At 40.0% G+C, this 70869-nt stretch overlaps 2 long non-coding RNA genes across 4 annotated transcripts; one reads left to right on the top strand and one right to left on the bottom strand.

Annotated features, from left to right (window-relative positions):
• Nucleotides 1-19149: 19149 nt before the first annotated feature.
• LOC141371343 (uncharacterized) lies at nucleotides 19150-38031 on the bottom strand. Of its 3 annotated transcripts, none has more exons than XR_012376232.1 (4): nucleotides 37961-38031; nucleotides 28925-29094; nucleotides 19934-20023; nucleotides 19150-19377 (listed from the first exon to the last, which is right to left on the bottom strand). It is a non-coding gene; the product is annotated as an uncharacterized lncRNA (long non-coding RNA). The 3 variants fall into 3 exon arrangements; XR_012376231.1 differs by having other exon boundaries at nucleotides 19150-19497; XR_012376233.1 differs by lacking the exons at nucleotides 28925-29094; nucleotides 37961-38031 and adding an exon at nucleotides 21366-21517 and having other exon boundaries at nucleotides 19150-19497.
• LOC141371345 (uncharacterized) lies at nucleotides 21697-23795 on the top strand. The gene is made up of 3 exons (XR_012376236.1): nucleotides 21697-21789; nucleotides 23221-23303; nucleotides 23606-23795. It is a non-coding gene; the product is annotated as an uncharacterized lncRNA (long non-coding RNA).
• Nucleotides 38032-70869: the final 32838 nt, after the last annotated feature.

Consider the following 70869-nt stretch of genomic DNA (forward strand, 5'->3'; position numbering starts at 1 on the left):
GCTAAGGAAGGAGCCATTCTAGGCCTTTCTCCTAGGTTCTGGTGGCCTCAGGCATTCCTTGGCTCATATACAGACATCTTCTCTATGCATGTCTGTCTCTGTGTCCAAAGTCCCCCTTCTTGGAAGGACACCAGTCATACTGTACTGGGGCCATCTCTTACGGTCTCATTTTAACTTGATTACCTCTGTAAAGACCCTGTCTCCCAAGAAGGTCACATTCTGAAGTCCTGGGGATTAGGACGTCAACATGTGAATTTGGAGGGTTGGTGGAACACAATTCAACCCCTCACAGAATGTATAGGAAAGCTTTCTGGAGAAGATCTATTCCTTCAATACAGTACAGTCAGGAGACCATTTTGAGGCTTCTTATCTTAGAACACTCAATTTTCTCGAGTCCTGACAATAAGCAACCCCTTGACATTTTGATACAGTGGGATGAGACCACATGGACTCGGCTTTGAGGGGCACAGCTTGGAAAGTGGTAAGTGTAATACATGAGAGGCACATATTGAATCAGGGAGCCTGGTATCTAAGCAACAGGCAGCTTATAATGCCATGCGCCCCAGTTCTGGCTCACTTCCCCCATGTAGCTACAAAATCAGAAAAGGCATATTGTTGAAGCTTGAACACTTACAGGCAATTTCCATTCTGATGCTACTGATATTGCAGTTGTGGAAACATAAGGAGTCCCTGGTGGCTGATTCAACATGTACCAATTTCTAGAATTTTATTTCATAATCAAATAACATATCCCACTGAAGAGAGTGTTGTCTTGTGCAGAGACAAGATAATTTCAAAATCGTGTTGAAGTTACGTTTATAATAAAAATTCAAGATAAAGTAATGTTTTCTTTCTGGTTGACATTAAGAGTGTGACTTAAAAGTTGGAATGCTAAAGAATGCAAGAAGTTAGAGAATAATCATGAAGACTGCTGTAGATCCATGCCAGACTACAGGCAAGGGTGAGTATACAATGGGTAGCCAGGATATTGCAATAGTAAACCATATGGTCAGAAATTAAAATGAATAAAGGAAATATGAATTTTTAAAGTTAATAAGTATTGTGAGTAGCACTAAAATAAGTGAATTAAAATTAATTACACATATTAAAATTAATATATATTATATACATTAAAATTAATAAGTATTCTGAACATGGATACCAGTAAAAAGAAAATACAAATCAATCAAAAATCCATTAATGTGTTTTTCAATAAATTGATCTGTCACTTAAGAACTTAGTAAAGTGGAATTTCAAATCAGCATGAGAAAAATAGGCTATCTATTTGATCCCTACCTTAGTATATATTAACGTAATATAGTAATGTAAAATGTTTAAAAATTAAGAAATTACACATCAAAAACATGAGTCCATTAGTAAAATCAAGCTACAGATGAAAGTATACAAACATTTAAAACTTTCCACATTAATGAATTATAAAAATTAAAATCCATAGAAAAAACTAGGAAAAACATTTACAACACATAAGAAAATAGCACATTTTAAAAGGTGAACACTCTAACAGAAAAATGGTCAAAGTAAATGAAGGGCAATGTACCAAAAAAAATATTAATTATACTAATTAGTAAATGAAAAAATTTAACTGCCACACTGATCAAGAAAATGCAAACAAGGTAACTTTTTATACATAACGACTTAAGCATGGTGGACCCAACATTGGTTGTAGCACAGAAGGTATGTATAAATTGGTACAACATTTCTGTGGGCCAATTTGGCAAGGATATCTTAAGATATCCTAAGTTTATCCAGAAGGAAAAGATCACGGATATCTGCTGTAGAAGATGTTGTCAGCACCCATCCATATCCCTTCTGTGCACGCAAGCTGGTTTCCAGTGGCCAGCACTGGCCATACTCTGCCTGGAATCTCTTCTGGGTAAGGAAGTGTGCCAGATCACATTGGAGGCTGGCAAGAAGTTCCAAGGAGTTAACACCCCTGGAAGCTGTCCGCAACTAATGACACACAGAAGTTAAGGATTCCTTAGCCTCAGTGGGGACAACTGTGAGGTGAGTTCAATACAGACCCCCGAAGGTCATGGTGGAAATGAGCCTCAGTTGCCCCTGGTGGTAACCTGCTCATTAACACTAAGTATTGACTTTCTTCCCTTCCCTTCTTACTCCTCTTACTGATTCTGCCATCCTTCCTGGATCACTCCCAAATAAGCTACTGATGCTCAAATCCTTATTTCCAGGTCAGCAAAGATATATGCAAACATTTATTGAAAAGGATATTCATCACAGTGTCATTTACACTACTGGAAAACTGGAAGCATCATATAATAATAATAATAATAATAATAATACATATTATGATACAGTATATACCCACTAAGATATGATGGAAGGGGAATGGGAAGGGGCAAATAGGCAGAGTGCAGAGGATTTTCAGGATAGTGAAAATACTCTGCATGATACCATAATGACGGATAATGTCATTATACATTTGTCCAAAACCACAGAATATGCAACACCAAGAGTGAACCCCTAAGGTCAACTATGAACTTTGAGTGATGATGATGTGCCAACGTAGGGTCCTCAAGTGTAACAAACGTACCACTATGGTGGGGGATGTGAATAACTGGGGAGGTTTATTTGTGTGGGGGCAGGAGGTACTATAGCTTCCCCTCAATTTTGCTATGAACTTTAAATTGCTCTAAAAAATACAGTGTTAATAAAAACATATTATATAAGAATATTTACTGTCTGGAGAAGGAAAGTGGTATCATGCAATGTTAAATCGCAGGTTCTGGAATAAGACTTCACTTCAGGTTCTGATTCCAACTACTTGCTTCATGACTTCAAGAAGCACTTAGTCCCCTTCAGTGTCTGTTCCCTCACATGTAAAATGAGTGACACTAGTCTCTCCTAGAGTTACTATGAAGATGACATCTTAGCCCTATGCCTGGCACACAGTAATAATAATCATCACCACCAATATTGGTCCTAATATATATTAATATATTACAAAGTTTAAAATACGGTGGTGCCTGGGTGGTTCAGTCGGTTAAGTGTCCGACTTGATTTCAACTCAGGTCATGATCTCAGGGTCCTGAGATCAAGCGCCATGTCAGGCTCTGCGCTCAGCAGAGAGTTGGCTTGTTCCTCTCCCTCCCCTCTGCCCCTCCCCCTTTGCACCTCTCCCTATTCGCAGGTACTCTCTCTAAAATCAATCAATCTTCTGGGTGCCTGGGTGGCTCAGTTGGTTGGGTGACTGCCTTCGGCTCAGGTCATGATCCTGAGCCGAAGGCAGTGCCGAAGGCACTGATCCTGGAGTCCTGGGATCGAGTCCCATGTCGGGCTCCCTGCTCAGCAGGAAGTCTGCTTCTCCCTCTGACCCTCTTCCCTCTTGTGCTCTCTCTCATTCTCTCTCTCTCTCAAATAAATAAATAAATAAATAAATAAATAAATAAATAAATAAATCTTAAAAAAAATAAAATCAATCTTCAAAAGTTTAAAATACGAGTTTATAAAACAATATGTTCTATCATTTTAACACACAGGCACACACATACATAAAAAATCTTCACACCCATATATCTTTATAGACATAGAAAAAATGGGAAATATATGCAAAAGAATATTGGCTGTACATGTCTGTTGTGTGCTAAGATAATGGATTTTTTCTATGTGCTTTTCTATATGTTTCTTATTTTATGATTATTATTTTTGTATTCAAATGGCAAAAGTTACAATGAATTTTATGAATAATTTTAAAGTCAGGAAGGTAAGTTAGCCAAATTTCATCACATAAAAACATAGTTTTTAGCCTACGGTTAGTCAATCCTTAATGATGAGATCAGGGAGAATACCACTTTTTGGCCAACTCAATCTTTTTGAGAACTGAGGGTGCATTCTGTCAGGGACCATTGCAATTCTAATACTAGGTTTATATTGTGGATGATGGGTCTCCATGTCAACAAAATGAAGTGTACTGTCACAGAGCCATGCAAACACAGACACTGCCCCAAGACTGAACACAAATACTCCAGAAACTGAGTGACAGTGCTAGGACAGATACTTGATCATTCAGGAACCTATGTGTTTAAGCACCGAAAGCAAGCAAAGAAGCTTACAGTATGATTCATAGCACCAAAATGAGTGAATTGCTTCTGAAAGAGTGATTTCATTTTCTCAAATAGTTCTGCACTTCTTCAGAATTTCTGATCCCATGAAGTTCAGGCCAGGTCACAGTGGAAAATAAGTCCAGCTTCTCTTTGAGGCCTAATAGACTGATTCTCTCAGGATGTTCATGAATTCCCAGGGGTCTTAAATCGGAGCTTGGGAAATATCTTCAACAACTTTCTGCTACTCAGTCATCTAACTGGTTAAAATAGTTAAACCTTCATGGCCAACTTCCACTCTTTCCAAATAACCCATAAGTTGTCAAAGGTCAAAGAAAATCCATAATTTTGATTACTTTTTGCATTGACTCATGCAATGGATTAATTTACAAGTGTTACTATCTAAATTGTGATCAATCAGGGGTGCCTGGCTGGCTCAGTCGTGAAGCGTCTGCCTTCAGCTCAGGTCATGATCCCAGGGTCCTGGGATCGAGCCCCACATCGGGCTCCCTGCTCAGCAGGGAAACCTGTTTCTCCTTCTCCCACTCCCCCTGCTTGTGTTCCTGCTCTCGCTATCTCTCTCTCTGTCAAATAAATGAATAAAATATTTAAATAAATAAATTAATTCTGATGAATCATAAAAGAAGAAAATATGAAACTTCTCATTGGATTTGGAAAATAAAACAAAAACATTTCTTTTTTCATCACAGGTGCCTACCTTTGGCCAATGAATTCCATTTTTTTTTAGATTTAAAGCAAATTTCTTAGATTATTTTACTTGCAGCAAATGGTTAATATATGCTCAATTTAATAAAGAATTTTTTTTCTTGTGAAAAGCCTCAGCCAGGCCAGACCTCTGTCAGTTTGCCACTTGGGTAAGGTGTTGAATGCCTCGGGCTGGTTGGGCAAGAGCTTGAGAAAAGGTTGAAGATTAAGAAAGTAAAATAGAATATATACTGAGTGTGAGAAGGAGGCTGGAGCAGAAGATTGACACTGTGCTGAACATGTCACCAAATAGATTATGTGACCTGACAATTAACAACTGCTCTTCTGACTTCAGCTGTCAGGTCTCTAACAGGAGGGCCCATAAGGTAGTGATCCTGCTCCTCGCCAGCTCTAAAATTATGGTTCTTCAGCAGGATATGACCAATTTGGAGTTTGCAGAAGAAAGCAGAAAAAATTAATGCATCTGTAAAACACCAGCAAAACAGAGGAGGGAGAAAGAAAGCTAAAATGAATCGATTTCACTGCCTCCAAGTGCAGCCTCTGTTGGAGGCATTACCACAAGGTCGTGTCACCAACCTCAGGAGACAGATCGACATCCATTCAGTCACCAACTGTTTCTTGACCAGCTGCTGTGAGTTAGGCTGTGTACCAGGAGCTTGGGATGCCACTGTGAGCCAGATAAACACCTCTTGCCCCCATGGAGTTTATATTCCAGCAGTGGAGACTGATTACACCCAAGTGATTTCCTTATGATCCTCTTGTGTGTTGTGAAGAAGTAGGAAAGAGTGCATGGAGCGGAAGATCCTGTAATGAGGCCTTATAGAATATAGGGATCATGTCAGGAAAGTTTTGTTTTTCTTTTAGACAATCATATTTGCAATGAGACATTCAGCATGAGTAAGAATTGCCTAGGCGGGCAGATGAAATGATATATTTAAGGACCCAAAGCAGAAAAGAACACAGTAAGTCCAAAGGACATTGTAATCCTTACCCTACAGGAGAGGCCTAGATGTCTATTTGTCTCTGAAGTCACTTGTCTCATGGCTAGAAGTTGGGGGTGAGGTTTAATATTAGGGTTATTTGAGTTCAGAGACTTTTATTTTCCTGATAAATTGTGCCTGGTTTCTCTTTGAAGACTCCATCTACATCTTGTTGGAGTCAGGGTTTTGAAGTGGCCCCAAAAGGCACACAGTTTGAGTCTCCCACCAGTTGGAAGAAGAGCTGTTAGTAGTTGATCATACAAATGCATCCTGGAAAGGTTTGTCTGAGGCTGAGCAAGGTCGTCTGCTGGGAATCCCACAGCAGGAAGAATTGGCAAAGAGCTAGACAAAGAGCTTTATCTTCCTTGTACCTACAAAGATAGATTGAGAAAGTATTCCTGCATCTTGCAAAGCCCGAAGGAAAATGGGCATTATGTTTACATTGTGCGAAAGATCTCCTTTCTGACTTATTTACCATCTTGGAAGTTTTAGTTACTGCCTAACGACACTTCTAACCAACTCTCAACGTGCCAAGTTGATTATAGTTATTATTAAGCTGAAGGTTAGGAAATTGCTCATAAGAAACCTGCATCCTGTCATGAACCAAAGCTGCACATATTTGTCCCAGTTCTTTCTCTGAGTGCAGATAAACATTTCCCCATGTCAGGGGGTTGTTCAACATTTCAATGGCCTAGTGGGATGCTCTTTTGAGCCCAAAGGGCAATTACTAAAACTTAAGGTAAGTGGGGAAGCAAACAGAAGACGTGATTGCCAGTCCAAACAAGTGAGGTCCAGGGGACGGCTTAAGTTGTGCGTTAAGTATAATCTTTCAGCTTTGACAAGAAGGTGAGGTGACCAGTAATTAGCCATTCAAGGCGAACCCTAAGCAGCGTGACTGGGATGGGAAGTAGGCGGATGCCCGGCCCACAGTTTCTTGCATTTGAGAGCTTTGCAGGCAGGAACTCATCTTGAGCCTAATAAAATGATTTGCTGGAGTGAAGCTGTTTGTTGATTTGTTTTTGAATATGTGCATTTTTACTCCCAACCCCCCCCCCCCCCCCGCAAATATTGGCAGAGATGGAAAAGGGTACTAGCTCTAGCTGAACAATCTACAACAAGGCCTTGGAAAGACAGAAACTGGTGTGGCTCTTCTCTTATGGCCTCCTGCATATCCTCCTCAAGCTGGCACAGACAGAGCTCTCTCTGGTAACTCTCAGGGAATCCTTCCCATCAGCAAGGCATTCAACAAATACTTAAAATAGGTGTAAATCTCAGTCTATAAATTCATGTGTTCAAGAAACGGGAATATTTTAGATTTCCTTACATCAAATTAAATTTGGATTCTGAGTAACCAGCCCACCAAGCTGGCAGGAAATTTAACCCAGCCATGCTGGGACTGCTCCCACACCCCACACACCGAGATTCTACAAAAGTCTGGTCTTACGCAGAACAGAAGCATTGGGAAGACTCCTCCAGTATTTGTCATCTGTCTACACTGGCTAGTGTTGAGATCGCAACTGTCGCCAGTGTACATGGCCCAGACAGATTCCACCTCTGCTGCTTCCAGGCCACATGGAGGGTGAGGTTCTCTGGGGCAGTGAGCAGACCTGCTCTGGGGGTCTAGCCTACTTCTGGGCACCCACAACCCTCCCCTCTGAGCGGTGCTGTATAACTACACAGCATCCAGAGCCCTACAGCGCACCGTAGCCACAAGGCTGTCCTCCCTCCCCGGGCTTCTTAACTCATCCTTTCAAAAGCAGACTTTTTTCTTTCTTGCCTTCAGCAAGAAATAACAAGCCCTATTACATGTTTGAAATGAAGAGAAAGTGAAAAATATAGGGAAAGCAAACAAAATGGAATTCACCAGTCAGCTGTATGTGTGTGTGGGGGGGTTGGTGGTGGGGGGTGTGACGGCTAGGTGTGGGTGGGCAGGTGTGGGTGTCCTGTGGGTGTGTGTGTGTGTAGGAGGGGAGGTGGAGGCTGTGACGGCTACCTGGCTATCAGGTGAGGGTCTCACAGATTCAAAATCCCCTTTTTATATTGATTGGTGGTGACAGTCCAACACTGTACAAAATATCCCTATGTACACTGGAGTTTGGGAATCACTGAGGTAAAGCAAAAGAAGTATTGGGTAGAAGCCAGACCTGAAGAGTGGAAGGAACACCCGGAGGCAGAGTCTCAAGTCCTTGAAGGGGAATGATAGAGACATGAGCTGGATGCAAGGACTGTGATAAATAAGCCACACATTAAAAGCTCAGGGGTACAACACCCTGACCTTGTGCCTTCCAAGACTTTGGGGTTGACAGATCAAGAGCCACAGGTGTGGAGCTTGCGCCCTCCTCTTCCACGTCTGCCCCAAGATAACCCCTAGACTCATTATAATGTATTTGCACTGCGGGTATACCCAACCCGCACCCCATGGAGAAAGGCAGCCATGATGGTTCTGGTACAAATCTTGTAGGAGCAAAACCTCTCCCTCCCAACCTGTGGAAGAAGCTCCCCAAATGCTTGGAAGCAGCCTCCATTAGAGACCATCCCATGATACAGTCACAGCTCCTCGTAGCCCAGAGAGTCCCAATAGTATCCAATCCCAAAACCACTATGGGGCTAGATCCACCTCGGGAAAACCTGTCAGCTCTCCCACCTGCAGAGTGTACCTTTGCTTTAATAAGCTGCTTTGAGCTTGCTACTTTCCTTCTAGCCGTCTTTATTTGAGCACAGATCCCTCATAAATCTTCTCATGGGAAATCCAAGGACTGAGACCTCCATTCACCTAACATAGACTCACTCTCCCACCAGTAACAGAAGGAACAAGAAGAAAGTCTATTTTCAAATGTCTAACTAAAATCCTTAGCAGTAAAAGGAAGATGGTGGAGAATACTAAAGCATTCAAAATGCAAGACTTACACCAATCCGAATTAATATAGCCCTAATACATATTGATTGGTTTGCTTATTAAAGGAGAGAACATAGATATTTTTTGCAGGGATTAAATTCTAATTTAATTTTTTGTAAGTCCTCCCCCCTTTCTTTGTGTTCTGTAGTTTTACTGTGTATGGGTTTATTATTTTCTCCTAATCGTATTAAAGAGTACTTGTAGAGACCATTCAATCCCAGGATTGCCTTTCTTCAACTCTGGAAAACTTTACAGTCAGCTGTTAATTTAATCAGGACTGATGTGACTTTATTTCAGTAAGTTATCCTTATTGAACAGCTATATCCCATTTACTGGAATGGGATAAGTTATCCTTATTGAACAGCTATATCCCATTTACTAGAATGGGATAGGGTAGGCGTGGATGAGTCTTTGCATGCCAAAGGGGAAGATCCCTGAGTGGAACTGTGGTATAATAATATATTTGGTCTTTGTCCCTGGTTCCTGGCACAGACCTCCTAAAACCCTTGGGATTTCCTAAGTGATACGAGTGTCTTTAGTTATTCATATAAGCCCTTTCCAGCACACCTGAGTGTGACCCAAGGTGGGGCCCCTGGATAGCCTCAAGATGAGGCTGGTCACCAGAAAGACCAAATGATTAGAGGGCTGGAAATTAAACTACAGTAACTCTTGAACAGGATTTGATGAGCTTCCAGGTGGGGAATACACAGAGTGCCTGGGAGGGTTAGCCTATCTGGAGAGGGCCTGGAAGCTCCATGCCTCTCCCCCCATACCTTGTGCTATGCATCTCTTCTATCTTGCTATACCTTTTAGAATAAACCAGTAAACATAAGTAATGTTTCTCTCAATTACAGCAAATTATCAAACCTGAGGAGGGGGTCATAGGAACCTGATTTATAGCTGGTCCGTCAGGAGTACAGGTGACAACCTGCACTTGAGATTAGCATCTGAGGTGAGGGCAGTCTTGTGGGACTGAGCCCTTCACCTCAGGTCAGAACTGAGTTAAATTTGTAAGCCACCCAGTAAGTCTCTGCAAGAATTAGAGAATTGTTTGGTGTGTGAAAAATGCATACATATACGGTGACCAGGAGTGAAGGGTTCTGACTTGAGTGTTGTGAGCAATGGAGAGCAGAGAGTTCTCCTTCACAGGAACACTGGAAGGAAGACCAGGGTGGGGCATCACAGCCAAGTCCTTCTCTGAAGAGGTGGATGCAGTTTGCTCATCTGCACTGTAAAAATATTCGAAGGTCTTCTTTCCTCAGACAAGATCTTACTCAGGAGTCCAACATGTGAAGCATTCCTTTTTCTCCTCAGCTGCAGCAGCCCTCAGATTCCAGAAACACCCCTGGAGCAGTGACAGACTTGGCCAATCAGCTTGTCCACTGCTCATTTTGTGGCCCCCGTGTGATAGAATGCCCTGTGGAGGCTAATGAAACTGACTTTTAAAGAATCTGATCTTCACAGTGCAAAAGTTTGTCTTTGAGGCATACCTCTATCATAGGTCTAGAGGGTCAAATCTAGAAGAATCTATTCGTTATGCAGATGTGATTGTGTCACTGGAGGGAAAGCTTGGGTCTCTCTCTGGGGTGGAGGAGGTAGTTGGGTCTAAGCTTAGAGGCACAGGGAGCCCTTTGGATGACAGAGAAAATTTGCAGGCAATGACTTGAATTGCTTGACTTTGAATTTTTAATATGAAATAGAAAGACTTTTGGTGGGCATGCCCTCAGTTCATCACAAGGTCTACCATTCCGGACTGCCTTACACGTGGCTGGATTCACATATTTATGGTACCTGCCTGGTCTGTTTGGCATCTGAGTTCATGGACCCCGGGTCTACAAGGAAAGACAGCACTCCCTCTGGATTTACCTAAATCAGTGAGGCAAAGAATCCTCCCCACACATTCCATATTCTCCTTTGGCCAGTATTCTCTAAATTGGTCCCCACCATCAAAAGTAATCTCTATTATCCCTATTTATACCTCTCTTAGAGCATAATACATTCTGTATCATATTACCGTTTTGTATATATGTACCTATTACTCCATTAAACCCTATCTCCACAGACACTTGGACAATGTCATGTCTTCATAAAGTGCCCAATAATTATTCTTTAACTTGTTCTCAGTGTGAATCAGCTCTACCCACCACAGTGTCTAGAACAGAACCATTGTCATAGCTTCTAAAGCCATTACCGCCTACCTCTACGAATATGGCCTCTCCCAAGGGCTTTTGGGGTAAAGGGAAGAGGACAAGACCAGGGGCAGATCACTCATATGAGGTGATATTTGCTTGAAAGGAACATAATACAAAAAAAGAAAGGTGCAGAATATGATGGATTCTCATTTTTAAAAGAGAAATGGACTTCCTCCTTACTGCTGATGGATTGAGAGGAGGAAAACATGAGAATGAGTGCTTATGTAGGGAAACCAATTGCTTGCTCCACCCCTCCAGTCTTTTATGGGCTCTGATGGGTTGCTGGTTGTTATAACATGGTCCAATCCCTCTACCCAGATGATGGCTCTACCTCCATCCCAGACCATTCTGGAACACCAGGCAAGGTTCAAGAGTGCTTCTCCATCTATGAAGTAGGAAGAAGGGTATCACCATCATGAATGGAATTAGTGTGTAGAACGAATAGATCATAGCAAAACCACAAGCAGTGCTATGCTACATTCATTTAAATAAAGGAGCCGACATATTTTCCCAGGCTGGAAACAGAAATTGCATTAATGTGCTGTTAATTACAATCAGGATTATATCACTTTGACATTTTATTCAGTTCAAATTTTTGTTATCTTATTAAAAATTACATACTTCTTTACATTTCCCTAAATATTTTAATTGGTATATTTTAGTCTGGATGTGTGTACATTCTCTGTTACCTCCCATCTGGGTGTAATTTTCCATAGTCTCCCCTGACGATCTGCATTTTCTCCTTTAAGTCCCTCCTCTAAACCCACTTCTGTGGATCTTGCCTTCACATTATGCCATTAAAAGCTCCAGCTGGAAGGAAGTGCCTCTGAATGGAGTCCAAGAGAAGAAACAAAGAAAATGGAAACCAGATGCCATTTAAGTCATACCCGTGTGAGTCATCATTCTCTCCTGGAAAGTGTCTATCTGAATGATGTGCATCTCTTCAATCTGAAGCCCACCAGACAGGAACCCTTCCTCTTACTCTCTGTGTTTTAGCCATCCTCAGTAGACCTAGATATTCTGAATATTATTGGCATACAGTAAATGTATACATAGTCCTAGTAATAGATATTTGCTGGATTTTAGATCCAACATAAGACAGTCATTTCCTTCCTGGGTCATTTACCCACTCTTAATTCCAGGTTCCTCACCAACTACCCTCAGGACTTGAAGTGAAAGTTCTAGTTTGATAAGGCATGGCTTAGAATTGTTCAGGATTAAAAACAAGCAAGCAAGCAAACAATAACAACCCTTTAACCTCCAGAGGTTAGAATCAATTGATTTTCATGTGTACCTTTTCCTGCTTTTCAATGCCAACTCAATCCGATTTCTGTGTAATAGATCATATCATCCCTGAAGTTGAAATCTGAATTATTTATTCATTTGGGTAGCAAAACACACAAGCCAAAACCCCGTTAATTTTATTTAAAAGAAAAAAAAAAGGAGCAAAAGGAAATTCCCATTTTCCCAGGGTGACTCTGACAAACAACTTTTGAGACTCTTCTAGAACAGTATCCAATCAAGCCCGTGGCAAAATTGGCAAGATCTAATTTTGTTTTAAAAATTCTATCTATCTACAATATTATATATATGTGTGTGTGTGTTCAAAACTGAACACATGCATTTATCTACACTCTCAAAATTCTGCTGAAGAGTCAGCAAAGGGAACAAATTGATAACCATGCTGGAGATAAAAAGAGGACAGTCAGCTGAGATTTGAAAATTTTCTGTAAGATGGAAAGGAAGTGAACAGTACTGATGGACAAAGCATAACAGAAGCAGCAGCATCCCAGATTTACTCAGGAGAAGGCTGTAGAAAAGATAGAGATATTCTTTCAAAAGAAGCCTTAGGGAATCTCCACTGGGCATTAACACATTCAGAGCTCTGAATTGGAAAAGGAGCCCAAAAGGTTGTTCAGAGAGCAGCTGTACCATCTGGCCTTTCTCATCCTTCGCCTTTCCATGCATGCAAATAGGCCAGCAAGAGAAGATCTGGAAACTTCACCGGCTTCCTGGGATCTCCTCTAGGAAGAAAATAAGATTGCTACCTGGACAGAACTAAGGCTCTTTGTATGGGATTTGGTGTTCCACAGAGGGAACATTTGATGTTTTGAGGGGGAAGGAATACCATCTGCATGATTCCCTATACTAATACCCTAAAGGGAAGTTTGTCCGTTGACATGACTACCCCTGTATAGTCAGTCTCCACCTTTAGAGAAATATGCTGATTGAGGAAACATGCCTAGCCAGTGGCAGAGAACTTCACTACCCACACCCTGCTACCTTTGTTAATCACCTAGTCTTTCCTTCATAAATAGACACAAATATCTTGTATGAGCATGGTGACAGAAGTGGGAGATGTGCGCTGAAGGAGAACTCATGAGTATGAGGTCAGGGGATAATATCTAGAACCAAAGGCTCAAGAAACAGAGTTTAAAATACTGTTTAAAGTCATAATTATTGTGGTCTGCCATCTCCCATCCATCTCCTCTTCATGTGGCCAGTAGAACTCTGATCTTAGTTGGGGGTAGCCATGCCTCTTCCATTCTTAGTCCACATGTTTTGGGTGAGTCTGAATGCAGCCTCTATCCCCAGGATGGACTGTGGACCTGTCAAATTGTATGATCCAAATTGTATGATCCAAGCCCTGGGCCACAGTCACTGGTTTTGAAATGAGCAAGCCAAGCTCACCTGCTTATAAATATTCCTTCCTTCCTTCTCACTTCTATGGGAAGGGTATACTTCCCCATTCTGTTGATTTGGGGTGCAGTCATGGGACTTTGTTTAGCTAATGGGATGTGTTTATGTAGCTGGTCTTGTGCTCCTGGGCCTCTGTCATCACCAGTCCCGGAGGAACTTGAGAGACACATGGAGCATCCCTGAGCTATCCCAGCCCTGAGTTGTAAGAAGTCCCAACCAAGATCAGCAGAGCCACTCAGCCAAGCCCAACCTAGATGAGCTGACCTCAGCCAACCCACAGATACATATTGTTGTACAACACGGAGATTCTGTGTGTGTGTCCACAGTTAAATAGCACAATAGTAAAGGCATATGCATTCTTTCCTACTAATCTAGAATCTACGAGGATATGAAGCTACAGCTCCTGCAACTGTGGCCACCACAAAGGATTCAAGAATGAAGTTTCCAGACTGAGGAGAGCTGAGCTCACAGTGTTTGAGCTTTCTGAATGTCAGTGCTGCCTCTAATCTTAGAGTTCATATGAGCCCATAAAATCCCCTTTTATTACTCAAATCAAGTTTACTTGGCTCTTTTTTCCCACTTGCAATCAGAAGAATCCTAACTGATAATGAAAACTAAAATAACGAACACAAGTTAGAAGGGGAGAAAGATGTGGGGAGGGGCCCACAAACGGATTGCTCATCTTGCATGGTGCAGTCAATCCAATGATTAAATCAAGAAATATAAATAGAGGCATATTTTCTGGACTTAAAAGAGATGAGCAAGGGAAGGGACTAACATCAGAAACAAAGGTAGTTTACCCATCATTGCTGGTCAAAGAGTATGACAAAAGGATGAGGTGCCCATTTTTTTTATCTTCTATGGATCTGTGCAGCCCAATGAACCACTATTAGCCATGGTGGCTATTCAAATTTAAATTACTTAAAATGAAGTGAAATGTTAAATCCAGTTCCTCATTCACAGTAGTGGCATTTCTAGGGCTTAACACCACATGTATTTATCTGGTGGCTTCCTATGGGACAGGGCAGGTATAGAATATTTCCATGATCAAAGAAAGTTCAGCTGGACAACACCAGGGTAGAGCATCACATGTCACTCTATAAAGTCAATCAAACAACCGAAGTTTAACTATATGACTCATAATTGTACCATAGGCCTTTAAGGGCACAGTTCCTGGATATAAACTGCTGGGTTCAAATCCTAGCTCTGACACTTACAAATTACAGAACCGTGAGCAAGTTACTAACCTTTCTATATGTTAACTCCCTTACTTGTAAATGGCAAAATACACACACCTTACATACACCTTAAAGCATTGTTGTGAGCATTAATAAGCTAAATATATAATAAGCTATTATATATGTTGTGCTTTTTTAAAAGATTTTATTTGAGAGAGAGAGAGGAGAGAGAGAGAGCACAAGCAGGGGGGAGGGATATAGGGAGAGGGAGAGGCAGGCTCCCCACTGAGCAGGGAGCACGACTTGGGGGCTCGATTCCAGGACCCTGGGATCATGACCTGAGCCAAAGGCAGATGCTTAACCGACTGAGCCATCCAGGCACCCATATGTAATGCTTCTAAGAGTGCTTAGCAGTTGGTAAGCACTCAGTAATTATTTTTTATTTGTTGTCCTCCTGTTAGATTTTATTTTCCCAAATGTGCATATTTTAAATAAGCTACATGTATATATATGAGATTTAGATATCAGTATTTACATATAATATGTAATATTTTGTATTTTATATGTGACATATACACATATACCTATCTCAGCTCCAGTTCATGGGATATAAATGCTTTCATTTTCTTCTTTATACATTTCTCTTATTTTCCAAATATTTACACCAATCACATATTGTCTTTATCATCAGAAAAAAACAAAGGTTTTAGTTTTAAAGATACCGACATATTTTGAGATGAATAACATGCCACATCTGGATCATTTGCTTTTGCTGATTTAGTCCACAGGGGCCCATTATATAATCTCCATCATTAGTCAACCAGGGCTTGGTGACCTCTTTCCTGGACGATTACAAAATCCTCCTGGCTGGTCCCCCCCCCCCCCGCCGCCAGCCAGCTCTGCGCCAACTTCCCTGCCTCTCTCCACTGCTGCCAGAGTGACCCTTCCACAGCACCACACTGACAACACTCCCCTGCTTCAAACATGTCAGTGCTCACCCGTCCTTTACAAGTGCCCGGTCCGGGACCCAACCCATGGGAGCCTTGCCATTCTGATTGGGCCTGCCTTTCCAGTCTCCTTCCACCCCAATGGCATCCAAGCCCCTCCCCATGGACTAGAAGGGGGAACACTTCTGCACCTTTCCCATCTGGGAAAGTTCCATTTATTCAGCAAGACCCATCTAATGCCGGCCTTCTGGGAAGATTTTCTAGGCTCCCACAGCAGAGTCAGGGCTCCCACATCAACTGGCACCTCTGACTCACAGTCTGGTCTACTGAGCAGCAACCATTAGTTAACGTTCTCAACTCGCCCTCAATTACGGGCTCCTCGAAGGTGTGGCATCTTTGCCCTCCAGTGAGCAGCCCAGAAAGTGGCTCCAAACTGTACTCAGTAAACAGCTGTTGCACAGATATATTCAGGGAGAAATCGTTTTAAAATAACTTCTATTGTCTTACCAAAACAATAAAGGTCCGTGGTAGAAAATTCAGAAATTCAGATACATCAAATGCAGAGAACGTAAAGCACGCATAATGCTACCTCTCAGTAACATTTAACACCTTGGTAAATTCCACAGGCTACTCTAGAGGTTCTCAATGGCACTCTTCGTGTTCCAGTAATTTTTTTCCTGGTACTTTAAACCTGTATAAATTATGTTTATTATGCAGTTAGGTCCAAACAACCTAATAGTAGTAGTTCACACCATGTCCTGAAGTGTCGCTTGTGTTTCTCTTGAAATTTTAAGATACCCTGTGGGGTCCATGTGAATTTTCCCTACAGTGGCCTAGGGTGCCTTGGCACGCAGTTTAAGAACCAGTGGTCTACACTTTCCGAAAGGATTTTTTTTAAAAGATTTTATTTATTTATTTGACAGAGAGAGAGAGACAGCTAGAGCGCGAACACAAGCAGAGAGAGTGGGAGAGGGAGAAGCAGGCTTTCCGTGGAGAAGGGAGCCCGATGTGGGGCTCGATCTCAGGACCCCGGGATCATGACGTGAACTGAAGGCAGATGCTTAATGACTGAGCCACCCAGGCACCCCACCGAAAGAATCTTTTAAAGCAAAATACATTGTTATATTATTATTTTATTTATTTATTATATTATTATGATTAATTTCCCTCTTGGTAGTCGCTTATCTAACAATATCTAATATTTGATGAATACTTAATTTGTTCCTTATGAGGGAGGTATAACACATAGAATTATCTTCATGAAGCAACTGAGGCAGTGAGAATTTAAGAAACTTGTCCAATGTCCCACAGCTAGCAAGCAGGCCAACTAGGTTGTCAACCCAAGATACTGGGTTCTAGAATCCCTACTCTCAACTACCTTCCTCTAATGCCTTCTAACATTCACAGCATCATTTCAATGGAGGACTCAAGATGCAATTGTATTCTGTATTTTATATTATAATTTATATATTTATAATTTATTTTACCAAATTCCAAATATTTGACATTTACATTGTTTCCAATTTTTTACTGTTCTCAAGAACCTCGAAATGAACATCTTTGTAACTTAATCAATCCCTGCATGCTTTTGTTTATTTCCTTGGGGAAAAATTTCTAGAAGAAGCATTGCTTTGTCAAAGGGTAACATATGCAAACGCCAAGGTTTTTGGTATATATTACAAAATTATTCTACCAGAGAAGTTGGATGAATATTCTATTTTCTTTTTTCTCACCTTCACTGAGTATTTTCATTATTTAAAAAGAAAAAAAAAAGCATTACCAATAAATTAAGGGGAAAAGTAGCATATTGTTATGTTAATTTGCACTGCTTGATGTTTAAGGAGGTTGAGTATTTTTATCTTAATAGCCAGAATTTATTTTTTACTTTAGAAGAGGCAAAGCCTTAGAAGCAAGATGGCAGCTGAAACATGGTTGGGAAAGCCCCTTATTGGACCTGTGTAGGTTCCATTCACATTTGCTTCAAACTACTCCACAACCCACGTCCCATGTTGCTCTGGCAATGAGAAGTGATGCTCACTGTAACACGTGGTCTACATTATCCAAGGCGGCATTATTTCTGCATTCTAGTTTGCCTGAGGCAGAAAAATATACTCTCCTCTTAGAAACATTGCCACAACAAAGAATGGGTTTATGGAATGGTAAAGAAAATGGTAGACAAAGATTTAGGGGATCTTGGGCCCAGTCCTGCTGTGACCACAGAATTATCATTTATCATCTGTTAATTTCAACTGCCTACTAAAATGACCAGGACTGGGCGCCTGGGTGGCTCAGATGGTTGGGCGTCTGCCTTCGGCTCAGGTCATGATCCCAGGGTCCTGGGATCGAGTACCACATCGGGCTCCCTTCTCCTTGGGAGCCTGCTTCTCCCTCTGCTTCTCTCTCTCACTCTCTCTCTGTCTCTCATGAATAAATAAATAAAATCCTTAAAAAAAAAAAATGACCAGTACTTTCAAACTTTTCACAAAAATAGTCCAAAGATACCAGAATGTGAAAATTCATTCCCAGAGTTAGTACCTGGGATGTATTGACTCAAAAAGACCCATTGGAGATGTTCAGTTTCTCTCTTCTTTAAAATTTAGGCCCAGGGTGCCTGGGTGGCTCAGTCAGTTAAGCGCCCAACTTTTGATTTCGGCTCAGGTCATGATCTCAGGGTTGTGAGATTGAGCCCTGCGGCAGGCTCCACATTGGGGGTGGAGCCTGCTTAAGATTCTCTCTCTCCATCTCTGCACCACCCCCCACAAAAAAAATCAGGCCCAAACTGTCTGTCCTCCATAAGATGTCAGTGTTTTAACAGATAAACATGATTTGCTTATTTGTTCTCTTTGTCTGTTTTTTCTCACAATCTGGGGAGATGTGCATAATTTAATATGTAGCTTTGAGGACCCCATACACTGTCATGTACTGCACTTTGAGAAGTCTCTCCAAGATTCCTTCAACCTTAGTATATTAGCATATTAGACTCTCTAGAGTCTAGAGAACAAGATCTGCTTTGTAGTTAACAGTGAAATGCGAGTTCATTATTCTGAGGGATGGTTAATTTTCCTAGAGGGGTCAGCATTTTTCCTTCCCATCAAGTTTCTTGGTACCTGACACAGAGATGATCTTTCCAGTCAGCATGGACCATAACTGACTGCCACTGAATAGTCTGGCAAGTTAGGTCCACATGTTAAAATCACAACTACTACTAATATTCCCACCTTCATCCAAAAGTAACACACAGCTTTCTCATATAACTTCCTTCTTTCTACTTTGAATCTGTTTCATGATAGAAGTAATGTGGTGCAGTAATGGAGAAACACTGTTCTTGGTGTAGAAAAATCTAGGCTGACATCTTAGATCTTGGGCAAATCACAACTTCCCTGAAACTTAGTTTCCTCATTGACAATGTAGACCTGACAGGTGTGTGGTGAGGAACAGATCAATCTTGGGGCAAGGGGTAGGTAGGACTTTTATTTTTAAATATCCATCCTTAATCCATAATGAAGAACAGATTACTTAAGCATGACAATCCTTCAGTTTGGAATGCGGGTCGTTGGGAATTGTGTTCCAGCTCTAAGAAGACCGAAGGCTCCGCTGGGTGCTGCTGCCAACCTGCCTAGACAGGTTCTCACCAGACACAGGTGAAACGCTCTCGGAAACAATGATGGGCATTGTCGAGCTGGGTGGGGCAAGACGGGGAACATCGGTAACCACGAGTGAACCTTAGCCAAGCCCCTGTGCGGCAAGCAAAGCTGTTTCTCCTTGTGATTCCAGTTTCCGATTAAGAAGTCATGCTAAGCTGTAAGATTTAAAATTCCTGAGGCATCAAAGCCTCCAAGCTGTCCAGGGGCAGGCAGCAGAGGCTTCAGCTGGCCATGGGGGACCACGGCCAGAGCCCCTGCACCAGCTTCCCCGTTTCTGCAGCCACCAGCCCTCACCCTCACCCTCCACCTAGCCAGTCATGTCAGGGAGGAGTAGAAGCCAAGCTTCATCTCACCGCCAAGCCATGAGGAACCCTGGAGGCTAAATGAGACAGACTAGTAACTAGCGGCTCAAATTGAGCAACTCGAGGGAGGAGGCAAGCACAGACGGGGACCACAGGCAAAACAAGGCCAACAGCAGTCGGCCGTAAGGGGGCATGAAGATCCACATCAGAACAAGTGGGAAAGAAAGAGAGCCCAGGAAAAAGAAATGGCCGCCCCCTCCCTCTATCTCCCATGTATGGGGATGCTCACCATGTCGCCTTCCCAATCTGCAGCCACTGCTTTTCTGGAACTTTCTGTGCTGAAGCTTCACTTGGCACAAGGATGGATGAGTTGGTAGGTCTAAAAGTTGGGCAGTGAGAAGCTCTCCTCGGTCGGAGAAAACAATGAGCAAATGTCCAGATGCGATGAGTTCCCCCTGGTTCCCGAAATAGTGGTTTGTTTTAGAAAAGACCCTTGTCTCAACTACATGCAATGAATGGAGGAAAATGAACTTTCTATCATGGGAGAGTATGTGTTTCCTAAGGTAGAACAAGTCGCACAAATTCATCTTATTTACCAAGAACAGTATCTAAGCCACACATATTAAAATTAGTTTCTCCAGATTGGCTTCTTACTGTCTTTAGTTATCTGCATATGCTATGTCCTCTGTTATGTGTTTTCTGTTTGTTCATTTATTTTTTTGTTGAGGTGTTTTTGGTTTTGTTGTTTTGTTTGTTTTTCCTTCTCCTAGCTTCATTTAGAGAGGTGCAAAATGGCAGACTCGAATAGTGGTTAAGAGCATAGCCTCTGTTGAGAGGCTAACAGCACAAACACCCAGCTCTACCCTGCAGGGCATAATTTGCCAAGCTCAGGATAAAATGAAAGTGCAGGGCTCTTTGTGCACAAATGATTAAGAATTTCAAGACAGTGGAGCACCTGGGTGGCTCATTCAGTTAAGCATCTGACTCTTGATTTCAGCTCAGATCACGATCTCAGGGTTGTGAGATTGAGCCCTGTGTCAGGCTCCATGCTCTGTGTGGGGCCTGCTTAAGATTCTCTCTCTGGCCCTCCCCTGGCCTCTCTCTCTCTCTCTCTCCCCTCTCTTAAAAAAAAAAAAAAAAAGAATTTCAAGACAGTGACCTCTAAGCATTAAACCAAATATGGAGCTCTTATGACCACAGGGCTAGTGTGAATCCCAGGTCACATGTCCATGAAGCCAGCTCTGCTATCCCATGCTAACCGTGGGACTTGGGAATGTCACCCTCATAAGCTTCAATCTTCTTCACAAGAGCTGTGGAATGATTAAATCAGATGATATTTGTAAGGTGCTTTGTACAGTGCCCAGAACATAGCAAGTGTTTAAATATTATCAGCTATTGCTATCACCAGTGACCTGCTAGTACCATAATACGCTTCAGAACCTCCATTAAAACAATGAGATACCACTACATGCCTATTACAACGGCCAAAGTCTGGAACACTGACAACATCAAATACTCGCAAGAATGTGAAGCAACAGGAACTCTTATTCATTGCAACGCAGAAAGGTACAGACACTTTGGAAGACAGTTTGGTGGTTTCTTGCAAAACTAAACATACTCTTACCATACAGTCCAGCAGAGCCAGCAATCATGCTCCTCAGTATTTACCCAAAGGAGCTGAAAATTTATGTTTACACAAAAACCTGCACATGGACACTTACAGCAGCTTTACTCATAGTTGTCAAAATTTGGAAGTAGCCAAGATGTCCTTCAGTAGGTGAATGGGTAAACTGCACTACATCCAAACAATGGAGTATTATGCCATGCTAAAAAGAAAGGAGCTCTCAGCCACAAAAAGAAATGGTGGAAACTTAAATGCATATTACAAAGTGAAAGAAACCAGTCTGAAAGGCTGTATATTGCATGATTGCAACAATATGACATTCTGGAAAAGCCAAAACTATGGAGACACTGAAAAGATCAGTGGTTGCCAGGGGTTACAGGATAGCGGGAAGAATGAATGGGTAGAACACAGAGGATTTTTAGGGCAGTGGAAATACACTGTATGATACCATAATGATGGATACATTCATTCTACATTTATCCAAATCCATAGCATGAACAAGACCAAGAGTGAACCCTAAGGTAAATTGTGGACTCTGGATGATAATGACTTCTCAGTGTAGGGTCATCAATTGTAACAAATGTATCACTCTAATTGATAATGGGGTGGGGTATGAATGTTTGGGGTCAGGGAGTCTATGGGAAATCTCTGTACCTTCCTTTCAATTTGGTGTGATCCTAAAACTGCTCTTAAAAAAATAGTCTTGGAAAAAAATAAAGAACCTCAAACAAAATGAGGAATCAGGGCAATCATCAGGTAATGGAAGGCAATCACCACTACACTCTTTTCTCTGCTTTTCTTCAAATTATCTGAACACGAAAGCTTTAACATAAATCACCCAAATAATTACTTTTATTATTCCCATTCACTTTGGCAATGAGCCAATGTGGTCAGATAAAATTTAATATGAAGTTGTAAAAATATATATATAGTAAAGGTCAGATGTTCTACATAAAATGAATCATGCTAAGACTCACACAAAAGAGCTGAGGAGCTAGAAAATCTGAAGATTTGAAGAACTAATTTCAGGGGACAGTGCAAAGGAAGAAAGTGCTAGTGACAATTTGGGGATGACCGTCATTTACTGTCAATTTAGACAGACCTCAGAAATAAAAGCCTACATAAAAATTCTGTCCTTTTAAAGAAAAGTTGGAGGTCAAGGGGGAAACTGTTTTAATTAGACTTTTACATTATGAAGTATTCCAATGATATATAAAGTGTGTGATGAATTAAACCACTAATAATGTACTCACCTCATAGTTTGATCAAATCTTACCTTTATATATTTGCTTCAGATTTTAAGATTTTTATTGTAAATTATAAAACACCAAATGAATGCATACTTCAATATAAGAGGAACACACTTGTAACCACTGTTCAGGTAAAGAAACTTGGGCACCTACCCTTGGAAGCCCTCCATGGACCCTTTCCTATCCACAAGCCCTTCCCTTCCCCCCAAAGCAACCACTTTTCTGACTTTTATAGAACTCACCAAAGAGAAACTTTTTATTTTGATTTGAGACAAAGAGAAAGAGAAAGAAATCTGACCATAGAATACCAAAATAACACAACTGATAAATAGTATCATATGTATGAACCGAAATCCAAAAAAAGTAGAAATTTCTCTTGGGCAATAAAATATTTCCTTTACTCCCCCTCGGATGATTGAGAGCCTTCTCCCTGGTCTTCTCTCACATATGGACTCAACATTTTCCAGATTGGACCCATTTTGGCATTTTGCAACCTATTCTACCTCTAACAGTGAAAACATACTGCCTCTGTTTCTGTAATTATTTAGCCAAAGCCACAAAAACTGGGTAATGTTCAAAGTTAGAAAAAATAATTAGCAAATGAGTTAGGGTCCTGCTTCTGAGGGTCTTTACTTCTACAGTAACTGTACTTTCAATATCAAGGTTAACACGTCATGTTTTGCTTCTATTTTTATGTTAAAGAGTCTGTGTTGAATAAAGTTGCTGGTGCTTATGCAAGATTGTCCCTTATCCCCACACTGGATGGATCCACAGCCAGAACCTAGGTGAGGCCATGCTTTCAATTTACTAGATCCACAGTCCCTTAGACCTTCTTAACCTCTCCCAAGTTGGGGTGCTGATACCTGCAATAGACACATAATGCCTTCCTTAAAATTAAAGAGGACAGTGTGTATATATATCCACACATACATGTATATATTAGTCAGGACTAGATCCAAGTAAAAGAAAAACAACTTAAAATAATTTAGACTAATATGAGAATTTATGGGCTCATGTAACCAAACTGCCAAAAAAAAAAAAAGGGTACAAATGACTACAATACTTTCAAATTATTTTTGTCTCTTAGCTCTGCCTCCACATTGATATGTCAGCTTTCTTATCTCCAGCTGGCTTTCAGAATCTGAAGCTAGAGTCATAATTGCCCCACTCTGGGCTCACATATTTGAGCCTCACCTTCCAAAAGGGAAAGAAGCTTTCGCTCCACTCCTCCACTCCTGATGAAAATAAATCCTGAATGTATGTATTTGTCAAAAAGAAACCTCTGCAAATGTACAATTAAGATATGTGCATTTTACTGTATGTGATTTTTATGTCAAAAGGAAAACCCACTGTAAACAAATACTGAAACCTACTTGAATGCATTCTAAAATTCTTATGAAGTATATGAATGTCTGTGATCTACTTCAAAATGCACCAAAACCAATTTGAATTAATAGCTGGATAGAAGGATGGATAGATAGATGATAAATCAAATGTAGTAAGATGCTAAATGATAGAGTTTAGGTGGTGGGTGTTCACTATAAAATTCTTTTAGAATTTGTTTGAGAATTTTCACAATTAAGTGTTGGTTACAAGGAGATAAATCCTGAGGAAGGACTCTGGTTAGACCGACTTGGGTGTCCCTCCCAGCCCCGACCCAAAGTGAGGTGTGAGACGCTGGGTCAACTTATCTACCATTCATTAAACCCTCCACTGTGGCCAGCAAGGCAGTGTCACGCAATTCTGTCCAGGACACACAATAGAGTAGGGAGCAGAAGGATGAGAACTTGCAAAGAAAAGTCATTCTCCCCAAAGAAAGGACTATGGCAGAGCCATGGCCACTGGTGCACATCAGGAGGCAGGCAGCCACCCCAATTTGACACCCTGGTGGTCTTCAGAACAACAGGACAGATGAGAGTCTTTGCACTGACTGCATGTCTCCTTGCCATTCACAAATCAAAACTAATCACAGAAGACCTAACTTTTCTTAGCTGGTGACTTTAAAATACATGCCAAAAGGAGTAGGGAAAATTAACAGAAGATACCAAGGTATAAGTACCCAGCATTTCAGAGCAAAGACATACTTGTCTAAGGAAAAGCAAGCTTTCAACCATTTGCTAGACATTAGCTTCAGGCTGAATCAGTTTATGTCATTCAGCATGTCACTCCTGTAAAGCCCAGATCTACATTAAAAAAAAAAAATTTAAACAAGAGGTTCTCAATCTGAAGTCTACAGGTATTTTGGCTAGGTTAGGTTAGGTATGAGGAAAAGAAAGGTTAGCCTTTCCTCCCAACTGAAGGAGGACTTAAGAAAGTGCTCTTTAGGGTAAAATTATTCATTAATATATGTTTTAGTGCTAAATTATTAAAAGGCCTAAATTTCTCCTTGACCCTCTCTCTCCTGCTATCCAACTTTCGAAGATTGGATTTTATCAGGAATTTTAATAGTCAGCATTAGGAGGTAATACACCCTTGCCTAGAAAATTCAAAACACATTTGCATAGCTTTTAATTGACAGGAACATGAGGTCAAGTTTGTTAAATGAAGCCGTGTGTCCTCAAGTTGGCTGAGAATGGATACACGTAAGCCAAGGCTGTCTCGGCATTTTGTCTTTTCTGTGTGATTTAGGAGCACCCTCCATGCTCCTCTGCTCTTCCCTTCACTATCACCTCCCACACATCAAACCAGTAATTTGGGCTGCTTGTGTCAGGCCAGGCCAGAGACAGGGAAGAGGAGTTCCAGATCCAGCCAGACCTTCCACCCAGGCTGGTGCAGAAACCCAGAACCGTATAAAATAACCAGCAACAAGGGAGTCAGCTGCGCTGGCTGGTTTGAATGGATCTCCCCCCTCCCCCGACTTCACAGCCCTTAATTTCTGCAAGATCTACAGCAGCAGTCTTCAAATTTTATTATGATTTTGAAAATCCCTGGAAACTCTATATCTGAAACTGTTGCTATGTTTCCTTCTGCCGAGTCCTCCAAAGTTATAATTATAAATTTAAGTAGCAGTAATGGTAACAGCATCAGCTACCGCTTACATAGAACCTAGACACCAGGTACTATGCTACTCCCTTTTCATATAGTAGCTCATTTAATTTCCCCAGCAACCCAATGATGTGGTTTCTATTAATATTTCCATTCTAAGATGGAAAAATGGAGGCATGTAAAAGTTATGCAGCTTGACTAAGGAAGTGGCAGAACTATGATTCAAAGCCAGGGATATTCTTTTAACTACAATGCTATGAAATTAAAGCAATCCAAGAAATTGAAAAGGTAAGTGTCTTGCCCAAGATCACACAGAGGTAGAGACTGGAAACCTGAATTTGTTGCTCAAAATTCTGGGTCCTTTTCTTGTATGGAACACATAGAACAGTGGGACTTGTGAGGAATTTCTCATAAAGAAGGGACAGAGGAGAGAGCCATACCAGAGTGTATTAACTTGAGTTTTCAATTCCGCACTGACAGAATTTGACTAAAGGTCACAAACAGTGTCTATGTGAGTGGGAACTGTCTTAAAAGGACCAAGGGATTTGGCCAAATCTGCTCAACCCCAAATTATAAGGTAGGAGGTAGGGACTGCAAGATGCTGGGTCTCTTTGTTCCATCTCATTATTTACCCAGATGGAGACCCTATCATGGGAGTCATGGGAGCCAATGGAGACAGAATAATGAGATTAGCAAAATAGACTGCAGCCCTCTACTTTGACTCAGGGGTTCCCAACTAAGAACTTAACATGTCTGATTCTTTTTTATAGGAAAAATTTCCAACATACACAAAAGTAGAGAAATTGGTATAATGAACACTCTGCACCCATCACCCAGCTTGAACGATTATCACTGTTTTGCCATTCTTGCTTCATGGATTTCTTTAAAAGCAGAAATTGTAAGACTCCACCCCAAGAGGGTCTTATTGAATAGGTGGCATTCTGGAATGTATCTTTCTTCAAAACTCTCCAGGTGATTCAAGGAGCTGCCAGGTTGGAAGAGCCAAAACTCTGGTCATGGGACTGGGGACTGCACCTGCCTAAAGGAGGTAAGAAGGCTTCCCCAGTGCTGATGGTGCGGTGCTCCATGACTTAGAGAAGAGACTCAAACAGCAGAGGTTTTTCTGCCATGGCTCAGGCTGGAAAGAATTCACTCCAGATGATTTGAAAGAAGAAGCTGTAATGATAGGACAGAGGTGAGAGCAGGGATAAGAAAAAATTAAGGAGGTGATGGGGCTCAGAGACCAACAATGATGGAGGCCATCGTCAGTCCTAGGGCACAGGGCCCAGAGGAGGACCCAGAGTCCTGAGAGTCTAGTGAGAGCTGGAATCCTCGGTTAGGTGCTCCTTGGCAGGAGCTGTAATTTGGAGTAATTAGGCACAGCTACTTCTAAAGACACGCTACAGAAGCACAGGGTTTGGAAGACCTACACTGATCTCACTCTCCTCCCGTCCTCTTAGCCAGGCCTGTCACTGGCCAAAGGGAACTGCAAACCAGGGGGCAAGGCAGGAGGTACAGCAGCAGAGGGCGGCTAGCCTCCTGGGGCCAGGAGCACGGCAGAGAAAGACAGAGAACACATCCAGGGAGCAGAGCAAGGTGGGAAATGGGAGCAGAGAAAAATCTGTCAGGAGAACAATCATTCCTTCCGAATTCCGAAGTAGGAGAAAATAGTCGACTCTTCTTCCCAGAGTGAGTTGAATGTTTCTCAGCCCTGGAAGAAGCCAAGTCGAAGAGCAAAGGGATTATCTGATCCTTGCTAATATCGACCACAAACCCCTGTCATGGGCGGCTCTGAGTGTGCTTTAGTGTAACAGCCTGGCCCCAAGCTCCTTCCCCCGCTCCTGCAAAGTTCAAGGACTGTAATCATTCCCGATTTAAGTTGTTACCGTGGAGAAACCTGGCTCACTTTTTTTTGTAAGTTAACATTATTGACTGGTCAGAGGGACCAGTAAATTAGTTCCCAGTGAAATGTAGTTAGAGGCGATTACCTTCTGTTTGCCACTTACTCTCAATTTACCAACTAATAGACAATGTAGGGGTTCCTATCACAGAATTTTTATGGAGCCCATTTTCCCCTTGAAATCTTGAAGCCTATTATTTGCAAGTTGTTTAAAAGCTAGCATTTCAGTTTTCAAAGCTACAATTGCATTTATGTTTCTGGTTAAAAAGCTGAAGAAAAACAACTCCCTAGGTCGAAGTTAATCTTTTCAACTCCTTCTCCCCAAGGGACATATACATATGCATGCTTGAACCTCTAGACTCAGAAACATGTCAAGCAATGTAACTCTACACACTTAGGTGACTGTATTAAGACCTGAGTATCCCAATAGAGGCAGAAGAACCCAGAAAGTAGAAATTCTGAGCAGTCTCCTTTGAAAGGGTCATTGACCAAGTGGAACATGTCCAAAGGAAGGGGTGACCAGAAGGACAATGGACTTTGAGAGGGTCTGATTGCCATCTTCAAGTTTCTGGAGAAATGGGATGGCCAATTATGTGGTTTCAATGGGCAGGACTAGAGCCGGTCATTATAGAAAAACCACTTGTACCCCATTAAGTTTTACCCCATCAGGAAGATGTTGGTAATTGCCTAATTGATTCACTGCACCAGTGCCTGGCTCAGAGCTTGACATATAAAGGGCACCCAGTAATATTTGTTGGACGGTTGGTAATCCCTGATACTGGTCAGTGGTGAAACTTGCCACTATCAAGCTAGAGAGCTGTCTGTCACAGGTTAAAGTCTGGATGAGCATTTGTAAGGAACGCTGTAGAGGGTATCCCTGTAATGGCAAATTGAATTTATTCCATTTCTGGAATCCATCACTTCTAATGTTTGACAAGGACTTGGTTGGAGGTGAAGGATAAGAAGGCTGTCAGGCAAGTCCAGCCTTATTCTTGGGGCCAATTAGGAGTAGAAGATAAATCACATAAATCCCTCCAATGTGGGGGATAAAAGTGGCAGAGAAATAAAAATCCAATGTAATTCAACAATAATAAAACAAATAACCCAATTGAAAATACTACATACAGATGCTTATAATGTACACCTGAAATGCATATATACCAATTTTATGTCAATTAGAAAAATGGGCCAAAGACCTTAATAGACACCACACCAAAGGATATACAAATGGCAAACAAGCCAATGAGAAGATGCTCCACATCATACGTCTTCATCAGGGAAATGCAAATTAGTGCAACAATGGCTACCACTACACTCCTATTAGAATGGCCCCAATCCAGAGCATGGACAACACCAAATGCTTGCAGAGATGCAGAGCAACAGAAACTCTCCTTCATGGCTGGTGGCAACGCAGAAAAGGGACAGCCGCTTTGGAAGACAGTTTGGCGGTTTCTTGTGAAACTAAACATACTCGTACCATATAATTCAGCAGAGCTGGCAATTGCACATCTTGGTATTTACCCAAAGGAGATGAAAATTTATGTCTCCACCAAAACCTCTTCACAGATGTTTGTGGTAGCAATTAGGGTTCACAGCTGCCAAAACTTGGAAGCCACCGAGATGTCCTTCCATAGATGAACAGGTCAATAAACTGTGGTCCATCCAGACAACGGACTGATCGTTATCCAGCACTAAAATGAAAGGAGCAATCAAGCCATGAAAAGAAATGGAGGACACATACATACAAAATGACAGAAGCCAATCCGAGAAAGCTATGTGCTTTATGGTTCCAACCATATGACATTCTGGAAAAGGCAAGACAATGGAGACAGTAAAAAGATCAGTGGCTGCCAGGGTTGGGAGGTTGGGGAGGAATGAATAGATGGAGCATAGACGATTTTCAGGGCAGTAAAAATACCCGGTACGATACCATAATGATGGAAATATGTCATTATACAATTGTCTAAACCCACAGAATGTACAACACCAAGTGTGAACCACAATGTAAACAATGGACTTCGGGTGATGATGATGTGTCAACGTAAGTACATCAATTCTAGTAAATGTACCACTCTGGTGGGGGATTTTTATAATGAGGGGGACTATGCGGATATAGGGGCAGGGGGATATATAGGAAATCTCTGTACCTTCACCAACTTGTGACCTTGAAACTACTCTAAAAAAAATAAAGTCTTAGTTAAAACCAACAACACTATGTGGGGGCTCCCTAAGAAGGCATCTGAATATTTTCATTCAGTGGAAAAGAGAAAATCAGAAGTTGAGTTCACTACAGGCTGTCCTGGGAGGCAGATTTCAGGAGGCAGGGCAAAAGGTGAGTTTGCAAGGTGGAGGCACGGGAAACCCAAGAGGATTATTTAGCAGTTGATCTTTAAGCACCTGAAACAAAATTAGCCCTCCAAACCTCTTAAGGGTAACACAGAAGAAAATGAATCCATCATTTCAACATCAGCAATCCTAGCACATGACTGTGAGTGTTTCCCTCCACCATATCTACCATCAAGTGAACACCTTTAAATATCCTCCTGATTTTGCACACAGATAATTAAAGAGTGCACTCTGATTGCTCATCTCATCTGTTCTATAGATGTGAGTCAATGTATGGAATTTACACTCTGGCTGTGGTTCATCTCTGAGCATTCAATTTAGCAGGGAAATTTTCCTTTTCTCTTTCTACTTGGGGTCCTAGTTCTTTAAATTCTATCCTTATTGGCAGGCTGTTGTCATGGAGAAAAATAACTTTAAGTAGCTTTTTGAAAAGCTTTGAGTTGCTATTCCCTGCTATTTAAAGATCCCCCAGTAAAGCGAAAAGTACACTCTGTCTCCATATAAGGCTCTACCACTCCGAGGCAAGAGTGTCACTGGGGCCTGATTCCATGTGCTCAGAGCAGAACATGACATGTCCTGAACATCTGGGGATCACATTTATTAAGCATGTCTACCCAGTCAAGAAGGCAAAAGAAAAATCAGAAATCAGAACTGCACTATCTGAAATCTTTGGCCAACCATGCTTCTGAGTCATTATGAGCTGAAGCAAATAAGACAAGCCAAATCTTATAATCACCACCTATTTTGCCTCCTACGTGGAGCGTTTGCTCTATGTGGCCTTGGAACTAATTGCCATAATCCATTTCCCTGCCACCTCCTCATCAAGTACTCAGTATCTAAAATTTTCTTCATTTCAATTCACAAGCATTTACTAGATGCTTAAGATATGTCTGGCTCCCGGCTGGACACGGTTAGGGGATACTAAAGTATAGAATAAGGTCTCAATAGAGTAAGATTTGAGAACGCAGATAAAATAAATGAAACACCAAACACCGATGAAATACTAAGTGATACCGAATACTAGTGATTCCCAACTTTGATGACTGGATGCAATCATGAAGATAGTTTTAAAATGCACATTCCCGGGCCCTTGCACCTAATCTACCAAATCAGGAACTCTAGGAGGAAGCCCCAGAATCAGCGAGGTTCTGCCCTAAGGGCATGACTGAGTTCTGTAAGACTTCTGACAAGAACAGCCTGTCTGGTCCTCAGTTTCCTCCTTTGTAAAAGAAGTGAGGTGATCTAGATGACCTCTGAATTCCTGCTTTCTCTGACATTCTACGATGTTATGATTTAATGTACCAATATGTGTAGTTTATTTAATAATCAATGTAAAATGTCAAAGAGGGCTTCATGGACAATGAGAGACGTGGTGTGCCAAAAAAAAAAAAAAAAAAAGATTCCAGTGAGTGCATGGTGGCTCAAAGGATGGACTTGGATTTGAATCTAGCTGTGCCACATACTGGCTGGCTGATCTTAGCCAAGTAATTTATCCACCTCCTCCCCCAAAGGGATCCATTTCTTATCTATAAAATGGGGATAATAGTACTACTACTTCCTGGAGTTGTAACAAGCATTCAAAGAAACAATGTGTATAAAGCACAAAATAACCGCTGGATGGTTATTATGAGCATTGTTCTCTACTGGTGAAGAGAATAAGGAATTCCAGTTGGAGAAGATCTTGGGCAAATAAATATTAGTCTTTAAGGAGCGTGGTGTGTTGGCCAAGGCGGGGAAACTGGCTTGCCTCTGTTGGAGGGAGAGATAAGTTTGGATAGCTATGGTGGGGTTAGATTATCCAGTTTGTTGTGCAAACCACTTGGCTAGAGAAGACCGCCTCACTCCCTCCAAACAGATGCTTCCTCAGTTCCCTGAATCCATACACTACTAAACAGATCCTTCCACATCAGCTCCTTAAGCAAGAGCTTTCTCCCCTCCTGCGCTGAAAGAATCCAGATGGTGTCTCTTTCTACAGCTGATCTGGTTATGCCAGGGTGGATCACACGCAACACTACCATACGTTAGCAGAGCAGGGAAGCACCAGTCTCTGGAACCAGCTTTCAAGGAAGTGGGTCTGTGGCTGGCCTCACACTGGGGTGAGACGAGCAGGGTGATAGCCAGATTACCAGTTGGAAGAGGGATCTGTGCTCACCATTTTGTTTGCTATAGGTATGTTCTATCCCTGTCTAGAAAGTGAGCTCATCCTTCAATGAACCTGTAGCCAAATCTAGTTATGCCGAGGTTCCAGGGAGGAATACATGGGGGAAAAACTTCATAGAAAAGTCAGGGATATATAAGCGGTTGAGGACCTAGAATGTTTTGTCTTCATTTCTAAGTGCCCAAGTATTTTAAAATAAATATTATTCTTGTTTTCAACTTATTTATATTTGAGACCAAGAGAATCACTGAAATAGTTTGTCTTGGTTGTCACAGAAAATGTTTTGCCCATCTAAAAAAAGGGGCTGAGGGGCGCCTGGGTGGCTCAGTCATTAAGTGTCTGCCTTTGGCTCAGGTCATGATCCCAGGGTCCTGGGATCGAGCCCCGCATTGGGCTCCCGGCTTGGCAAGAAGCCTGTGTCTCCCTCTCCCACCCCTGCTGCTTGTGTTCCTTCTCTTGCTGTGTCTCTCTCTGTCAAATAAATAAATAAAATCTTTAAAAAAAATTTAAAAAAATAAATTTAAAAAGGGGCTGAAATATTCTGCCTCATCAGTAAATAGTAGGGTTTTTTTTAATAAAGATTTTATTTGTTTGACACGGGGGTGGGGGGCGGAGAGCAAGCACAAGCAAGGGGAGCAGCAGGCAGGGGAGAAACAGACTCCGCACTGAGCAGGGAGCCCGATGCAGGACTCAATCCCAGGACCCTGGAATCATAACCTGAGCTGAAGGCAGACACTTAACCAACTGAGCCACCCAGGCGTCCCAGTAAATACTAGGTTTTAAAGGAATGGCTTCAGAGATTGGATCTGAGTTTGAGAGACCGTTTTATGTTTGTATCATTCATGTATTCATCCTGGGATTTACTGAGAATCTAACATATAGGGAGCACTTTGCCAGGAAGTGGGGCAGAGATTCACAAGTTAGTAAAATAATGGATTCCTAGGCCTGCTTGCAGAGGTTTTTTGTTTTTTTCTGTAGTTCCAGAGTGGGGTCCAGGAATAGGAATTTTAGCAAAGCTCTAATTGATTCTGAATGATGGGACTATGCTTTTAGAAACACTAATATAGAAGATCCAAAGATGAATAAGGGAGCTGATGGTTTTGAGGGATGTCAATATTCAGAATATGTTGGCTAGGGTCTGTTTGGCTCCCAGGAACAGTAGAACTAATTAATAGTGGTACAAATAATAAAGACATTAAATTAAATAAGGAGGACAATCATTCCAGAGCTGGTTCATCAGTTCCACATCCTCAAGGGCACTGGGTTGGCATCTCCAAGAGTCTCTTGGGTTTCCCATTTTGTTCACAAGATGGTTCTACAGATCCAGGCACTCCATCCTTCATAACCTCATCCCAAGGAAGGACAAGGGAGAAGCCAAGGCCAGAAGAGGGCCTCCACACACCCCCTTTTTCCTTTGTCATGGAGAATAGATCTTCTCATAAGATACCAGTATGTTTCCCCTTATATCTCATTGGCTAGAACTGGGTCATTTTTCTCATCCTTAGCTGCAAGGGAGGCTGGGAAAGGAAGGGACTGTTGGGTACCTGGTCATCTTCTTTTAACAGAGATGAAATGATTATAAAATACTAAGGATGTAGTATTTAACCAATTGCTCAATTACATGAGTGTTTCTGGAATAAAGAAAAAAAGGAATAGGCATGGCATGCTGGAAAATTTAAAGAGAGAGGGACAGAGACACACTAGATGAAAGATGAGGTAGATTTGAGTTGATGGAGAACAAAGGCAGAGCGTCTTTTGGGTAAGAAAAGAACTCAAGAACATCTGAAATAGCATTAAGTGATCTGTAATGACTAGAAAACATTGCAATCTCAACAGCACCAAGGTTATACTCTTACCAATATTTGTATCAGCATTAGGATCATTTTCTTATTTTCCATGAGGGATAACTCTAACTTTAAATGAACAATATCTTTTAATATTGTTTTTATTAGGTGAAATTCACATAACATAAAACTAACCACTTTGAAGTATGAAGGGGGCGCCTGGGTGGATCAATCGTTAAGCGTCTGCCTTCGGCTCGGGTCATGATTTCAGGGTCCTGGGATCGAGCTCCGCGTTGGGCTCCCTGCTCAGCGGAGAGTCTGCTTCTTCCTCTCTCCCTCCCCCTGCTTGTGTTCCCTCTCTTGCTGTCTGTCTCTCTGTCAAATGAATAAATAAAATCTTAAAAAAAGTAAAATAAAACAAAGCGTAAAGGTCCGTGGAATTTAGTACACTCACAGTGATGACAAATTTATATTTTAAGTGGTCTAGCTTGTTGATGTTTTAGGAGGAACACTCACTGACTCAAGAGTCCAAAGTTCTGGCTTTAGTTCACACTCATCCAAACCAACCCTGGGACATCGGCTGGGTTGTTAAACATCTCTAGAACTGAGGTATCTTTCTGTAGAAGGGTCGATGACTTTCACTGTTTGAATCAAAATCACCTTGAGAAGTGCTTAAAAATATCTGGGATTGTTTCATCCCCAGAGCCTAATTCAGTAAATCTGGCATATGTAATTTTTAACAAGTCATGTTTAAGAACTAGGAGACAATTATCTTGGATTATTTTAGATAATTTCTAAGATTCTTTCATAACCTTATACCTTAGGATTCTGAGAGCCATGATTCCATAGTGAACAATATCTTTTTATTTGAAATGTGTGTGTCTGTGTGTAAGATATTTCCCAAGAAATGCTCCAACTATTCAGACAAAATGGATGCAAGTGAGCTGGTTACATCACAGAAATTTCCATTCTGAAGTGCAGAATGGAAAGAGACAGGCATATTCTTTCCATTTGATACTGCTCATAATCAAGTTTTCCAAGTGTCTGTGAGAGGTGTACTGGGCGGGGGGCGGATAGGCTAGTGCCAGATATCAACTATCAGTGATATTCCAAGCTCGGAAGGCTCCAAAATGCTGAATTATGAGAACCTGCCAGAATCTATATGAGTGGAAAACAACCAAAGTAGAGCATAAATGTGTCTCTGAAATCTGCTGGTTAGATGGAGAACAGCAAAGCCTTAGATAAAGTAATTCTTGATCTCTTTTCTAACTCCAGTTATTCTGTATCTTACCCTCATCTTTCTCTTATCTGTCTTGTTAAAGCTCACAATTATTTTATTAATACATTTCTTTACCTGGTTTTTATTATTTGTCCCCCTACAATAAAACCTCTATGAGGACAGATAACATACTATTGTTCACCACTGTATCCCCAGTGCCTATCACAGGGCCTTGGACTCTCAATATTTATTAAATAAATGCATGAGTGAATAAATGTTCCTATCTGTTAACTAATTTTCCATAAAGTTACCTGACATCTACAAAGCTGTCCAGCACTAGCTGTCCTTCCATCAGGCCCATGCTGTGCATCACAGCAGGAATCCTCCTGGGTGTGGAACATGTTCAGCAAACAAAATGTATCAAACCAAACATCACCACACCATCAATAAAAGAAACATCACTGGAACACCTAGCAAACCAAGCCACGCGATTTGCTACATGTTAAGGGAAGCTGATTCATTATCAGCTGTCACCCCCTAGTGGTGAAGAACATATTTATCAGGGCTCCCCATTTCTGGTTCTCTTTAAAAGAGAGGAAAGAAGCCAGGCACTTTTGCAGAAAAGTACTTTTGCTACCAATTTCACAACCTTTGAATTACATATAATACACACACACACACACACAAATTCAGAAGGAAAAAGGTGCATGAATTACACTTTACCTTAACGATCTGGCTGTTTGTTAACACTGGAAAACATAGCTAGAGTTAATTCTCAAAGCCTCTCAGAGAAGAGTATTGATTTCTCATTTAAAATTTGCCACTTACTCTATCACATGAACAGATTTTCCTGAAAGCAAGAAAATCATGACGAAGTTACCCTAAAGCCTGACAGAGATCAACTTTTTTAGATGAAGTTCACAAACTATATGTTTAAAAAAAAAAAAATCAACCAAACTGCTACTTACAAATCATTAGTTGCAAAACAGCTAGCTTCTTAACTGAATTCAACATTTCCCTGATTCCACTCGAGTCTAGCCCCCAGTACACCCACAGAAACCTATATTGGTATCTATGGGTATAGACTGAGGAAAGCTTTTAAAAATAAGCCATCCAAAATGATCTCTAATTCTGAAAGTATTAGCAGAGCAGAGAACATATTTTTTCATATATACATTTCAATTTGGTACTCTCTCTCTTAGCTAGAGAGAGGTTATAGTGAGTTTATAAGAGAATTTAAAGAGAGAATATCATCTGCTTATAGGACTTGTTTGAAGTTTTGGGGCGTGTGTGTGTTTGTGTGTGTATACTAGGAACATTTTTTTTCGAGCATCAACTATATACCATGCATTGAACTTGGCATATAACCCTCCTAACGAACCTATGAAATAGATACATTATTTTCACCATTTCTCCAGCCTGCTCGGATATATTAAATTCCTGGCCCAATGTTGCCAACTGTGGGACTAGATCTTACTGGTTTCCATCAGTTATCCTTTTAGCAATTTTTCAGTTAATTGGTACTATTCATCAAATAGGAACTTAGTAAGCACAAGACATTGGGCATGGAGTGTTCAGCAGGATTCAAACAACTTCAGGGAACATTCATCTCCTATGGACTAAAAACTGATGAAAATCACTCTACCTTAAGAAGCAGTGAACCTAACTTACAGGGCATCAAAATTATTCTTTTTTTTAATACTTTATTTATTTGTTTGTCAAAGACAGAGAGAGCACAAGCAGGGGGAGCAGGCAAAGCAGGCAGAGGGAGAAGCAGGCTCCCCGCCAAGCAGGGAGCCCGATGAGGTACTCGATCCCAGGATTCTGGGATCATGACCTGAGCCGAAGGCAGACACTTCACCAACTGATCCACCCAGGCGTCCCCAAAATTATTATTCTTAATGTTACATTTTTCATATGCTATTATTGATAATCTGGACATATTCTAGAATTTTCTTATTTAACCAAACCTCAATTATTACATCTTTTGTTGACAGTTGACCTGGGCCTTCTTTTCAATCAAGGAAATGATAACTTAATTAAAGATTTTAGTTACTTTAGTACCAGTTAGCCAATATTTTATTCTATTAAATTTGTGTGGCCACTGGAACTTTCCCATCTGTTTATAAGAAAATTCCCATGGTCTGGAAAATTGGCTGCCTGCCTGGTGGGACTGCAACAAGCTAATTGTAGTATCTTCTCTAATACACCAGATGGCGGTGGCTCCTTTAACTGTATATAAGTGAACCTCACAAAGATGTTCAGACTAGTGCATCAATTAGGTTGATAAAGGAAAGTCATAGTCTTAAAGCATTACAGTATAAAAAACAAACACCAAAGAGGTAATTATTTCTATCAACTTCAGGTGTAAAATCCTACCTTCCAAGCATCAAGGGAAGAGCACAAAATGCCATAGGACCATTAGAATGGGTAACTTATCTTGTACTAATGCTGAAAAATCATTTTGATACAACTAATCTTTTATATTTCGGAGACAGCATCATATTTAAAAATTGCCGTTCATCCACATGGCTTATGGGAAACGAACCAAAGTAGACTGAATCAATACATTTTGAAAGAAAAGAGTTTCATCGTTTGCTTGCAGTAGAAGGATTCAAGCATTACCAGCAGTCTGGAGGGAAATGTAGCTGTAAAGATCCGTGGGAAAGTAACTTTCAAGCTACTTAACAGAATGGATGACAACTGGGACTGGTCTCCTTTCCGGCAGTCAAACCATTCCAGATCTCCCTTGATTGGGAACAAAGCATTCTCCCGGACTCTCTGTGAGGTAAGGTTAAAAGTCTACAGTTCTACAGCACCTCAGTATTTCTCGCTCATTGTTGGCTTTTAATCTTTTACGAAAATGGGTTATGACGATTCCTCAGCGCTGAGGCTGGAGAACCTTATACTGCTCTGGCACTTACACCCCACAAGCAATCGATGAAAAAGGGCTCAGAGAAATACATCGACGGCATCCCTGAGGCAACAATAAAACCTCTTCATTGGGAATTAACATTCAGAAAGTTAAGTTTATCATAAAAAAAATTTACCTCTGAACACTAGGAAGGTCCTTCATCATCTCTGGACCTCAGTTCTCCCGCCCACCAGACACAGAGACGCATGCGCATCTGGGGGTGGATTCCGCCCACCAGACACTGAGACGCATGCGCATCTGGGGGCGGGGCCAGTCCCGTCTGATTGCTCTTCCCGGCGACTCCTTAGCAAGGCCTACAGAGAAGGCTCGGAATTAACCTCTGACTGGTCTTATTTATTTGCTCCCCTGCTTATTGTCTATCTCCCCTTTGTAGGAGAGGAAAAAGAAACTCTTCCTCTTACTTCTGCACCCGGGGTCCTGAAAATCAAGCTGACAAAAGACAGATTAACAGGAGAAAAAGGGTTATTTCACATGCATATGAAGGGCCTCAAGAAATGAAAATCCCAAAGAAATGGTTAGACCATGGATTTAGACACCATTCTAACAAAGAGCAACCCTTTGGTGGAACAGTGACAAACCAAAGGAAAAGGGGTTTAGGCATGGAGGTAAATGGTGAGAAGGTAGATAGAGGAGGAAAACGGACAGAAGATAAGGGTTATTTTAGTAAGGTTTGTTTTTGTGGGTCCCTCTGGCCACTGTCTCTGTCTGAGGTGATAAAGGCTGTTTTTCTCCTGATACAGGGGAGTGGAGAGGGGCACCTTCATGAAGGGAATTTTGTACTCTGCCTTTAGACAGATGAGGGAGGGTAAAGAGCTTTTACCTGCATCTGCTGTTTCTCAAGTCAGCTCAAAATATTATTTATTTCAAAGTGGCATATTTTGGGGGAGCATATTCTGATCCCCTTCACCTTCTCGAATACAAGCTCCAGAACATCTAGAATGCACTCAGGAACGTATCTGGTTCACTGCTGTATCCAGAGGACCTAGAAAGTGCCTGGTGCATGGGAGTACATCAGTAAGTGATGTCAAATATGAATAGATGAATTTCCTCGATAAGTAGTATTGAATACATGAAAGAATGAATTTATGATTTGTGAATTTTTGCTCTTCTAAACATGTTTGCTCCAATGTCTCTTGTCAGCAGATGGGTTTGTGAGAAGAGATTAAAACTGCTCAAGGAGCACATCCAGAGTTTGTACTCTGCAATGGGGACAATAATTTTGTTCTGATTTCTGGTATACTACCTTGCTTGGATGACTAATATCCTATGACACCGTCCTTGAACTGATGCAGACTCTCCTGCTTCATGTTGAACCAGCTCAGCATGGTTTTCTGAGTAGGTGAGGTCATTGCTTGATTTGGGTGCTTACCCTGTTTACTGGCATTCTCGATGCCTTCAGAGCTTGTTAATATACCAGAGAGAAAAATTCAAGAAGGCAGTTGGGCTTTTTTTTTTTTTAAGATTTTATTTATTTGTCAGCGAGAGCGAGAGCGAGAGAGAGTGAGAGCACAAGCAGCGGGGAGCAGCAGGCAGAGAGAGAAGCAGTCTCCTGGCTAAGCCTGTTGCGGGGCTCCATCCCAGGACCCTGGGATCATGACCTGAGCCGAAGGCAGACGCTTAATGACTGAACCCCCAGGTGTTTCGTCTCTTGAGCTATTTAAACTCCAGAGTAAAAACGAACTGATCAGGCCCTTCCTGAGAGGAGGTGTTAATTTAGAGCAGGCATAATACAGAAGCCTTCAGTATCTGAGGTTGAGTGTACCCAAGACAGTCTTCATATATATTATAATCTAGTGGCAGACCAGCCCCACCAATATTTTTCCACCCACAACCTAACTTGATTTGTTTTCCATTTCATTCTTACCACCCCAGTTTGGAGTGGGGGGAGAAAAAAATGGTTTGGTATTTTGAAGGGTCATTTGACCAATCTTAGAGCTGAAAAATATCTTACTGATCATCTAATATAGTGTTTCCCAGACTTGTCTGAACAGAAGAATCACCTAAGGTACTGGTTAAAAACGTCAATTCTCAGGCCTCACCCTGTTGATTTGGATTCAGTAGGCTTGGGTGAGGCAAGTGATATTTGTATTTTTAAATAGTGCCCCAGGTGATCCTCATATGCAAGCAAGTTTGGGAAGCACCAATCTAACACAACCCTTTCATCTGGATGTTCATCTGGGTCACATGGCTCAAGAATCTTCATGTGCCTTGACCTGATTCTTTTTCTTATGCCACCTGACCTCCACTAAATCTCCATCCCCCTAAAAAAAAAAAGCTATTAAAACAAGAGAACTGAGCACCTAGAAATGCTTCCTCAGTATTTCCAGTGTAAACGTTAGCTGACTTCTTTCAATATTCCCTCATTGTGAAACATCTTTTTTTTCAAAACCTCTCTACTCATAGTGTTTGTGTCAGTGTGTGTGTGTGTGTGTGTGTGTTGTGTGGTCCAAATTAGCATCTAGACTTTAGAAGCAAGCTCCACAAAGGACATCTCACGATGTTCTCCGGACCAGTCTATGGCTCTGTGGAGTTAGCCATCAGTCTTTTCAGTCCTGATCTGGAACTTCATCAAGAATCACTTGGTTTATCTGGTGTGTAACAGAATCCAGTAGGTAGGTGTCCAGGCCAGTGTTTTCATCATCAGGAAATAAGAACAATTACTGATCTGCTTTCACTAATGCAGTCCATCTGTGCATGAGGAATTTGTGTTTTTCCCAAGAAGGACATCATATTCTCCATGTATTTAAATGCTTAATACTTGCAATCAAAGAGACAGAAATAACCAGCCAGCCTCAATTCTTATAAAACAGAGCTGAAAGCAGGTGATTCAGCTGATTTTAGATGACTCAGCCTGACTTGATGGCCAAAGTTGGTGAGTCATCTGTCTACCATCTGAGGAAATTCATTTCAGGAACTTAAATTCCAGGGACCTCCAAAAGCTTAGTAAGCTCATAAGTTGGTTCTAATTGAGTTATCCTAGCCTTTTCCCCTTAACATTTTTTATCCCTCCTCAAAGAAACCCAAGCTGAACTTAAGATATATCAAGCAGCAGGTCCTATAGGAACCTATCACATCTAAGGTGAGCTTGTACTTCCTTTTGGTATGATGTCTCTGGTAATCTGGGATTTCAGGGGAAAACCGAAGTGTGGAATGGTTTTGCCAGGGACAAATCCATAGATTTGCTAAGCCTCATGATGAATGAAAAATAAGTAAGGAAAAAAAGAAAGAAAGAAAAGTAAGTAGAAATATGTGCCTAGTCTGTGTTTACTGAGAGAGCTCAATGTAAATTTTAAAAGTTAAAATGTGCTGGGGACTGAAATTATTTATATACTATTTGATATAAAGAAGTTATATTTTCTACCTAGATTCTCTTCAATCCTATTGATATATTTGAAAGTCTCTCAGATCCTGAACCTTATCTTGATTGGCTACTACCCAATTGCTCACCTTCTGTCATTGTAATAGTATTAATAGTTATTATAGTTAGTTAGCATTTACTTTTTACTCAGTATTGGGCTAACTTGAAAATATGGAGGTACTAATTTACTTAAGAGTAGTCTAAAAAGATGGTGGCTTTTTAAGGAATTTAAAAATATTAATTATTTAAGTGAGGGATTTAGAAAGAGAACCCAGAAAATAACAATGGTCAATCTTTCTGTGCTAGATTTGTGAATGCCAAAGTGCCCATTTCAGTGAAATACTCTCTGGAAATCAGACTCCAAGATGGAAAAGAGCAAAGTTCTCAAACTATAGCAGCGACACTGACATTCTATCATCCCTAAGGTTGCTTCTTACTCTGGAAGATTCTGAGGGTTGAGTCAGGTAGAGTATTGGCTCAAATTCCTCCTGGAGCTGATGAGCACATGTCTGGGGCCACACAACAAAGACAATATGGGAAACGTGAAAAATGTTCTAAAATGTCTCAGATTTGCCCCTTTAGCATCCAGCAGTGCTAATCCAGGCACAGGCTGAACTCACCAACAGAGCCCATGTTCGGAGCGCTGCTGCTTCCGGGTTTGAGCATGTCCACTCATGAGCAATACTGCCAGAAGCCCTATGTGGCAGACACAATACAGAAGATCATTTTAAAGGAAAGTTTAGAGATCTTCCAACTCTTTCCTTTCACATATAAGAAAGCTGAGATTGATTTGCCAAAGATCATAGGGTGTTTGTGACCAACAGCATAACCTCAGATCTCCTATTCTTTCTTCCATATGAAATCTTTTTTTTTTAAGTATCATTTTTGGATCACGATATCATTACTGGAGTCTACATTTGCACTGGGTATTTAAAAAAAAAAAAGCAGATGACACCAAAAAAAGAACAAATGCTACTTAAGCCTTTCTACTAACAATGGCAGAATGGAAAATTTATCAGATGGTTCTTTCTATGAAATCCTCCATAAAATATTACCCATCCTTACCTCATTTTTATATCCAGAGGCTCATGACCTGTTTTGCTTTGTCCTTATCACTGAAAGATTATTTTGTTGCACATACCCTTTGACCTAGAAATTCATCATAGATGTAGACTCCCAAAAAAAGTATTACTGGAATCTACATTGTGGCAATGACTGTGAAACCATCAAAAACAGGATATATCCATCAGTAGGGAACTGGTTTAAAAAATTTCATTAGAGACATACGTAGTCCATGTTGCTATTAAAAAGAAAGAAAGAAAAGATCTCTACTTATTGATATAAAGAGATGTTCAGGATATGTCATAAAGTAAACCAAGAACAGCATGCATGTATGCAGGATAACTGCATGTGGGTTTGTTTTTTAAGTGTTCATATACATGTATATCTTTGTTTCTACATGGAAAATTCTGGAAGGATACCCAAGAGCAGTACTCTATTCATACCATTCACACTATTACTTGATGATTTCATAAGTAATAAGAAAGAGCAGGTGGGGGGCACCTGGGTGGCTCAGTCATTAAGCATCTGCCTTCGGCTCAGGTCATGATCCCAGGCTCCTGGGATCGAGCCCCACATCGGGCTCCCTGCTCGGCAGGAAGTCTGCTTCTCCCTCTCCCACTCCCCCTGCTTGTGTTCCTGCTCTAGCTGTCTCTTTCTTAGTCAAATAAATAAATAAAATCTTAAAAAAAAAAAAGAGCAGGTGAAGGGAAAGCCATTGTGTTTTTCTAAATCTGAGACTGTTGGCCAAAATCAATAGATTTGGTCTATTTGTAAAAAGAAGTTAGTCCTCCCTGGCAGGGCTGCTGGAACTGCAACCAGGGAAACGTGATAGAGACAGATGGTGAAACACTTGACTTTTACCAACTGCTTTGGTTTTCCCCTTTGGCCAAACACGTTTAAGAGCCATTTAAAAGGGAAACACTATAATTACACCCTACACAAAATGATAGGATTGGACTCTTAATCCTTATTACCACCTCCTCGGAAGATGGGTGTGACAGCCACTCATTCGGAAGACACCGGAGGCCACACCTTGTTTGTCATATTACATCTTGTTTGTCAGATACCTTATGCTTGGTGTTACAGCAGAAAGAAAAATAACCAAAGAAATTTCACCCAACAAGCTATCCAGGTTAGCTAAGCATTTGCACAGACCCACAAACTTGGCCATTGTCTTTCTCCTTCTTATTTTGGCAACTTGCACTTTGGTGACGAGTGATGGGTGACTGTGTGTAAATGTCACTAAACTAGCATTTCCTGTTTTCTCCAGAACTTTAGCTTTATGGCAGATGAAGCTTAAGGTAAAAACCTCACAAGAGTCCATTCCATTTGATTTATATTATGAATCTTAAAATGAGGAGGGCTTTCACTTATTTAAGGAAGATGGGAATCTCATGGAAATACAATCTTTTAAAAACCTTTCTCAAAAGCAGTTTCAGGTCTACTAAACAAGAACATTAAAAATGTCTTTACTTTTTACTCTCATGCAGTGTTGGTGGGAATGTAAATTTGTACAGCTACTGTGGAAAACAATGTGGAGGTTTCTCAAAAAATTAACAGTAGAAATACCATATGACCCAGTAATTCCACTATGGGGTATTTACCCAAAGAAAATGAAGGCACTAATTTGAAAAAATATATGCACCCATATGTTTATTGCAGCATTGTTTACAATAGCCGAGATATGGAAGCAACCCAAATGTCCATTGGTAGATGAATAAGGAAGATGTGACATATACATGTATACACACACACACACACACACACACACACAATGGACTATTACACAGCCATAAAAGGGATGAGATCATGCCATTTGCAACAACATGGATGGATCTAAAGGGTGTTAGGCTAAGTGAAATAAGTCAGATTGAGAAAGACAAATACTGTATGACTTCACTCATATGTGGAATCTGAAAAACAAAAAATGAATAAACAAAGAGTCAAATCAGACCTATAAATACAAAGAACAAACTGGTAGTTGCCAGTGGGGTGAGGGCTGGGGGAATGGGCAAATGGGTGAAGAGGAATGAGGGGCACAGGCTTCCAGTTATGGAATGAATAAGTCATAAGAATAAAAGGCACAGCACAGGGAATATAGTCAAGGATGTTATAATAGCATTGTATGTATACACTTGTGGTGAGCCCAGCATAACAGATAAAGAAGTTGAATTACTATGTTGTATACCTGAAACTAATGTAACATTGTGTGTCAACTAGACTCAAAAAGATCCTTTTAAATGTCTTTATTTTTTGATATAATGATTGTACATCTGTAATTCCATCCTAACTACATAATCAAAGAGGCAGACAAGATTTATTATTATAGTGGAGTCATGCTTATATAGACCAGTAAGAGTTAAATCAGCTGTAGTAAAATCAGAAAATTCGTATGACAGAATAACACAGTGTCATTAAGAATATCAATGACAAGATTCATACAAACTATGCACATACAATACCATTCCAATGTTATTACTTTTAATGCTTTCCCTCTCCTGAGATTTGGGATGATTGTATGCTTTTCTGTACTTTCTAAGTTTCCTACTATGACTATTTCTTGTTACCAGAAAAACAAATATAAAAATGTCACGGATTTTCATGAGAGTTTGCTCAGTAACTCCCACCTGCCCATTGGCCTGCACTCCCCACGACGTCAGCATCCTCACCAGCATCATAGGCACGCCACCAAAACTGAGATTGAGTGGTAAGCAGTGCTGGCACAAGAAAGCCAGAACTTTAACTTTCCTCAGTCCCAATTATGCCTCCTAGTGGCAGGCAAACATCTAGATTCAGTCTTTCTTGGTTTCCCATAAGCATAAGAAAGACAGTAACCCCAAGACCATCAATAAGAAAGAAGTTCATTTCTCCCCCTGACATTATAAGCCAATTATTGAAACTTCCTCAGCAGCTAGACGAATGACCCATTTGATGGTACTATGTCCCCAATAAGTTGAACTGTGGGAAACTAAGATATGAACATCCAAAGAGCTCTACCTCACAACACACACACACACACACACACACATACACACACACACACACACACAGAGTTCAAGAGTAATAGACGGACCCCAACTTGTTACCAACAATTAGATAAAATTGTTCATCTCCTAATTTATTTGAAAGGTCAAAATCTAGTTCCTTTTTTTAAATAAAGATTTTATTTATTCATTTAACAGAGAGAGAGAGCGAGAGAGAGCAAGCACGAGCAGGGGGGCACAGCAGGCAGGGGAGAAGCAGGCTCCCCACTGAGCAGGGAGCCCAACGTGGGGCTCAATCCCAGAACCCTGGGATCATGACCTGAGCCAAAGGCAGACGCTTAACTGACTGAGCCACCCAGGCACCCCCAAATCTAGTTCTTGGAGTAGTTCATCAATAAGCATGTGTGAAGGGAGCACCAAAGGACTCAGTAATCCCTCAGGAAGTTTACTGTAAGCCGTCCCTTTAAATGGCAAATATGCTTATAACAATTCAGTTTTCATAAAAAAATTTGAGCTCCTGGAGGCGTGGTGCTAAAGAGCAATCGGTACCTACTTTGTCAGCACCAACAATATGTGAAACTGGGTTTCTCAAATGGGTCAAGGCTGAGGTTGGGTCATTCCCTACTAGATGCGCAATAGGCAGCAGTGACAACCACTCCCACTTCTCCCTCTGTGCATGCCCTTGATTTACCTGGGGGCTGAGATGCTTCCTGGAAGAACTCAGTGTCCATAACTAGAGATGCCAGCACAGGCATTGCTGGTTGGAGACAGAATCACCGGCCAGAGGTGTGCCAAGGCCGGCTCCTGCCAGCTAGAGGCCATGGTGAGCCTCTCTGCCCAGCTCCCTGGTCAGTAGCCTGACACTGACCATGGTGTCAGTATTTATACCACGGAAAGCAACAAATGCTATAAGTCAGGGCCTTCCCCACACCTACCTGCCTCCAGCCACTGTTCATTTTTAGCAGCATACCACTGGGAGAGTCCTTGAAAGAGAACACATCTAGGGAATGAGGTGTCTGGAGTGACGAGCCACAGTCAGCAACACGGTGTTGGATGATCTAAAAGTTGTTTCTCTGCCTTAGCCTGTGGTTGAAGCTAGAGAGTCCTGTACCACTCCTGCTTTTTCATCATACTGGCCTTGGTGATGTTCAAATAAAGTGAATTCGGAAATTTTCCATATGTTCAAGTCTCCAGGGCTATTTCTCAGCAACTCTGAAGCCTGTTCCACAAAAGGAGGGCAGCTCTGATCTATAGCTCTGCCACTCACTGCAGCAAGAACCAACAAAGTCCCCAACACAGGAGCTTGCCTTCTAGCATCTAGAAGAGTGCTCACAGGGAGGGCCCAGAGCCAATTCTCTCCTCATGTCACAGACTGGACATTAGCAAATGCAGAGTGATTAGCAGGGCTCAGCATTCCTCTGGGTTAACACTGTGAAGTGAAATAGGCAAGGACACAAATTACCCAAGTGGGAGGTAAAAGGAAAATTACAAAGTATTATGGGAGCACACTGGGAAATAGTGTTTCCTGCTGGGAGAAATCAGAAAACTTCCCAGGGGGAAACGGATATTTGAATTGGGACTTAAAGGCTAAGTAGGCTTTCAATAATAGATGTGGAGGAAGGGGAGTGTTTGGCAAAAAGTATTCTAGGTCATGAAGACAGCATAGGCAGAAGTACTGTATTGTTTATACTGTTTATTTTCTGTGTATTGTGATATTTTGACATCTTAAAAACCTTTCTGGCTGGGGAGAGACTGCCTGTCCTGAGACTAATCAATACTTAGAGCTAGCAAGGGCCAACTGGGAGCATGCCTTTGATATACAAACCAGCCAATCCAGAGCCCTTTCTCCTCTATCTGGCCAGTGCACGCTAAAAGGCAATATTCCGTGGCCTTAATCTTCCCAGTGCCAGGTACCAGGCAACTAGAGACCACCCCAAAGGCTTAGAGCCTTTCGAAATTATTCACAGCAGCCAATCCTAAGCTGCTTACCCTGTCCTGCCTTGCTTCTCCTGCAGAAGCCCCCAAAAAGACTGTCTAGGCTTTCCCCTGACCCCTGTCTTGGGCCACCTGACCAAAATCTGGAGTTCCTCACATGGCCCTGCCTGGCATGGTGTGCTTTCTGTATCTAGAACTTGTGATTATAACACACTTCGTTTTCCTGAACTTCCTCTGTGTCCCCTCCTGTGGCCATACCTGACTGACCATCTCATAAAAGAACACGCAACTATAAAGGAAGGGAGTTCTGGTACGTTGGGCTGTGCATGTTTAGGAGGGGAAACTGAAGGGCGGTTGACCAGTTTGTGAAGGATCTGGACTGCTATGATGGAAAACAGATGACACAAGCTTCTGAACAGGGCAGTAGCAGGTGCAGAGCTGTGTTTCTGGATAAGGCTGGACAAGGCTGGAGGCAGGGAGCCTAAAGAAGCTGTTGGAGCTATCCAGATGAGCTGGCATCAAGACACAGAGAGGAAGAAGGAAGAGTCAAGGATTAGAAGACAGTGGCATCATCAATAGAGAAAGTGAACTACATAATCAAGTTTGGGGACAAAGATGAAGAGTTTGGTTCTTGAGTTACAAGAATAAAACTTCTAGTATAGGCTTTAACTTAAAGGGAAGGATTCATAGCACTTTAACTGATTGTTGACAAGTTACCATTATAGAGTCAAAATGAAAATCTGTTATGATTGTTTTGACTTGCATTTCTTTCATTATAACATCTTTTTATTCATTCACTCATCTGTTCCACAGATATTTAACTGAATTTCTACTGTGTGTCAGTACCAGTCTGTGTGAGGGATATAGCAGTAAGCACAAGAAACAAAATTCCCTGACCTATGGACCTTGGCTTCTAGTGAAGAGCAATGAACAATAACATAAGAAATAAGAAAATAGATAGTGTATTCAATGGTAATCAGTGTTATAAAGAAAAATAAGGCAGGAAAGGAGAATAGAATATGCTGGCAATTGAGGGTGCAATTTTAAGTAGGGGAGGTCTCATAAGAAAGTGACATTTCAGCAAAAGCTTCACAGGTAAGGGTGTGAAAAGGGAATCTGTCAAAAGAGCAATTTAGGCAGAAGGAACAGGGAGCATAAAGGCCTTTGCCTGGATCATATCTGATTTCCTTTTCAAATATTTATCAAGAATTCATTGTTAGTACTCCGGGAACTACCTGTTCATATTGCACATTTTTCTCTTAGGTTGCCAGTCTTCTTATTGAATTACAGAGTTCTTTGCATATTAAAGAAATTGGCCCTTTTTATGGTTGAATAATATTCCAGTGTGTGTGTGTGTGTGTGTGTGTGTGTGTGTGTGTGTGTGTCTACTACATCTTCTTTACCCATTCATTCACTGATGGAATTAAAAGGAAAAAAAGAAAAAGAAAAAAGAAATTGGCCCTTGCCTAGCATGAATATTACAAATATATCCCTCATTTACATTTGTAGGTATATTGCCATACATTTACCATATGTGAGTGTGTGTCATGTTTAGAGGTAATTGCTGTACAGAAGTATTAAATTTTATATAGTAAAACTTATCAACCTTTCCTTTATTGCTTCTAGGTTTTGTGTTTCATTTAGAAAGTTCATCCCCACTCCAAGGATAAAGAAAAATTTATTCTTTTTTTTCTTCTTTTACTTTTATGGTTAGATGAAAAAAAGACATTTAGAACTTGGATCCTCTGGAACTTATATTGTAATAAATACTATAGGGTTTCCTGTTTATAAAACAAAGGACTCTTGAAATTAAAAAACTTCCAAGATCCAGGGGTGCCTGCCTGGGTGGCTCAATCAGTTAAGCATCTGCCTTTGGCTCAGGTCATGATCCCAGGGTCCTGGAATCCAGCCCTACATGGGGCTCCCTGCTTAGTGGGGAGTCTGCTTCTCCCTCTCCCCCTCCCCCTGCTTGTGCTCTCTCACAAATAAATAGCTAAGATCTTTTAAAAAATAAAAATAAATAAAAAACTTCCAAGATAAAAAAAATGGATTTCATTTTTTTAAATTTCATTTTAATTTCAACACAACCCTGTTGTGTTGAAATTAAACAGGCAGGGTTGTGTTGAAATTAACCGGGAAAGATCTTACTAAATTGGACACTCTCCAATGCCACCAGCCATCCTCTGGAGTCTCATTTCCCAAAATACTTCTGTGGCAGTCAAGTTCTACAGGATGACTACAGGTATTCAGCAAAAAACAAAAACAAAAAATCCATGTGAAAATAAGTTTGGAAATTTTGCAATATTATTTTTTAACTCTAGGACAATCGAGATCCTTTAATATATTAGTATCACTGAGAGTCTCCAACGGGAGCACTTTTGTTTCATAATGCAGCTTGGGAACCCGCATTCTCTGCCTGCAGCAGTGGTTCCTAGAGTTGGTTACATCAGAAATACCTAGAGAGACTTTTTTTAATTTTATTTTATTATGTTAATCACCATTTATTACATCATTTGTTTTTGATGTAGTGTTCCATGATTCATTGTTTGCATATAACACCCAGTGCTCCATTCAGTACGTGCCCTCTTTAATACCCACCACCGGGCTAACCCATCCCCCCACCCCCTTCCCCTCTAAAAACCTCAGTTTGTTTCTCAGAGTCCATAGTCTCTCATGGTTTGTCTCCCCCTTTGATTCCCCCCACTTCATTTTTCCCTTCCTACTATCTTCTTTTTTTTTTTTTAACATATAATGTATTATTTGCTTCAGAGGTACAGGTCTGTGATTGAACAGTCTTACACAATTCACAGTGCTCACCATAGCCCATACCCTCCCCAATGTCTATCACCCAGCCACCCCATCCCTCCCACCCCCCACTCCAGCAACCCTCAGTTTGTTTCCTGAGATTAAGAATTCCTTATATCAGGGGTGCCTGGGTGGCTCAGTTGGTTAAGCGTCTGCCTTCGGCTCAGGTCATGATCCCGGAGTCCTGGGATCGAGTCCCACATCAGGCTCCTGGCTCAGCGGGGAGCCTGCTTCTCCCTCTGACCTTCTCCCCTCTCATGCTGTTTCTCTTTCTCTCTCTTTCAAATAAATAAATAAAATGTTTAAAAAAAAAAGAATTCCTTATATCAGTGAGATCATATGATGCATATCTTTCTCTGATTGACTTATTTCGCTTAGCATAATACCCTCTAGTTCCATCCATGTCATTGCAAATGGCAAGATTTCGGTCTTTTGATGGCTGCATAATATTCCATTGAGAAATACCTAGAGAGATTTTTATAACACAGGCTGTTCAACCCCATGCCTGTTCCACTGAATCAGGATCAGTGAGGATGATGTGTGGAAGTTTTTTAAACTCTCACTGACAGTATTCAGAGTGGACAGAGGTTCCGCTAGAGAATTAGCCCTACAGAAAATTATTTGAATGACTATTTTCTCAATTCTCCCATGGATGGGACATATCTAGCACTGTTCTTGATGCATAGGAGGGAAGTTAATTCATTGTGTCTAATAAATTCCTGAGGGCATTATGATTTAATTCTTTCCCAAAACCCAGGTTGAAAAAAGCTGGTCTACAATATCATGTAATAGCTATAATAGAGCTATATATATGGTTCCTGCGGGGAGAAAAAATCAACCCCCTTATATCTTACTACCTCATATCTCTTACAAACAACACTAATGTTGAATCTGGTAGAAAAGATGGGCAAGAGGACCAAAATTACACTAAACTCCATTGGACTGGCACACTCACTTGTGGCTGCTCAAATTAATAGAGTTCTCAGAAATTTGGCCTGATCAATCATCTTTTGTTATCTCTACACATAATAATGTTTGATATGGTCTGTTATAAAAGCTCATTAATAACACAGTCATTTGTAATAAGATCTAATTTTTTCTTTTATTCTGACCTCATGCCTTTATCATGTTTACAATTATTTCCTCCACCATTGTCTCAAAAGAAAGTATCATATACTTTAGACTCCCTGAACTTTAATGCATTGTGCAAAACTAGGTACATTCAATTTTGAAATTAAGAATGATTTTAATAATCTGAATAACCTAATGTGTAATCATAGTGCCAAATACATCATGCTTATTATTATAATTATTTCTCTTTCTAAATCAACTGGTTTGTAAGCTCAAAGAGTGCATTTTATTACATCCTAATTGGATTCACAGAGCTGTGATCTCCTTGTAACCCTAATCCCTATTACAAAATGGAAAAATCATCATTAAATTTGATTTATACACTCCTTTTGGGTAGTGTCACCTACATTACCCTCATGGCAAGGATTTTCTATTAAAGATCTCTCTCTGAACTAAGAATTCTAGTCATTAGAATAACCAAGTTGAGCACATCTTATATCCTAGTCAGTATAAAAATTTAACACTTTCATTCCTGGCTATCAAAACTAATACTCAGTCAAAGCCTGAATCACTGAAAACCACAATTATCAAAGCAGGTTCTGAAAAGCATTCCTCCTATGAAATGCTCTGTGAAGAAGGGGTTTTAGGGTCAAATAAGTTTAGGTAATGTTGAAATTCACAATATATCTTCATATCTTATCTCCTTTAGAGTTCCTACAGGTTTTTGTTTCTATTCAAATTTTTCCAAACTCATTAAATCAGAAATTCTTTTTGAGTGTTTTATTTAGGGACATCCTACAGAACAGTTTGGAAATTGCTGAGCTGGACTAACATTTATGGAACATCTATTATATGTGCTAGTTCTCACAACAAATTCATTTAACATTACAATAAACCCCTTCTTCGCTGGTGCCAACATACTGTGTGAAATCATCCATTACCCAGGTCCAGAAATTTCCTTCTTCAGACAACAAGTCATAGGGAAATCTTTAAGAAACCAGAAGATCTGCTGGGTTTCAATCTCCCGGACAGCTCTTTCTCTTTCCTGTGATTATGGAGTACTCTGTGAACACTCAGTTTTAGGTTTGGTGGAGGTGGTAACATTTAAGTCATGATGGACAACCTATGTTGCATGGTCATGTGGTGACCTGTTTCAGCATTCAGTCTTCACCAGGACCAAGTGAAACACTGAGAATTATTTGATAAATAAAGAATAAATATTTTCAGAAGAGGGCATGACTTTGCTCTAAAATCCTATGGATCTGCACTGTGATTACCTTATAGGGGTTTCTCAAAGCCTCATAGAGTATCTCTAGCTGCCGGTTTGCCTGGGCATAAGACCCAAATCAGCAGAGCAGCATGCTCAGCAGTCTGGACCAGCGAGGCCCATTCAAAACTGGCAAACTGACAGGTCATTACCTGGTAAATGGGTCAAAGCAGTACATTCAAATGTGGTGTATGTTGCTTTCAAATCTAAAGAAACCCACCAAATGTTGTACCTTCCTAGTGATCGGGGTATAAAGTAGAGCAATTTGTCTTCCATTTTTTAGGAACTATCACATTTCCCACGCCACTCAACCCCTAGAAATTTCACCAAGAAGACATGCCTTGAATTTTCTTGTGGTGTTTCTCCCACCTCCAGTATGCAAGTATTTTACCAAGGCATCTAAAGTACTTGTTACATCCTACTCACCTGGTCCAATCAGTGTGAGTCATCGTATCATGGACTGACATGCCATCCTGTAGAAAATGGTAAGACAATCTTGGTATCTGTGGGCCAGTTTATTGCCCCAAACTGGAATGTTGACACAGCTCTGAATGAAAATGATGAAGGTATACTGCTGTCCCTGGCAGATCAAAGCAAACTGCTTTTGATGTTTTTTGTTACTCAGAACGGGGGGGGGGGGGGGCATTATCCAGATCAATGACTGAGTCCCCGCTATTGTTCCAGCTATTATTACACCTGTAATACCTGCAGTTGTAATTGCAATCATCTGCTGCTGTCATTATTCCAGACTCATCTGTGTTTTGTATGGACCAAACAGATGAGTTAATGTTGATGTGAAATGAATCAATAGCCCTGCAGCTTTCAAGAGTTTGATGGTGGCACCGATCCTTGCAATTACTTCAGGAATGCAGTATTAATCGCTGTTTACTATTTGGGGGAAGAAAATAATAGACAAGGACTTCCTCTTGGTCTTTCCTATCATAAAAAGTCTTACTCCAGTGGTTAGGGATGCCATTGTGGGGGTATTGCCAGTAGCTAATTAAGTCTGCTTCAACCATGCTTTTAGAGATTAACACAGTATGGTTTTGCAGACCTCTTAGGCCAGCTGTGATATGAACTTAGGTTAATTTTCCATTTTCTATCTAAACTCCAAAGTCCCCACTCTAACTAATGGACTGCAGGAGCATTTAGGGACCTTATGGATTTGCATTGGCTCAGAGCCAGTGAAAAACAATTTCTGAAAATTTGGGGCATTTTACTTTATGTACTGCGATTCACCCTAGTAAATGGCCATACATTCCTTTGAGAAAGGCTAGGTAATAGATTTACAGTACATAATTGTGCCAATGTTGTAAGATCCTTGATCAGGTTGAAGGCCCTCCATTCACAGGGCCCTGTGAACTGGCTCAGATTGGAAAATGTGGATGAGACTATGACTGTCGATGGCTTAGGTCTCTTGTTATTAAACAAATGGTTACCTATCTACTTCAGTCCAAGGTTCATCATAATAAATCAGGTGCTCCCCAAGATGTCTGTGGGTAAAACTAGTCTGGATACTGGTCTGGTCCTACCACTCCCTACAGTAACCACATCTACTTTTTCTCTGGAAATTAAGTACTGCCACTCCACTGCTCCCACTTCAGGATCCCCTCTTTCTCACTACAATTAAAGAGGAGAGCCCTTTGCTGTTATAGCATTTCCCACCATATCTCTGAACTGCAGAGGACAGCTATGACAAAGCTTTCCAAGGATACTTATTCTTTTTCTCATGGCCTTGGTTATGAAGTGCCCAATGGCTCTTCTGAGAGAATACAGTGAAAGAGTGGGGAGCAGGACACACATGATATATGCTATCCAATATTCTATCCTCCTAAGCCTTTAGATTCATACTTCTATGTTATATCAAGAATGTTCTAGCAACTCACCTTCATTTAATGTAGGTCACCATTGATTTCAGTTAAAATCAACTAAACCAAATAAAGCCACTCTCAGTTGCTTAACACAATGAATCCAGAATTTCTGGTAAGTACCTCAAGAGAAAATGTTGGCTTGTTCCTAACTGGTCTAGTACACTTGTCATCCATTCTCACACAATATTCTCCAAGTTTCTGCCAATGTAAATCAGCCACATCACACAATTCTTTTGGCATATAAGCTATCCCCTACTAATTAGATTTTGTACTTGTTCCCCTGTAGCATGTTGGTTGCCAATCTAGAGACAGTGTGGGGAAGGGATGGGTCTTAAGAAAGATCAGCATCCCCTTCCAAAGTAAATTGCCTAAGGTAAAGTTGTAATAGAATTGTCAAGCAAAGGGAAATCAGAAAAGCAGGAAGGCTTAATGGGATTTGAGGGATTTACTCATGCAAATTTCCCTATTCCAATTCTCAGGGTCTCCATCAATGCTATAAGTTTTGTAAAAGATATCTATACTTACACGATCATTCAGCAATATGCAGAATCAAACTTTAACTGTAGTTTTAAGATATGTTAATATCACAATTACAAGAGGTAATGTATTTTTTAGGACAGTCATAATTATGCTTTTTCAACTGTGTCTAAACCTAAGAATTTAAAACCCTGAGCCTATAAGTTCAGTTAAAATTTGCACTAGCCCTTTTCATTATTCTTACCTTAACAATCAATTGTAACAGCCACTTGGTTTCCCAAATACTTCCTCTCAAATAAACATTTCATTCCAAGTAAAAATAAATGAAATAGATAAATACATATTTGCCAGTGAATGTCATGAATTACCACTATCAGTTATCAATGCCCTTAAAACTAAGTAGGCCACATTCCCATCTTTGTTTCCTGGAACTGCTCTGGTACAAAATGCTTTCTCAATAAGGGTTCAGTAAGAAAAAACAGAAACCACTCTAAAAGGGATTAGTGCTTATAAGACCTAATTAGAAAATAAGGCTCTTATAAAACCATTGGAAGGGACAGGAGACAGAAAGTCAGAGAAGGCCATCACTTGTTTTCAAGTTCACTGCCAATTTTCAGGGAATCAGGATATTATCTCTCCTGTCCAGGCCAAGAACTCAAAAAGTTGCCAGAGACAGAAAAGATTGCCAAGTATTCTATTTGCTTCCTTTTATTTCTTGCTTCCTTGCAGTTATGTGGGCACCATTGAAATGTGAGAATTTAGGTGCATCATTTCTGGGTTAGGAAAGAGAAAAATCCCACATGTAACTCCATAGTCTCTTCACTTCTGTGACATGGTTATCTAGAAGGATACAAGTTTCAGTGTGTGCGGTTACAAAGATGGTGAAGCTCCATCAGCCTGGATCCCTAAATAACTGTGGAGCAAAGTACCCTATCAACTCATGGTGAACATCAGGTGTTCAAATGAAAAAAAATATTTTGTGTGTAGAGCAATTAGATTTCAGGGTTAGCTTTTTTTTTAAGAATTTTTTTTTAAGATTTTATTTATTTATTTGAGAGAGAGAGAATGAGAATTAGAGAGGGAAGAGGGTCAGAGGGAAAAGCAGACTTCCCGCTGAGCAGGGAGCCCAACGTGGGACTTGATCCCAGGACTCCAGGATCATGACCTGAGCTGAAGGCAGTCGCTTAACCAACTGAGCCACCCAGGCGCCCCAGGGTTAATTTTTTTTTTTATTTAAATTCAATTAGCCAACATATAGTACATCATTAGTTTCAGATGTAGAGGTCAATAATTTATCAGTTGCATATAACACTGAGTGCTCATCACATCATGTGCCCTCCTTAATGCCCATCACCCAGTTACCCCATCCCCCCACCCATCTCCCCTCCAGCAGCCCTCAGTTTGTTTCCTATCGTTAAGAGTTTCTCATGGTTTGTCTCCCTCTCTGATTACTTCCCATTCAGTTTTCTTTCCTTCCCTTATCATCCTCTGCACTGTTTCTTATATTCCATATATGAGTGAAACCATATCACTGTCTTTCTCTAATTGACTTATTTCGCTCAGCATAATACCCTCCAGTTCCATCTACATTGATGTAAATGGTAAGGATTCATCCTTTCTGATGGCTGAGTAATATTCCATTGTATATATGAAACACATCTTCTTTATCCATTCATTTGTTGATGGACATCTTGGCTCTTTCCATAGTTTGGCTATTGCGGACATTGCTGCTGTAAACATTGGGGTGCACGTGCCCATTCAGATCATTACATTTGTATCTTTGGGGTAAATACCTAGTAGTGCAATTGCTGGGTTGTAGGGTAGCTCTATTTTAACTTCTTGAGGAACCTCCATATTGTTTTCCAGAGTGGCTGTACCAGCTTGCATTCCCACCAGCAATGTAAAAGGGTTCCCTTTTCTTTGCATCCGTGCCAACATTTATTGTTTCGATTTCAGGGTTAATTTATTGCTGAAGAATAATAACCTGGGTATGCTGACTAATACAAATGCTAGTGGTCACAGCTGCCTACAGCACTGAAGTAACACGTGGCAGGTAATCTGGCGGTTGCTGCAAAATTTCATACCTGCCAAAACTAATGTATGTGCCTGTTGCTGCAAAAAGAATAACAGCCTCTGCTTCCCTCGGCCTTCCAAACTGTGTATGAGTACCTCTCACTGGCAGAAATAAATTGGGACTCAATTCGCAGGAAATTCTGGTAAATAGTTTCAAGGCTTCTAGTCCTTGCTATATGGGGGTACAAAGAAAACAGGCAAGATGGTGCTGAGTACCAACAGACAATCTGAAAGAATATATATTCTAGACAAAAACAGAAACTAAAAGATATAACTGTAAAACAAGAAACGATAAAGAATGACAAAGATTTTCAATAAGAGAAAAAATATAGAGAAATTTAAAAACATAAGAATTGAAATGGAAAACTCATGGCTAGATGAAAGGGCAGATTAGATATAGCTAAAGGAATCATTATTGAACGGGAAGACAGTGTAAAAACTATATCCAAAATTCAACTCAGAGAGACAAAGTGATTGAATATGTGAAGTTAAGAGGATAGAATGAGAAGGACTAATACATGTTCTTTCAAGTTTCCAGATGAAGATGAGTTAGAAAAGAAAATCGATCCTAAAAATAGTATTTGTTGAGACTTCCCTGATGTCTCAAATGTTGAAAGAAACCAGTTGAAAGAACCCAGTTCTTAAATTCAAGAAGCCCAAATAATCCCCAAACTATAAAATACAAGGAAATCCATAACTAGGCCCACTGTGATAAAATTTCAGAACACTATATACCAAAAACAAACAAAAAAGATCTTAAAAACAGCCAGAGAGAAAAGAAAGATCAGGGGCTCCTGGGTGGCTCAGTCGTTAAGTGTCTGCCTTGGGCTCAGGTCAGGATCTCAGGGTCCTGGGATCGAGCCCCGCTTCGGGCTCCCTGCTCAGCAGGAAGCCTGCTTCTCCCTCTCCCATTCGCCCTGCTTGTGTTCCTTCTCTCGCTTTGTCTCTCTCTGTCAAATAAATAAAATCTTAAAAAAAAAAAAAAAATCACCTCCCAAGGAAGGAAAAATAGAGTGACAACTGACTTCTGAACAGTAACAATGCACATAAGAAGAGAATGGAATGATATCTTCAATGGGCAGAGAGAAAAGAACTATCAACTTAGTATTCAGTATGCAATGAAACTCTCATGAATGAGAGAGAATAAGGTGATTTAGATAAATAAAAACTGAGTTTAATACAGAAGGGAATAGAGTGGATAACCTCCAAACAAATAACAGAGGAAAGGAGAATAAGAAAAACTCAATCCAAACTGATAGGCAAAAAGAGGAAAATCATTTAAAGCAAGACAAATAGAAATTACATAAAAATATAGGGGTATTAATAAAGATGTATAAGTCGTCATATCATTACAAATAGTTTGAACTCTCAAATCAAAAAGCAAGTAATCAGACCAGAAAAAAAATCAGTTATATGTTATTTTGGGTAAAGACATACCCAAAACTTAAGGATAAGGAAGACTGAAAGCAATAGGATAGAAAGAGAACCAAGCAAATATCAACCAAAAATTAGCTGCTTTTGCTCAACATCAGATAAAATTGACTTTAAGGCAAAAAACTTTAATAGAGATAAGGACCATATGTAACAATAAAAGAATCAAGTCTTCAGGAAGGCATAAAATGCCAAACATTTTGTACCTAATAATATAGCCTCAAATAAATACAAAGTAGACATTGACAGAACTAATAGGTGAAGTTGATACACACAACTTTATACTAAGTGATTTTAGCACAGTTTTTTCAATAGTTGATAGCCCACAGAGGCAAAATAAATTCAGTAGGGATATAGATAATATAATGAATAGTCAAATTAATTTTATATGTATATGATATTTATAGGTATATCATTGCAGCCAACATTAGGAGAATATATATATTTTTAAGTATATATAAATACTGATCATGTAATAGGCCATGAAGCTAGCACCAACAAATTCCAAAGGACTAGTGTCAAAGCACCACATACTCTACCTCTATGTAACAAATTTATAACTGATTACAAAAGATCCTTTCAATTGGAAATTTTAAAAATACATTTTCAAGTACTTATGGGTCAAAAAAGAAAACATAATAAAATTAGAAAATACTTGGAATTGAAAATTATAAAGACATTTCACACTGAAATTTGTGGGCTATAACTAAAGAGTGCTAAAAGGGAAAACTGTAGCCTTCAATGCTTATATTGGAAAAGAAGAAAACCTAAAACAATGAACTAAATTTCCAGTTTAAGAAATTGGAAAAGCAATAACAGAAGAAATTAAAATAAAGTAGTAGATAAAACATAACAAAAGTAAAATTAATGAAATATAAAAAGGAAAGAGCAATAGGAAGAAACAACAAAGGCAAGACTTTATTCCTTGTAAAAATTAATAAAACAATACACTTCTGGCAAGATTAACCAAGGAGAAAGAAAGAAGACAAAGATAAATAAGTTATTTTGAGAAACTCAAAAACTTAATTAAATGGATAAATTAGTAGGGAAAAACGCAATATACCAGAATTGACAAAAGTCAAGAAATAAAGGACCTGAATACTCCTATGACTGATACAAAATTGAATCAGCAGTTTAAAATCTTCTCACCAAAAAAAAACTTAAAAACAAAGCCCCGGGTGGTTTTATAGGCACATTCTAACAAATATTTATTATGAATTAATTTCAAATTTGCACAAACTGTTCCAGAAAATAGTAAATCTTAATCTAGCTTTGATATCCAAATAAGACAATGTCAACATAAGAAAGGAAAATACAGGCCAATCAATCTCCACTTAAATGCAATGAAGCATATAAAAATAATATATACTGACCACATAGAATTTATTCCAGGAATTCAGGTTTAGTTAATATTATAACATAACATAAGCTATTATACTTCTCTACATTAAGAGGTTAAAGCAGAAAAACAGAATAAAATAAATCTCATTAAGTCTAAAAGAAAACATCCCTTCAAATTTATATGCATTTGTGGTGTACATAATTAAAAAGAAAATCTCTTAGCAACAGAAAGTTGAAAAGAACTATAATAACCTGGAATGGGTACATACCTAAAACCTATAGCAATTATCATACTCAATAATAAGACATTAATATATGAGGATATCTCCATGACCTTGAGTAGGAATAGAAACAAAAGTGTACCAAGCATAAGACTGTTTAAAAATGACAAAATTAACATTTTGACCTTCTGTTCATCCAAACACAAAAAATACAAAACAAAAACAAAACAAAACAAAAAAACTGTGATAAAATCAGAGAAGATAAAGATCTTCTACAGGTTAATTTTAAAAAGAGAGAAAGAGAAAGAAAGCTAATTCAATAGAAAGTAAGCAATTAACATTTAAAAAGTCTCAACCTAACCTGTAATCATGGAAGTAAATTTAAACAAAAATGAAGTCTGAATACACATCCAACAAAATGCCTAAAATTAAAAAGACTGACAATGCTTAGTGCTGACAAGGAGGTGGATAAGAACAACATTCATACCAGTTGGGGTGATGACAAATTAGTAAACTACTTCAGAAAACAATCTGTAATTACCCAGCAAAGTTAAATGTGCATTTCATAACATAGCAATTCCATGCACATAGAGTGTGTGCTAGAGAAATTCTTGTGTATTTGCACCTAGAAAATGTATAAGAATGTTCATATCAACACTGTCAGTGATGAAGTTAATACATATATCCGAACCCAAAAAATGGAGACCAACCCAGTGCCCCAGTCCACCTCACTCAGCCTGCATTTACCAGAAACACCTCACTGTCAAGGAAACCTAACATACAGGCATCCTCCAACTCAGCCTTAGCTAGCTTACCTTACTTTAGAAAAGGACATGCTAGCCTTAGAAAGAAATCCCCAACTTCCTAACCAGCCATGACCTCTTTCTGCATCACCACTTCTAATGCTCTATAAAACTCACTTTTGCCCCAAATCCCTGATGTATGAGTGCTCCACTCCCTGTGAGGCACCGGACTCCCCAGCCCCCAATCCATGGATTGTTTTCTCTTGAATAAAGGGCATCAAACTCATTACTAAATTGTATTATCTTGGGGCGCCTGGGTGGCTCAGTTATTAAGTGTCTGCCTTCGGCTCGGGTCATGATCTCAGGGTCCTGGGATTGAGCCCCACATTGGGCTCCCTGCTCCGTGGGAAGCCTGCTTCTCCCTCTCCCACTCCCCCTGCTTGTGTTCCCTCTCTCTCTGTCTCTCTCTCTCTGTCAAATAAATAAAATTTTAAAAATTAAAAATTAAAAAATTGTATTATCTTGTCATTTGACATTAGTTAGAGCAAAAACTAAAATCAATCCAAATACCCATCAACAGTAGAATGGATTTAAAAAAAAAAATTGCAGTGCAGTCATATAATAGAACACGTCACAACAATGAAACTGAGTGAAATGCAGGTAATAAGTATGAATCACAAAGAAATATTAAGAAAAAAGAAAACAATCACAAATGATACAGTAAAATAGCATTTTTAAAAATTTCTGAAACAAAAGAGAGTACTGTTTGCAGCCTTAAAAATTCGTTATAAATGTTCTGTATCTTAAACTAGGTAGGGATACCTGGGTGTTCATTTTATTTTATTTTTTTAAGTGCCCATATATTATATATACTCTTTTGTATATATAATGTAGTTCACACTTTTAATGTAAAAACAGATCTATTTGTTTTTGTTATTTTCAGTTGTTAAAGCAGTGTTTCTTTAAATAATTGCTAAAATTTATTGAGCTCTCATTATTTACCTGAAGTTGTGCTAAGCTCTTTATGTGGATTATCTATATTAATCCTCACAGCAAGTCCTTGAGGTAAGAACTATTACTATGTGCACTTTATATACATGCAAATGTAAGCTCAGAGATGTAATTTGCCCAAGGTAACAAAAGTAGTAAATAGTAGATCTAATATTAATCTGACTACATAGCCTAAATCAGAACTAGCATATACCATCTTTAAAAATGACACAGTCCTGAGATTGGTCATCAAACTTATGCTATGCATCCTTTGGGAACAGACTGTATCAAACCAGAAATGTGTATATTTGCTGTTGGCTTTCCTCTCATAAGAAACACTGACCAGAGTCTTTCAGTGTTATATCCAAATATCATCACAAAAAGACCGCTTAAAATCATTCTTGACTGTAATCATATTGGATTCTACTTTTTACTCTTTTAGTTATTTGTACACTTTTGTCATTGTTTTCAGTTTTTATACATTTAAATCAATTTTCATTATGTAAAACATTGACTTGATTCCAAAATCAAAATCATAAAACAAAGTAATTCAGAGAAGTCTTAGTTGTATCCCTATCCCTTTAAAATGAGAACTAATTTTTATTAGTTTTTGGTTTATCTTTCCATTGTTTCCTTTTACAAATACATATTTCCTGGGGCACCTGGGTGGTTCAGTCAGTTAAGCATTCAACTCTTGATCTCAGCTAAGGTCTTGATCTCAGGGTTGTGAGTTCAAGCCACACTGGGCATGGAGCCTACTTAAACAACAACAACAACAACAACAACAAAAATACATAATTCCTATTCTTCCTTTTCCCTTTTTGTGCAAGGGTAGCACACAATACACAATATACACATAGATTCTGATTTAGGTATTTTTTTATATACCAATGCACACTAAGAGGAAAGTAAGTTTTTAAGGAAAGTAAATTTGTTACTTGTTTTCAAGGAGTTTCAATTTTAAGAAAAATTAAGGGACTCAGGTTCTTTCTCTGCTACTAACTCTTCACGTGATTCTTGGAAAATCACACCATCCATGTCTCAGTTTCCCCAAGTATAAAAAAAAAAGACTAAAGGTCTCTAGAGTCCTATCCATCTCCAACAAAAAATGCCACAACAATGTCTGAGTTGTGGATGATGAAGCACATCAATCTTGAGTTAGTGCAGGGGTTTAGGATGTCACCCCAAAATATGCTCCTTTGGCTACTGATTATTTTGCATTAAAGGTACCTGAGAAACAGCCGATGCAAAAAGGATACTCTGACTCTCCTCTATCCTCCTGAAAGCAGGAGACTGATCTGCCACATGAAAGCTACCCTCTCTACCGAGGAGGGTAGAAGGCATCCTTGTCACCAGACAGGGAATTTAGGGTTAATAAGCTATATAAACAAATCTTGTTCCTTCTTCACCATTTTATTACCTCCTAGCCCAAATTTCTTTGTTTTGTCAATTTTTCACAAATTTATTGTTTTTGTCTAATAGGTTATCAAAGCTTCCTGCTTTTGGTCACTTCTTTGGGTCCAATATCTTTGTGAGACTCCCCTACATACATATGTAATTAAAACTGTTTTTCTCTAGTTAATCTGTCTTTTATTATGGGGAGGGGGGAGGTGTCACAGTCAAGAACCTAGAAGAGTAGAGGGAAAAATATTTTTCCTCCTCTACAATAGATCTGACAACTATTAGCAATGCCTCACGTTTTTATTATGATGAGCTGATTTTCATTTTTTCTTACTTTCCATGCCAACCCTTCAGAGAAGAAGAACTAGAAAAGAAATTTGGTTGACTCAAACATGGCATTAACAAAGAAATGAGAATGGACATTTTGTTCATGTTTAGGGCAGTTTCTATTTATGAAAGACTATTGAATGTTTTATCCACTGGAATCATTACCGGTATGTTTAAAAATGACTGCTAGGGCACAAAGTACCAAAATAATCCATTTTAAGCACTTCAGACAGGATGCCCAGTAATAATCAGCATTAGGCTGATATATGAATAAACATTAAAATGACGCAAAATAAGGAGAAAGATAGTCTGTTTAGCTCAAGTAGATTCAAGGAGTTGATGACCAATGTTGGAAATTTTTAGGAGCAATATAAGTGGTCATTTGATAAACAAAGTAAGTACATTTCTTGTGGTTGATTCTCTTTAATAGAAATACATACTTTAATATTATTTCCAATAACTCTTCTGTGAACAAAATAGGTCTATTAGATCTCAAATCTGAAATTCTCTGGGTTACTGAGCTACAGAGGGACCTTGCCTTCAAGGGTTTTTATAATTGGTTTGGAGAAACACATCAAATCACAGTAATAAACTCATGCTGTATGATTACATATCCACTCAACTTCCTTTTCTCTCTTTCCCTCTTATAAGATTTCCATGTGAATAGAAGAAGTTTATATTGAGCTGTAAGTTGTCACCTAATATTTTAGGATCTATAGCTTTTCAAAAAATCTTTATTCTATTATTATTCCTATTTTCTCTCATCAAGAAATTGGAAGCAATAGGTTCTCTCCTCAAGATATCAGACATGTGTTTTTTAGATTCAGTATTAGGAAAACATGGGAATATTTCAGATAAAAGTAATTCTTCAGAGAATGAATACCTAGAGAAAATGCTTCCCTTTCTTTTGTTAGGAGAACATTACTGGATTAGAAGTAATCATTCTTCCACCAAAAGTTATTTCTTGCTTTAGCTCACTCTGTGTTCAGCTTATGCTGTTATAATCCCATAATAGTTTTTTTTTTTTTCTGGTAATATTCAATTTGATCAGGTGGAAGCCTAAGACACTTGACCACTTGACCTGTGTTGGGAACCTGTGCAGGGGAGGGATGAGTATTTGCACAGCTCAGAGCTGAGCATAATCCAAGAAACAGAATCTGGAGTGAAACCAAAATGAAAAACCAGAGAAATCATGTGATCAAAATGTCAATTCAAAGGCAAGATAAGAACATCCAGTTCTGGATAGAATGGAGTAGTATGAGGCTAACCAATGATTCCTTTAAGAACAACTATAAATACTGTATAACATATAGATTCATTCATTTAAAGACATAAGACAGTTGCTGAATTAAAGAAGACAAGAATGACTAAATTTCTTAAGAGGAGAGAACTTCAGCTCTCTGGCAATCTGCGGCCACTTTTTCCTTTGGGACATATGCAGATTCTAAAAGACTGGCAATCAGAGATTTTTCCCAGACAGCTGTGGGAAAGAAAAGCCAGCAGAGATTTTTAATGGTCTTGTGGGGCTGTAGAGATGTAATTAAAGGCTTGAGGGACCTCAAACACACAGTCTCTCGAGACATTTGCTAATTTCTGAGGCTATGAGGGCAAATTATTAAAAAGCTAATCACAAAACCTCTGAAACACGAAGTAACATTATTTTTTCATCGACTTTTGGTGCTGGGGAAACAAAGAGTAGACTTTAGAAATTGAAAGCCAAGACAAAAACCTCTGAAAATCAGACAGAAGTTTTCCACTCTTTCATAATGCTGAAGAGACAAAGATTAGATCCTGCTAGGAATAGTGAGGCCAGTGAACACACCAGCACACATTCAATTGAAAACCCTGAAGGGCAACACCTCAGTAACAAATCAGAGGCATGCTAAACCTTACCAAAACTAAAAGTCAGTCTCAACTCAGTTCAGCCTCTGATTGGCTTAAGATAATCAGTCCCAGTTTCATCTGCCTAGTAGAGGAAAAGATGAACCCACTGTGAAGGAAGAAATAGTCATTTGGAAGTACATAATTTTTTATACACAATGACCAGCATTAAATAAAAAATTTCAAGACATGCTGTGAGTTAGGACCATATTCTGAAAACTACAAGAAAAAGCATTCAATAGAAATAGAACCACAGGTGACATAGATATTGCAGTTAGTAGACAAGGACTTTAAAATAACTATGATTTATATGTTCAAGAATATAGAGAAAATAATTTTTTTAGAGAAAATAAATTTTAAGATGGAGAATTTTTCAGAGAATTATAATCTATAAAAAAGGATCAAATGAAAATTTTAGAATTTTAAATCACATGTGATATTATGTATTTAGTAGAGATTAGACACAGAAGACAGGATTAATGAACCGAAAGAATGACCAATAGAAAATATCCAAAGTGATAGAGAAAACAGGAATGGAAAGTAATAGAAAAAGCACAAGAGCTATGTGGGACACAGTGAAAAGGTGTCAATACCTATAATATGGAGCCCAAGAAGGACAGGAGAAAATGAGGTAGAAATAATATTTGAAGATACAGTGGTCAAGAAGTTTCCCAATTTGAAAAATGTTATCAACACACAAATTCATGAAATTCTGGCACAGATTCAAGAATAAACCATAAGCAACACAAACATAAACAAAACCATATTGAGGCACATAATGATTAAACTGCTTTAAAACCAAAAGGCAAGGCAAGGGAAAGAATCTAGCTACATAGTGAAGGCCAGAAACTAGGGAAAGGCTGTCTGAAAAACAACAAAAGAAAGGATGATTACCTGGAGGAGCCACGGGGTGGCACATTCGGCAGAGCCTATTTCAGAGATGGAGGCAGAAGCTCTTGAGAATAGCACAGGATAACCTCGAGCTTCGTTCTCTTGTGTTAAGAAACCTAAAAACAATGATAAAATCCCAAGCAATGTTTGCACTAATAAATTTGAATCACAACCAGTTTTCTCTCTCTCTTTTATATGCAATAAACTAATTTATATAATTTATTGTTTGAGAAACACTTTAAGTTTCAGGAAGTGTTTGCTTTTTGCTGGGTATCCTAAAGATCGAGGACTACTGTCCCTGACTCTCTCAGCCAGGAGCCCAGCCTTGGAAGATCTGAGCCAAAGAAGGGAAGATCTAGAGTATATGAGTATTGCCTAGGGGCACTTTATCCCTTTCTCTCTCTTTACAAGAGTCAATCAGAAATTTGAATAAGGGATGGTGAGAAGTGGGCCAGTAATTGCATCTTAAATTGCTCTCCATGAATATCTATATCCCTGATTAAGAACCACTTCTCTAGGGGGCAGAGCAAGATGGCGGAGGAGTAGGAGACCTGGATTTCGTCTGGTCTCAGGAATTCAGCTGAATAGGGATCAAACCATTCTGAACACCTACGAACTCAACAGGAGACCGAAGAAGAGAGTAGCAACAACTCTCTGAACAGAGAAGCGACCACTTACTGGAAGGTAGGACGTGTGGAGAAGTGAATCCGAGGCAATATTCGGGAAGATAGACGGCGGGGGAGGGGCCTCCGTCGGCCGCTTCTGGCAAGTGATAGAGCCGCGGAGCACAAAATCGGACCTTTTAGAAGTTGGCTCGGCGGAGGGACGTCGCTGCAGTGGTCTCAGGACCCTCGGGGTCACAGAAAGACCGGGGGTGCCTGAGTGTGGCAGAGCTCCCAGGTATCAGAGCGGGGAAGCCGGCTGCAGAGACGGAGCGGAGGCGCGGGCTCTCAGCTCGGGGTTGCCATAAACTGTGACCCGCGGCCCAGTCGGGCCACTGCTCCTCCAGCAGGGACCCAACAAGCGGCAGAGCCGGGGAGACTCCCCTTTCTCCCCTGAGAGGAGCGGCGCGGGAGCGCACCGCAGGGATCTGCTGGGTTTGGAGACTCCACACGGGGTCGGGTGCCAGAGATAGAAACGCTCGGTCACAGGCCGGGTGAGCACGGAGTGCGGCTGGAGACCAGGGAGATGGGAGTGACTGGCTGCTTTTCTCTGGGGGTGCACTGAGGAGCAGGGCCTCGGGGTGGAGATTGGGAGGCCACCATTTTCACCCTGGTCCTCCAAAGCTGTACCGAGAGCTTGCAGGGAACAAAAGCTCCTGAGAGCAAACCCGAGCAGTTTGCTTAGCCCAGACCGACGAGGGCGGGGCAAGTCAGCCTCCGACAAAGACATTTGGAAACCACGGCAACAGGCCCTTCCCCCAGAAGATCAGCACGAACAGCCAGCAAGCCAAGACCAAGTTTACCGATCAAGGAGAACGGGAGAACTCCAGCGCTAGGGGAATACTGCACATAGAATTCATGGCTTTTTTTTTTTTTTTTTACCATGATTCATTAGTTCATCAGAGTTATTTTTTTTAACTATTTTTTTTAATGTTTCTTTTTCCCTTTTTCAACCAACATCTTATCAATCCCTTCTTTAAAAAAAACATTTTTTATTTTTCATTTTTAGAGTGATATTTTATCCCTTTATAGTAGTTACCCTTATTTTTGGCATATATATAGATATAAGTTGTTCTCTCTTTAAAATTTGAGATACAGTTTCTTCTAACAGATCAAAATATACCCTAAATCACTAGTGTATGGCTTTGTTCTAGTCTCCTGCCTGATCACATTCTCTCCCTTTTTTCTTTTTTTTTTTAAATCTTCTTTCTTTTTTCAAACAACTTATTCTATCAATTCCTTTTATAAAATCTTTTATACTTTTCATCTTTACAGTCATCTTCCATCCCTTCATTGTATCAACCCCTATTTTGTACATATATGTCTTTCTTCCTTTAAAATTTTAGGAGGCACTTTTTTCTAACAGACCAAAATATGCCCAAAATCTAGCCTGTGGCACTGATCTATGCACTAGCCTGACCATATTTGAACATAATCTGCTTTTTTTGTATTGTTCTGTTTTTGTTTTTATCTTTTTTTTCTTTTTCTTTTTTTCTCTTTCTTTCCCTTTCTTTTCCCCTGGTTTCAGGTCTTTTCTGATTTGCATAGAGTATATTTGCTGGGGACATTGTTAACCGGTTAGCATTTTGTTCTCTCATTCATCTATTCTCCTCTGGACAAAATGACAAGACGAAAAAAATCACCTCAGCAAAAAGAACAAGAGGTAGTACCGTCAGCGAGGGACCTACTCAATACGGACATTAGTACAATGTTGGACCTAGAGTTCAGAATCATGACTTTAAAGATACTAGCTGGGCTTGAAAAAAGCGTGGAAGTTATTAAGAGAAACCCTTTCTGGAGAAATAAAAGAACTAAAATCTAACCAAGTCAAAATCAAAAAGGCTATTGATGAGGTGCAATCAAAAATGGGGGCACTAACTGCTAGGATAAATGAGGCAGAAGAGAGAATCAGCGATATAAAAGACCAAATGATGGAAAATAAAGAGGCTGAGAAAAAGACAGATAAACAACTACAGGATCACGAGGGCAGAATTTGAGAGATAAGCAATACGATAAGATGAAACAACATTAGAATAATTGGGATCCCAGAAGAAGAAGAAAGAAAGAGAGGGGCAGAAGGTATATTGGAGCAAATAATAGCAGAGAACTTCCCTAATGTGAGGAAGGAAACAGGCATCAAAATCCAGGAGGCACAGAGAACCCCTCTCAAAATCAATAATAGGTCAACACCCCGACATCTAATAGTAAAACTTACGAGTCTCAGAGACAAAGAGAAAATCCTGAAAGCAGCTCAGGAGAAGAGATATGTAACCTAGAGTGGTAGAAATATTAGATGGGCAACAGACCTATCCACAGAGACCTGGCATGCCAAAAAGGACTGGCAAGATATCTTCAGAGCACTAAACGAGAAAAATATGCAGCCAAGAATACTATAGCCAGCTAGGCTGTCATTGAAAATAGAAAGAGAGATAAAAAGTTTCCAGGACAAACAAAAACTAAACGAATTTGCAAACACGAAACCAGCCCTCCAAGAAATATTGAAAGAGGTCCTCTAAGCAAAGAGACAGCCTAAAAGCAGCATAGATCAGAAAGGAACACAGACAACATACGGTAACAGTCACCTTACAGGCAATACAATGGCACTAAATTCTTACCTTTCAATAGTTACCCTGAATGTAAATGGACTAAATGTCCCAATCAAAAGACACAGGCTATCAGATTGGATTAAAACCCAAGACCCATCAATATGCTGTCTGCAAGAGACTCATTTTAGACCCAAAGACACCCCCAGATTGAAAGTGAGGGGGTGGAAAACAATTTACCATGCTAATGGACACCAAAAGAAAGCTGGGGTGGCAATTCTTCTATCAGACAAATTAGACTTTAAAACAAAGACTGTAATAAGAGATGAGGAAGGACACTATATCCTACTTAAAGGGTCTATCCAACAAGAAGATCTAACAATTGTAAATATCTATGCCCCGAACATGGGAGCAGCCAATTATATAAGGCAATTAATAACAAAAGCAAAGAAACACATTGACAACAATACAATAATAGTGGGGGACTTTAACACCCCCCTGACTGAAATGGACAGATCATCTAAGCAAAAGATCAACAAGGAAATAAAGACTTTAAATGACACACTGGACCAAATGGACTTCACAGACATATTCAGAACATTCCATCCCAAAGCAACGGAATACACATTCTTCTCTAGTGCCATGGAACATTCTCCAGAATTGATCACATCCTAGGTCACAAATCAGGTCTCAACCAGTACCAAAAGATTGGGATTATTCCCTGCATATTTTCAGACTACAATGCTTTGAAACTAGAACTCAATCACAAGAGGAAAGTCGGAAGGAACTCAAATACATGGAGGCTAAAGAGCATCCTACTAAAGAATGAATGGGTCAACCAGGAAATTAAAGAAGAATTTAAAAAATTCATGAAAACCAATGAAAATGAAAACACAACTGTTCAAAATCTTTGGGATACAGCAAAGGCAGTCCTGAGAGGAAAGTATATAGCAATACAAGCCTTTCCCAAGAAACAAGAAAGGTCTCCAATTCACAACCTAACCCTACACCTAAAGGAGCTGGAGAAAGAACAGCAAATAAAGCCTAAACCCAGCAAGAGAAGAGAAATAATAAAGATCAGAGCAGAAATCAATGAACTAGAAACCAAAAGAACAGTAGAACAGATCAACGAAACTAGGAGCTGGTTCTTTGAAAGAATTAACAAGATTGATAAACCCCTGGCCAGACTTCTCAAAAAGAAAAGAGAAATGACCCAAATCCACAAAATCATGAATGAAAGAGGAGCGATCACAACCAACACCAAAGAAATACAAACAATTATAAGAACATCTTATGAGCAACTCTATGCCAGCAAATTAGATAACCTGGAAGAAATGGGTGCATTCCTAGAGAGGTATCAACTACCAAAATTGAACCAGGAAGAAATAGAAAACCTGAACAGACCTATAGCCACTAAGGAAATTGAAGCAGTCATCAAAAATCTCCCAAGAAACAAACACCCAGGGCCAGATGGCTTCCTAGGGGAATTCTATCGGACATTTAAAGAAGAATTAACACCTATTCTCCTGAAACTGTTCCAAAAAATAGAAATGGAAGGAAAACTTCCAAACTCATTTTATGAGGCCACCATTACCTTGATCCCAAAACCAGACAAAGACCCCATCAAAAAGGAGAATTACAGACCAATACCCTTGATGAACATGGATGCAAAAATTCTCACCAAAATACT

Source organism: Callorhinus ursinus, unplaced genomic scaffold (genome assembly GCF_003265705.2).
Source record: "Callorhinus ursinus isolate GAN/ISIS: 27379988/994484 unplaced genomic scaffold, GSC_fseal_2.0 scaffold69, whole genome shotgun sequence".
Classification (NCBI taxonomy): Eukaryota; Metazoa; Chordata; class Mammalia; order Carnivora; family Otariidae; genus Callorhinus; species Callorhinus ursinus.